The 72089-nt window shown below is 44.6% G+C and overlaps 1 protein-coding gene across 1 annotated transcript; it reads left to right on the top strand.

The window, feature by feature from the left end:
- Window positions 1–21727: 21727 nt before the first annotated feature.
- LOC137525610 (uncharacterized) lies at window positions 21728–27295 on the top strand. Its single transcript, XM_068246754.1, has 2 exons — window positions 21728–22759; window positions 27185–27295. The coding sequence occupies exons 1-2, from the start codon at window positions 22034–22036 to the stop codon at window positions 27239–27241; spliced, it is 783 nt and encodes a 260-aa protein (XP_068102855.1). The 5' UTR covers window positions 21728–22033; the 3' UTR covers window positions 27242–27295.
- The last annotated feature ends 44794 nt before the right edge of the window (window positions 27296–72089 follow it).

Here is a 72089-nt window from a genome sequence, read left to right as displayed (position 1 = left end):
CTTTAAGTCAAAATTTGCCAGGAGTATGAATAATTATGGGCAGCACTGTATGTGTTTGGAGGATTCCAGAAATAGAGATGGCAATACTTAGGAGAACTCATGGAGAGGCATGTGATCAGTTTGTTCAGCTGATAGATTTGTAAGATTCTGGTTTGCTGTGATGCCTTCCTGGTTTAACACATGATTAAGACCAGCAAATCAGAGCCTTACAAATCTCAAAGATTATCAAGCTGATCACATATATGGGGGTGGAGGGTGTTCAACGACCTGAGAAAAAAACACACAGAGACAACGGGAGCCCCAATGGTGCAGTACGTCACAATTAATGGGAGAATGATTGTGGTAAATAGGATACTCACAAAGGGAGGTTGCAGAAGGGCAACCAACCACTGTAGGCAGGTGGAGATCAACAAATCCAACTCCACGCGGGTATCCAGCAGACTGGATGAAGGTCGCACTGACTCTAGTAAATATGAACACTAGCTGGTCCACTAAGTGGCAACGCAACAGGGGGCCAACTAGAATACCCCTCCAAAGGAGTGTGGAAAATGCACAAGGGAGGGAAGAGACACTCAGAATGTAATAAAACTTCATTAAAAACAATAGAATGAGAAAAAATTGATGTGGCTTACCTCAAATGATGACAAATTCATATAATAAATAAATTTTATTAGCACTGGCTTAGCTAGCCATTGCTAATAAAATTAATTTATTATATGAATTTGTGTTTATTTTTAACAAAGTTGTATTACATTCTGGACACCTCTTCCCTGCCTTAAAGGATACCAGAGCCCAAATGAACATGAAAAACAGGGGGAGCAGGCATGTATGGTGAGCTGTCCTGATGCTCACCGCTCCTCCGTTCTCCTTTCTGCTCCCCCTGGTACCTGTAATTGCCCCCTGACCCCGTCTTCTGGTCAGCTTGGTCGGGCTGCAGTGCGCTTGCGCTTGCCGGGCTGCAAATGTACTACAGCGCGCGATAGCGGGTGGGAGCGCTCTGCGCAGGAGCATGGCATCATGATCACGTCACACACATGCGCAGAGCACTCCCAGCTGCAGTAGCGTGTGATGGTATGTGTGTAGCCTGGCCAGTGCAGGCGCACTGAAGCCCAACCAAGCCGACCCGAAGACTGGGTCGAAGGGCAATTACAGGTACCAGGGTGGGGGAGAAAGGAGAACAGGGGAGCGGTGAGTATCAAGACAGCTCACCATACATGCCTGCTCCCCCCCTTTCTCATCTTTATTTGGGCTCTGGTATTCTTTAAACTGATCACATGCTACTCCATGAGTTCTCCTAAGCATTGACATTGCTTTCTAGGAACACGGTGAGGAGGACCCTGCCTGCTTCATCCTATACATAGTACTACAGCTTGCTGCCATCTAGTGGATGCTCAGGTCTATGATTTAGATACTGTTGTATTCTGCAACCACTTTTCATTTGAGATGATTTTGACAATTGCATTATTAAATTACAGTATTGCATTTGATGGTATTTATTTATATTTTCAGGAAGTTTAGTTTGAATGTATTCTTAATCTTTTTTTTTTGCATGTTTAAATAAAATATGGCAGTGATCAGTGATCAGCATTAGTTTTGTTGCAGTCATTTTATGGAATCAGTTTTAAAGTGAAACTAAACTTTCCAGATCAGTTTGCATTGCAGATAGCCAGTTTTCTAATTCAATGTAAATTTTTTGTGCTGATTATTTATTGTTAAATCATTCCAAACAGTATACATTTTGTCATCAAAAGTGTAATCTTAGAAAAACATACTGGTAACTTTACTAGAGAACTAAGCTCTAAAATGTTGCAGCTTCTTAAACCCCTGATATACAAGTTCTGTATCAGACACCATTTGGGCATTCCACTATCCACATTAATCATAAAGATGTTTGTTCGGATGGCAGTGATCAGTGATCAGTAATAGTTTTGTTACAGTCTAGGATTCATTTTATGGAATCAGTTTTAAAGTGAAACTAAACTTTCCAGATCAGTTTGCATTGCAGATAGCCAGTTTTCTAATTCAATGTAATTTTTTTGGGCTGATTATTTACTGCTAAATCATTCCAAACAGTATAAATGTTGTCATCAAAAGTCTAATCTTAGAAAAACATGCTGGTAACTTTACTAGAGAACTAAGCTCTAAAATGTTGCAGCTCTTAAAACCCCTGATATACAAGTTCTGTATCAGACACCATTTGGGCATTCCACTATCCACATTAATCATAGGGATTTTTGTTCGAGTTTTTGCGGAATTGACATTTTCACACTTCCGATCGGAAAACAGAAATCTGAGTTCTGCAGAAATACCGCATGACCGCAACTCAGTAATTTTATCCCATCACAGAGCTTGGAAGGATTGGACCAATCAGAGGATGCAAAGTCAACTTGAAAGTATTTGGCCAATCAGAGAATGCAAACAATTACCAAAAAAAAAGACTCCTTGGAAATTGGAACTCAGAAAATCTGATTTCTGCAGAAATACCGCATTACCGCAACACGGTAATTTTTAGCCCAATTGTAGAACTCAGAAGCAATGGACCAATCAGACAATCAGTCAACTCAGAATTGGCAGAGAATGTAAAAAATACACCCCCCCCCCTCAAAAAATAAAAGAAAAGAAAAAACACTCCCCGGGAATCGTAAATCCACAGAATTGGTCATCTGTATTGGCAGAAATCGGAATTTCCGTGGAATCAGAAATCGGCATTTCCGACCATCCCTAAATAACTAATACCATTCATTTTCATATAGAATAGCAGTGTACAGGGAGTTACAGTGGGTTGCAAAAGTATTCGGCCCCCTTGAAGTTTTTCACATTTTGTCACATTACTGCCACAAACATGAATCAATTTTGTTGGAATTCCACGTGAAAGACCAATACAAAGTGGTGTACACATGAGAAGTGGAACAAAAATCATACATGATTCCAAACATTTTTTACAAATAAATCACTGCAAAGTGGGTTGTGCGTGATTATTCAGCCCCCTTTGGTCTGAGTGCAGTCAGTTGCCCATAGACATTGCCTGATGAGTGCTAATGACTAAATAGAGTGCACCTGTGTGTAATCTAATGTCAGTACAAATACAGCTGCTCTGTGACGGCCTCAGAGGTTGTCTAAGAGAATATTGGGAGCAACAACACCATGAAGTCCAAAAAACACACCAGACAGGTCAGGGATAAAGTTATTGAGAAATTTAAAGCAGACTTAGGCTACAAAAGATTTCCAAAGCCTTGAACATCCCACGGAGCACTGTTCAAGCGATCATTCAGAAATGGAAGGAGTATGGCACAACTGTAAACCTAAGTTAATTGCATATGGGCCCTAGTGTGCTGGATCACTAAATGATGTCAGGGGGACAGCTGTTGTTCACACAATAGATCTCAGCTAAGAATCAGAATCTCTTTTATTTGCCGAGTGTGACAGGTGCCACACCCGGAATTATTTGTGGTATACACGGCATGGCAAAAACAACAATTTACAAGCGGCTGTTAGGCATACAGATATACGGATACAAAGAAAGACAAAAAAATCAGGTATGCTAGCGGCTGTTTGGCATATACAGATACATGGATATGAAGAAAGACAGAAGTTAGCTATGCCACGAGGCAGGAGTGGCGAGAGCGGGAGGCTAGGGGGCACTGCATGAGAGAGTTCAGGTGCAGGACAGCTTGAGGGAAGAAGGGTGACTGGTGGTTCTAGTGGGGATGGTGCGGAATGGAAGCGATGGCCTAAGGGAAGCTGATTGAAGTGGTGCCAGCCAGGGTGTGAGGGGTCATTCACTATCTGATTTGCCCTGATTTGCCCTGGACCACAGTCTGGAGGTGTACAAGAGGTCCAGTGGTCGCAGGGGTGACCCTATGATCTTCTGCGCAGAGTTGATAACCCTCTGTAGTTTGAGTCTGTCCCTTGCTGTGGCACCAGAATACCATACGATAATCGAGGAACAGAGGATCGACTCAATGGTGGCTGTCAACAGTTCCCGCTGCATTCCAAACTTCCTAACTTGTCGCAGGAAGTACATCCTTTGTTGCGCTTTCCTTTGAGTATTTGTGGTGTTATCCACCCATTTCAAGTCCTTTGTGATGGTGGTGCCCAGAAACCGTAAGCTAGACACCCTGTTAAAGGAATACTTAAGTCAAAAAAAAAAAATGACATTTACTCACCTGGGGCATCCCTCAGCACCCCGAAGCTGGATGGTGCCCTCGCAGCCCCGCTCTGATCGTCCTGTCCCCGCCGGCGGCTACTTCCGGTTCGGCGACAGCCGCCGACAGGCTGGGAACGCGGCTGATTTTCCGCGTTCCCAGCCGCTGCTATCACTCTCTATGCTGCTATAGCGTCTATATAGACGCAATAGCAGCATAGAGAGTGATAGCAGCGGCTGGGAACGCGGAAAATCAGCCGCGTTCCCAGCCTGTCGGCGGCTGTCGCCGAACCGGAAGTAGCCGCCGGCGGGGACAGGACGATCGGAGCGGGGCTGCGAGGGCACCATCCAGCTTCGGGGTGCTGAGGGATGCCCCAGGTGAGTAAATGTCATTTTTTTTTTTGACTTAAGTATTCCTTTAACCACAGTGCCCTCAATGGAGACTGGGTTGATTGTGGGAGGACGCCTTCTAAAGTCAATGACCAATTCAACTGTTTTCCCTGCGTTCAGCACCAGATTGTGTTCCTTGCACCAATTGCAAATGCGTTCAATCTCGTTTCTGTAGTCTTGCTCCCCATCACCCCCAATGAGGCCAAGGATGGTTGTGTCGTCTGCAAATTTAACAACCTTGACAGAGTCATTCGTGTACAGTCATTCGTGTACAAGGGAAACAGCACACAACCTTGCAGGGCCCCCGTGTTGGTGGTTCTTTCATGAGAGGGGCAGTTGCCGAGTTTAACTAGTTGTGTCCTATTGGTGAGGAAGTCTTTGATCCAACCACATAGGGTGGGGTTGAGACCAAGTTGAGTGAGGTTGTCGTGTAGGATGGCCAGGCAGATGGTATTAAAGGCAGAACTGAAGTCAAGGAAGAGGATCCTTGCATAGGTGTCAGGTCAGTCCAGGTTTTCCATGATGTAAGCCAGGCTGGTATTTATGGCATCATCCGTGGACCTGTTTGCCCTGTGAGCAAATTGGAGTGAGTCCAGGCAGGCATCGTGGAGCCTTTCAGGTAGGTGAGGACCAGTCTCTCAAAGGTTTTCATAATGGTGGGAGTTAGGGCCACAGGTCTGTAGTTATTTAGATCGAACAGCCCTGGCTTTTTGGGGACAGGAATGATCATGGATTTCTTGAGACAGGCGGGGACCTTGCCTTCTGCTAGTGATCTGTTAAATATGGACGCGAGGACAGGGGCCAGCTGGCTAGCATAGCTTTTCAGGCAGGATGATGACACACCGTCCGGGCCTGATGCTTTCCTTTAATTGGTCTTCCGGAGGAGCTTCAGGATGTTAGCCTCGGAGACCCTCACTGGAGTAGAGGAGATCGGGGCTGGCTGAGTGGATGGAGGGACCCATGACATGATTGCCTGGGTGCTGGGATGGTGGCAATCAACCATCTCAGCTAAGAATGATTTTCAATGTGTATTTGGATTTAGGATTCCTGTATCTGCCCTACCGCCTGAGCCTGATCCAATAACATTCCTAACTGATGGCCATGTGTGTGTGATTTTTCCTTCCTAGGTCTGTTTTTAGTTCACCGTGTGTTTGTTTTTCTGTCCATCCATCCATCCAGTCCTGCACACCTGATGGATCTCACATAAATTAAGTAAGTTTCTCTTATATTTTGTATGTTTTCCACAAACAGGTATACATATTTTACATTAATAAACATGAATAAACATATTAATAAACTCCAGAACTCTGGGCAGCTACACAAAAAATACACACTTAGGGAGAAAATATGGCACGCAAAGGCCCATATACAATTCCCCTTTTCTCCTGAGATTTCTCATAGGAGATAATTCTTCAACTTCTATTTAAAATAACTTTCCAGAACTTCTCAACTAAAAAAGTACTATCAAAACTATTTTGAGTATTTTCTTGCTTTCTGGTGGCTTAAAAGGCATTTTATAGACAAGTTTAAAACTACCACTTAGGAGAAAATTTAGGAGAAAAGTTATTTGCATATGGGTCAATGGCACAAATGCAATTCCCTTTTTCTCCTGAATGTTTTTCCTAGGTGATATTTTTTCTTCTTCTCTTTAAAATAACTTTCCAGCATTTTGTAATTGAAAAAGTACCAAAAGTAGTAGAAAAGGTACTATCAAAATTATTGTGTGTATTTTCTTGCTTGCTGGTGGTTTAAAAGGCATTTTATTGTCAAGGTGTTCAAATATCATATCAAAAGTGAATTGCATATGGGCCCTAATCAATACAATGGCTTATATGCAGTTAGCTTTTCCTGCCTGAGATATCTCCCAGGAGATCATGTTCTTTTTTTCTTTGAAATAACTTTTCAGCATTTTACAATTGAAAAAATACCCAAAAGATGGCGAAAAGTACTATCAAAATAATTTTGAGTATTTTCTTGCTTGCTGGTGGTTTAACCAGTTATGCTGTTCACAGCAGTATATCTTTGCCCTGCAGGACTTCAGTTCCCGCACAGGGGATTAGATATTAGTTTATTGCCGCAAATGGCTGCCATGAACCTGCGCTTTCACTCCCGTGCACATTCTCACCACTGCCCATTAGCCCGGAGATCAGTGGATGGGATCACAGTTTCCATTCACCATCTAAGTTGGGGATCAAAGTTACACTTGCACACATTACTTCCCATTCGCGCACTAACAGTATGCGGCAAGAAGAAAATGTGTGAGGACATCTTGAGGCCAAAAAATAAAATTAACCCCTTACATCTCTCACTCTCCAATAGTTACCCAAATAACCCTAACCCAAATTAAAAAAAGTGTGTATATATATATATATATATATATATATATATATATATATATACACATATACACACAGTGGGTTGCAAAAGTATTCGGCCCCCTTGAAGTTATCCACATTTTGTCATATTACTGCCACAAACATGAATCAATTTTATTGGAATTTCACATGAAAGACCAACACAAAGTGGTGTACACATGAAAAGTGGAACGAAAATCATATACGATTCCAAACATTTTTTACAAATAAATAACTGCAAAGTGGTGTGTGCATAATTATTCGGCCCCCTTCGATCTGAGTGCAGTCAGTTGCCTATAGACATTGCCTGATGAGTGCTAATGACTAAATAGAGTGCACCTGTGTGTAATCTAATGTCAGTACAAATACAGTTGCTCTGTGCGGGCCTCAGAGCTGTCTAAGAGAATATTGGGAGCATCAACACCGTGAAATCCAAAGAACACACAATACAGGTCCAAGACAAGTCAGGGATCAAGTTATTGAGAAATTTAAAGCAGGCTTAGGCTGCAAAAAGATTTCCAAAGCCTTGAACATCCCAAGAAGCACTGTTGAAGCGATCATTCAGAAATAGAAGGAGTATGGCACAACTGTAAACCTATCAAGACAAGGCCGTCCACCTAAACTCACAGGCCAAACCAGGTGAGCGCTGATCAGAAATGCAGTCAAGAGGCCCATGGTGACTCTGGACGAGCTGCAGAGATCTACAGCTCAGGTGGGAGACTCTGTCCATAGGACAACTATTAGTCATGCACTGTACAAAGTTGGCCTTTATGGAAGAGTGGCAAGAAGAAAGGCATTGTTAACAGAAAGCATAAGAAGTCCCATTTGCAGTTTGCCACAAGCCATGTGGAGGACACAGCAACCATGTAGAAGAAGGTGCTCTGGTCAGATGAGACCAAAATGGAACTTTTTGGCCAAAATGCAAAACGCTATGTGTGGCAGAAAACTAACACTGCACATAACTCTGAACACACCATCCCCACTGTCAAATATGGTGGTGGCAGCATCATGCTCAGAGGGGTGCATCTCTTCAGCAGGGACAGGGAAGCTGGTCAGAGTTGATGGGAAGATGGATAGAGCCAAATACAAGCAAACGTGGAAGAAAACCTCTTGGAGACTGCAAAAGACTTGAGACTGGCGCGGAGGTTCACCTTCCAGCAGGACAACGACCCTAAACATAAAGCCAGGGCAACAATGGAATGGTTTAAAACAAAACATATCCATGTGTTAGAATGGCCCAGTCAAAGTCCAGATCTAAATCCAATCGAGAATCTGTGGCAAGATCTGAAAACTGCTGTTCACAAACGCTGTCCATCTAATCTGACTGAGCTGGAGCTATTTTGCAAAGAAGAATGGGCAAGGATTTTAGTCTCTAGATGTGCAAAGCTGGTAGAGACATACCCTAAAAGACTGGCCGCTGTAATTGCAGCAAAAGGTGGTTCTACAAAGTATTGACTCAGGGGGCCGAATAATTACGCACACCCCACTTTGCAGTTATTTATTTGTAAAAAATGTTTGGAATGATGTATGATTTTCGTTCCACTTCTCATGTGTACACCACTTTGTATTGGTCTTTCACATGGAATTCCAATAAAATTGATGCATGTTTGTGGCAGTAATGTGACAAAATGTGGAAACCTTCAAGGGGGCTGAATACTTTTGCAACCCACTGTATATATATATATATATATATATATATATATATATATATATATATATATATATATATATATACTATTTTTTTTAAAAATACATTAATTAACCTTAGGAAATAATCTTTTTTAATGTGTACGCTAAACAGAAAAAATGTTCCAATAACCATGGCAAATGGGCAAATAAAATCTGTGTATTTTATGCACAGTAGAACGTTTTCTTTTAAAACTATAATGGCTAAAAATTAACAAATAATGCATTTTTTCATTTTTTTTCATCTTATTCTAGATAAAATGTATTTAGAATAAAATAATTCTTAGCAAAATGTACCACCCAAACAAAGCCTAATTGGTGCAAGATATAGATAAAGATAATTTTGTTGTGATAAGTAGCTATAAAGTTATTAGCAAATGAATGAGCGCTCTGCTGACAGGAAAACTTTTCTATTAGAAAACAGGAGAAAAAGGCCCATATGCAATTCACTTTTTCACCTGAGTTTTCTCCTAGGAGATAATTTTAAACTTGTCAATAAAATGCCGTTTACACCACCAGAAAGCAAGAACATACTCAAAATAAGTTTGATAGTACTTTTTTACCTACTTTTTGGTACTTTTTCAGTTGAGAAGTGCTGAAAAGTTATTTTAAATCGAAGATGAAAAATTATCTCCTAGGAGAAAACTCCTAGGAGAAAAAGGTGAAAAAGTGAATTGCATATGGGCCAAAGTGAATTGAATAAGGGCTGCCTCCCTGGAAGATTTGAACTTGAGGTGGTTGTTCAAAATGTATTATTTACAATTTTTGGGTATTTGATGGATCATTGCAGTGCATGGAAAATGGAAACAAGATAAGAAACATAAAGCTTTTTTTATTATACCATCAAGTTTAAGTCCAAGACCAAGCTGCATAAAAGTAACATAAACTTTGTATCAGCTCAAAACTATTAATATGTTCTTAAAGAGGATCTGTAACATGAAAAGATCCCCTGGGGGGTATTCACCTCGGGTGGGGGAAGCCTCCGGATCCTAATGAGGCTTCCCACGCCGTCCTCCATCCTTCAGGGGTCTCGCTGCAGCCCTCCGTGGAGTCCGTGCAGCGGTGACGTCAATATTTACCTTCCTGGCTCCTGCGCAGGCGCTCTGACGGCTGTCGGCTCCGAAGTAGGCGGAAATACCCGATCGCCGTCGGATCTGCTCTACTGCGCAGGCGCAAGTTTCCTGCGCCTGCGCAGTAGAGCGGACCCGAATGAGATCGGGTATTTTCGTGTAGTTCGGAACGGAAAGCCGCCACAGCGCCCCCGCTGGAGCCAGCAAAGGTAAATATTGAACTGACAGTCGGCACAGTCGCCGGCTGTTCGGAGGGCTGTGGCGAGACCCCCGTGGGACAGAGGACGGCGTGGGAAGCCTCATTAGGATCCGGAGGCTTCCCCCACCCGAGGTGAGTACCCCCCAGGGGATCTTTTTAATGTTACAGAGTCTCTTTAAACATTTTTAGTTACTGCATTGTAATATTGTGAAAATAGGAAAATTTGTTTTTATTATTAACTTTCTTATTTTCCTGAATAGTTTAATTTGTTTTCACCCTTTTCTCTGCTCTGTTTCCTCCCTTCTTGTAACCTTACCAGAATGGCTGTTTGTTAGTCACCGACAGCTCCAGGCTGGAGGTAAAATATTGTACTTGTTTTACCACATGCACTATTCTTTGTGAATTGACATTAAAGTGGTATGAAACTCAGCATTTTTATCTTTGTTTTAACCACTTGCTGACCGCGCACTCATAACTCGCGTCGGCAAAGTGGTAGCTGCAGGACCAGCGACGCAGATCTGCGTCGCCGGCTGCAGGCTAATTAATCAGGAAACAGCCGAGTGGCTGCTTCCTGTCAATTCACGGCGGGGGGCTCCGTGAATAGCCTGCGGGCCGCTGATCGCGGCTCGCAGGCTAAATGTAAACACAAGCGGAAATAATCCGATTTGTTTACATTTGTACAACGCTGCTAACAGTAGCAGCGTTGTACCAGATCAGCGATCCCCGGCCAATCAACGGTCGGGGATCGCTGTCACATGACAGGCAGGTGCCTGTTGGAGGCTGTACAGGACAGATCCGTTCCTGTGCAGCCTCCGATCTCCGGGGAAGGGAGGGAGGAGAGGGAGAGGGGGAATCCTGCGGTGGAGGGGGCTTTGAGGTGCCCCCCCCCGCCAGCCACATGCAGGCAGGAGCGATCAGACCCCCCCAGCACATCATCCCCCTAGTGGGGAAAAAAGGGGGGCGATCTGGTCGCTCTGCCTAATGTTTGATCTGTGCTGGGGGCTGTAGAGCCCACCCAGCACAGATCTCTGTAATCAGCGCTGGTCCTTAAGGGGGGGGTAAAGGCTGGGTCCTCAAGTGGTTGAAAGATTATTTACAGCATAAAATCTACTGCCACAAAAAAGTCAAATTTGTAGCAGAACAGCATTAAAATAGTTAAACACAACACTTCGTTCATTAGTGAAAAGCTTCTTGCTTCAGTGGGCAGCTTCTGGCTGTGTCCGAAGAGGTGATAACATTATCTTTTGTTTACATTTCTTTGTCAGATACATTTAGCAAACATTAGCAAACTGCTGAAACTGAGCTGTACTGAACTGGAAAGCAAAAATAGCTGAGAAGAGATACAGTTGAATATATAAATAGAGCAGCTATGCAATAAAATGCAATGGCAGCTTTCAGAGCAGATAAACTGTACTTTGGAAACTTGTAATTTGTAAACAGACAATATTACTTGTGCACAAAAGCAAATATAATAACTGTATCGGTAATAAAAAGTAGAAACACACATTTTTATTGAATGTTTTGTCAGAATTTTATCCCACTTTAACAATGTAGTTACGTAACTCACAGTTGGTAATTTAACGCCCTAGTTGGTAATTTCAGTTTTCCATGTGGTACCAACCTCAGTGAGTTGACATTTCACAAAATGTTAGTTAAAATCAGTTGTTTTCTGCTCTTCCGAATGCGGTAATGCTTAGGGCCTGTTTCCACTACATGCAGATTGGATGCAGATTGGAAGCAGAAAAACTGACTCCAATGAATGCCTATGGGAAAATCTGCATCAGAAACATCGCGTTTCGTGGTAACAGGCCCATAGGCATTCATTGGAGTCAGTTTTTCTGCATCCATTCTGCATCCAATCTGCGTGTAGTGGAAACAGAGTGAAGTGAAGCCTGATTGATTGCAATGATACAGTCCATGTACTGTTTGAATGGAGACATGATCGAGTCTATCTCTGTTCTTTCCAAATTCTTTTATTATCAAGGGCTCATTTCGCACAATGCTGCGGCTAATGAAAGCGTAATGCCGTATCATAGAACCCATCACTGTCTATTAATAGTGATGGTTCTCCTAATCGCCTTGCGCAGTGCCCAACAAGGAATAATCATATTTATTTCAAGTGCCGGGATTTGGAGGAATCCACTTGCATGCGTTATCGGGAAGTCAGCATTTTAATCAGCGGCGGTAAATAGCCAGTCACCCTGTGAAAGGTGAATGTCATTGTTCGTGAACGCTAAACATTCCATCATGCCTTTGAATTCTTTGGAGTGAAGAAACAAAGAGAATTCAATTTATTTGCTAAGCTGTTTACCGCTGTCTAGTCTATTCTGATTTGCTGGCATTGCGGACGCTTGTTTACCCCCATTGCTTTTTACCTTTCTTTTTTTTCATTTTTGTTATGTTTATTTCAGGTTCTGCATCATTAGCTCTGGAGACCTGAAAGCGTATGGGAGCATAATAACAAAAGTCATTATTGTGTTGTGAACCGGAACATATAAGTGTTAAGATGGGACACCGTAAGCAAGGGCAAAGCTATCTCTACAGTGCAGGGAGTCTGCTTGAAGGGCACAGGAGCAGCACCAAATCCAGCAGCTGGAAAAACAAAACAATCAAGCTTTATTGATCTTGATTAACATTTATTGAAACATATTGGTAGGGAGCATACTGCAGCAAATCACATCTAATACAGTACTGCAGGTTGGTTAGAGGGGAAGAGCCACTGATGCAGGTCCCGAATGAGATAAATAAACTCCCATATCTGCGCAAGAATGGCGATATTTGGCATTTTGCGTTGAGCTCGAATTTTGCACAATAGTCATTTTGCATCAAAATTCGCAAACACGATGCAAAATCGTAATGCAATATTTCTGGGAAATTCGTAATTAACTTTGCGCGTTACGGTAATTGTGTTCCATAAATTCATGATTATGAGTAATTATGAGAAAAGTCTCAATATTTTTTCAAAAAGACTTTGGCCTCAATTCACGGAGCATTATCAAACGTTTATCAAACACTTTATCAAATGTTTGATAATTTACCTCATGGGTAAAATCTCATTTTAAATTCACTAAGGTGTTATATATTTATCGAATGTTTTACCGATAAAACATTCAACAAATATATAACACCTTAGTGAATTTAAAATGAGATTTTACCCATGAGGTAAATTATCAAACGTTTGATAAAGTGTTTGATAAACGTTTGATAATGCTCCGTGAATTGAGGTCTTTGTATCAATTTTAAAGAATGCAATGAAAAAATGATTTTAAAACTTGGGTTTAAATTTAGATTTTTAAACAAAATTACACTTTGTGGCGGTAAACTTTAACTCATTGCACACGGCACAGCTCTGGCTGCGCACGGTAGGGAGGGTGTTTTTTGCAATTTTTTTTAGCATGTAGCTAGCCTAGCACTAGCTACATGCTTCCCCCCTCCCTGCGGCGTCCCCCTGTATGCGCCGATCGCCGCCGGAACATATGCCCATCCGGAAATCCCGTTCTGAACGGGATTTCCATGAGGGCTTCCCCCGTCGCCATGGCGACGGGCGCAATGACGTCATCGACGTCGTGGCGTCAGAGGGAGTCCCGAACCACCCCTCGACGCTGCCTGGCACTGATTGGCCAGGCAGCGCACGGGTCTCGGGGGGGGGCCCTCTGATGCGGCGGGTTGCGGCGAATCGGCGCGGAGCGGCGGTGATCATAAGTTACACGCAGCTAGCAAAGTGCTAGCTGCGTGTAACAAAAAAAAAATTATGCAAATCGGCCCAGCAGGGCCTGAGGAATTCTCCGCGGCAGGTTACCCTGAGCTGAGCTCGGGATAACCGGCAAGGAGGTTAAAGAGAACCCGAGGTGGGTTTGAAGAATGTTATCTGCATACTGAGGCTGGATCTGCCTATACAGCCCAGCCTCTGTTGGTCTCCCAAACCCCCCTAAGGTGTCTGATTGCACTCTGCAATCAGACATAAATCACAGCCCTGCTGTGCTGGCTGTGTTTACATCTGTAGTGTCAGTCTCGGCTGCTCCCCCGCCTCCTGCAGAGCTCCGGTCCCTGCCCCCCACCCTTCCCTCTAATCAAACTATAGAGAAAAACACAGCCTGCTGCGACACGCTGTGTGTCGACAGCGAGGCTGTGATTTATGAGGGATTGCAGAGTGCAGGGGGACCTTAGGGGGGTTTGGGAGACCAACAGAGGCTGGGCTGTATAGGCAGATCCAGCCTCTGTATGCAGATCACATTCTTCAAACAGACCTCGGGTTCTCTTTAAGGACCTGAACCTATTTTTTATTCTGCTGTTCGTACAGCTAGAATTCAGAGCCAGGACAACGTAGGGCTCTGCTACTAGAGCTATACCAGTCCCCATGGTCCATGATGTGGGTGGCCTCTTGAAGATAGAGGTGGTAATGCCTTCTCATCTCTCCCAAGGCTCTTGTCCATACTATGGACAAGGGTCTCTTTCACACCTTTGGTGCCCAGGAGTACCAGGGGGATTTATGGTGTAATCTGGTGGCTTCCTTTTACTAGGAAACCCCCAGATGCCCACCTCCCCAAGTTTCCACAAAGAAAGTTCAAGGACAACTGCAGTGAGAGGAATATGGAGGCTGCCATATTTATTTCCTTTTAAACAATACCAGTTGCCTGGCAGCCCTGCTGATCTGTTTGGCTGCAGTGGTGGCTGAATAACACCAGAAACAAGCATGCAGCTAATCTTGTCAGATCTGACAATAATGTCAGAAACACTTGATCTGCCGCATGCTTGTTCAGGGTCTGTGGCTAAAAGTATTAGAGGCAGAAGATCAGCAGGGTAGCCAGGCAACCTGTATTGCTTATAAGGAAATAAATATGGACACCTCCATATTATTCTCACTTTAGATGTCTTTTAAATAAAAACAAACCAATGAAAAAATCCTGTATTGTTCTTAATTAACCATAAATACTTACCTGATAATGATCCTAGGCAGATATCCACTGAAATGATCTCACACCAATATCCTCTGATGTTGATTAAAGATCCCTGCCAACACACTGGCACTTTCTATATTAAAGAGACTCTGTAACAAAATTTTGAGCCTTATTTCTTATATCCTATAAGTTCCTATACCTGTTCTAATGTGCTCTGGCATACTGCAGCCTTTTCTAGTTGCACTGTCTCTGTAATAAATCTTATCTTCTTTCCTCTGTCGGCTCTGTCGGGCTCAGTTTGGAATGTGTGGAATGTGCAGCACTGCTTGTGATAGGCAGAAGCTTTACACACCCCAGGAGAACATAATGAATAGAATGGTATGCTTTTTATTGTAAGAATTTTAGAGTACAGATTCTCTTGAATGCATAGCAAGTGTGCCACTGGAGCAGCCCATTGGCCCTTTAACAGACCAATGCAAATACTCCCTGAAAAGGATTCCCATTGGTCTGTTAAGGGACCAATGGGGCGTCCCCGTGGCACATTGTGGGAAAACAAGGTTGCTGGCAGATGTAGGCCCACGGGCTGAAAATTCTCTATGGTTTTTATAAAGCTATTTAGTGTCACTGCTTTTTTACTGCTTCTTAATGCCAAGCCGCTGCAGGTAAAGCAAATACAATTTTGTGATGCATTAAAAGAGAAATAAAAACTTGGGATGCTAGCATAATATTGCCCCTGCTTAACTCTCTACTAAGGCTGCATCTAGAATATGGAATTCAGTTCTGGGTATAGCATTACAGGAAAGATTTTGCAGTTTTAGTACAGGTGCAGAGACGAGCAACAAAACTGAATAGAGGGTGGAAGGTCTCATTTACCAGGAAAGATTAGATAAACTGTGTTTATTAACCTCTCTGGCGTTCTATTAAGATCGCCAGGGCGGCTGCGGGAGGTTTTTTTTTTTAATAAAAAAAAAATCTATTACATGCAGCCAACTGCATGAAAGCCCACTAGAGGGCGCTCCTGACGCGTACTTCTGATCGCCTCCGGCGATCAGAAGTAACAAGAAAGGCCTCGATGAGCCTTCCTTGTTTCGCTTTCCTTGTCGCCATGGCGACGAGCCGAGTGACGTCATGGACGTCAGCCGACGTTTTGACGTCAGCCGCCTCCGATCCAGCCCTTAGCGCTGGCCGGAACTGATTGGTCCGGCTGTGCAGGGCTCAGGCGGCTGGGGGGACCCTCTTTCGCCGCGGCAATCAGGTAGCACACATGGCTGGCAAAGTGTCGGCTTTGTGTGCATCTTTTTTATTTGGAGCAAATTGGCCCAGCAGGGCCTGAGTGGCACCCTCCGGCGGTAATGGACGAGCTGAGCTCGTCCATACCGCTAAGGAGGTTAAGTCTGGAGAAAATATTCCTTAGTGGAGATCGAATTAACATGTATAAATACATCAGAGGGCAACATAAAAGCTTGGCAGATTAGCTTTTTGTCCCTAGGCTTTTACAAAGGACTAAGGGAATTGATCTGTGCATGGAGGAAAAACGTTTTAATCATTTATTTAGGAAAGGGTTCTTTACAGCAAGAGTGATTAAAATGTGGAATGCACTGCCACAGGAAGTAGTTATGGCAAATTCTATATCTGTGTTTAACCACCCTGGCGTTCTATTAGGATCGCCAGGGCAGCTGCGGGAGGGTTTTTTTTAAATAAAAAAAAAACTATTTCATGCAGCCAACTGAAAGTTGGCTGCATGAAAGCCCACTAGAGGGCGCTCCGGAGGCGTTCTTCCGATCGCCTCCGGCGCCCAGAATAAACAAGGAAGGCCGCAATGAGCGGCCTTCCTTGTTTTGCTTAGATCGTCGCCATAGCGACGAGCGGAGTGACGTCATGGACGTCAGCCGACGTCCTGACGTCAGCCGCCTACGATCCAGCCCTTAGCGCTGGCCGGAACTTTTTGTTCCGGCTACGCTGGGCTCAGGCGGCTGGGGGGACCCTCTTTCGCCGCTGCTCGCGGCGGATCGCCGCAGAGCGGCGTCGATCAGGCAGCACACGCGGCTGGCAAAGTGCCGGCTGCGTGTGCTGCACTTTATTTGATGAAAATCGGCCCAGCAGGGCCTGAGCGGCAGCCTCCGGCGGTGATGGACGAGCTGAGCTCGTCCATACCGCCAGGCTGGTTAAGGGGGGCTTAAATGCTTTCCTTGCATTGAAAGACATCCGTGGCTATAATTACTAGGTAATGCCCGGTGCTGTTGATCTAGGGATTTTATCTGATTGCCATCTGGAGTTGAGAAGGAATTTGTTTCCCTTTTGAGGCTAATTGGACCATGCCTTGTAAGGGTTTTTTTTCCCTTCCTCTGGATCAACTAAGATATGTGAGGGAGCAGGCTGGTGTTGTACTTTGTGTTCTGGTTGAACTCAATGGACGTATGTCTTTTTTCAACGCAAATAATTACACTACAGTATATACTTTAAATAATTGGCCATATTACAGTTTGGTTAGTGTGCTAGTAAGTGCCACTTACCTTTGAGCTTCATCTGCCTGCTGATGTCCCCATTGCAGAATGTTCTCCTTTTTGAGCCTGTAAAAATACTGCGTTGCTACATGCTTGCTGTGTTTTATTTTACTTTCTTATACGTTGATAGATCAAGCGACTCACTGTGCAGTATTATAATTCCATCTGTAACCTGCAATCACCTCATTTCTTGTCAGTCTCGCTGACACTACAACCCAGCCTAATCCTCAACTGCTGCTCAAGCCCAGTTTGTCATTATAGGTTAGAAAGTAGATCAAGCAGGAAAGAACAACGCACTGGGGAAAATGATTGGAAATCTGTCAAAAAAAAAAAAAAAATCACTTTGCTTCTTGTTTTTACTGGTTTCCCAGAATTTTCAAAGACAGAAAATACAGAATACCCATCAGTGCATACAAACCCTATGGAAAAGGAATACTAAAAATTGTAGATAGATACAGATGATTAAAAGAGTCTAACAGAATCGTATGTGAGTTATTACTACTAGTATCCACAATGATGTCGCAGAGAATATGTGTTAAGAAAATATTTTTTTTCCTCCTTGAGCTCAGCGACTAAATGCCATTAATGATGTGCTTCAGTGTGAAATGTGATGTTGGTGATGCTGCCTTAGATAAACCGTGAGCAAAGAGAATGTTATTACGCTGTACACAATTAACCTTGCAGTCTCATTAACTGATGGGAGTTCATTCAGCACAATTATCCTGTCGTTTGAGAGCTGGCTTCTATTTTTACAGGTTACTTTTGATAATTTGATGATATGTTGAGATAGACCGATACTATTTCTCTTCTGACACCAATAGCATCACTCCTGTATTCGTTGCCTGTGATAATTAAATGCCAAACTCAAAAGTTTATTTCTTAGAAGATAGACCTAGACAAGACACAGAATTTGATACTTAGATTAGCAAAGGGAAGCCTTCTTGTTTCTCTGTCCAGACCGTAATTTCAACCCTGTCCCGGGGTATAGCTATTCGGCTGAATAGCTCTTTGGAACCAATCACATTCCCGAGTAGTTGTAAGGATGAGTACATCCCTACTGCTTATGCACAGACTGGAGTTGCTCATTAGGGATGCTCATTCGGATTCCGCGGAAATGCAATTTCCAAAATTTAGATCGGAAATTACATTTCCGCATCGGAATGCGGAAATCGGTAAAGCAAGTGCCGTAGGCGGATTTCCGCCGGAAATCGCGGAAATTTCCACCGGAAATCGCGGAAATTTCCGCCGGATATTGCGGAAATTCCACCCGACTTTAACATTGATTTTCTCAAAAACTATAAGCTCTTTTTGAAAACTTTTTTTGCATCACGTTCACAAGATGCAGGTTAATAAACCCTGAAAATGTGGTGTTTCTAGGACTAAGGCCCGGTTCACATTAGCGGTGGCCGTCCGGAATCGCCGTGCCGGAGCCGCACCGCTTGCAGAACGGACGGAACGGACGCACGGCATAGCAATGAAAGCCTATGCGTCCGTTCACATGCGTCCGTTCTGCCGGACCGGAGCCGGACCGGATCCGGGCCGGATCCGGACTCCGGCCTCCGTTCCAACATGCGCTATTTTTTGATCCGGCTCCTCCGGCAGCCGTATCCGGGGCGGAGCCGGACTGCACCATCCGGCCAATACAAACCAATGGGAACCGGAGAGCGCACAACACACTGGCTGAGAAATCCGGATGTTCTACCCCACTTCCTATGCGGATTGTTGCGGCGATATTGGATGGGGACACATGGGCAAGCATTTTGGAGTGGAGCAGCACAGCTGGATCCGGATCCGGAGATGTTGGCAGCATGTCGCAGGTGGAGGTGAGTGCTAAACAGCAGAGGGCCTGATTCCACAGGTCCCCCTTCTGCTGACCTCCCAGACCCCAACATTTTTTTTGTTTTTTACGTTATTTTGCCAAACGGATCCGGATCGCATCCTGATGAACACCTGATGCAACCTGACCGGATCCGGATCGGATCCGGATCAGAACCGTACGGTTCTGATCCGGATCCGGTCCGGATCCGGTCAGATCATCCGGTCCGTTTGGCAAACAACCGCAAGTGTGAACGGGGCCTTAAGGGGGCTTTGCTATTAACCTCTAAAGTCGGCAGATTTTTACTGTAATGAAAAATGCAGAAAGCCTGCATCTGCCTATTTTCTGCATTTTACATTACAGTAAAAATCCGCCGACTTTAGCGGTTAATAGCAAAGCCCCCGTAAGGCCTAGTAACACCATTAGTAATTTTCAGGGTTTATTAAACAGAATCTTCTGAACAAGATGCAAAAATACGTTTTCAAAAAGACCTTATAGTTTTTGAGAAAATCGATGTTAAAGTCGGCGGAATTTCCACGATTTCCGGCGGAAATTCCGCATTGGAATGCGGAAATTGGTAGCGGAAAGCGGAATCTGTAATTGGTACATGACGGAATGCGGATTTACCGCAGACTCGGAAATTGGCATTCTGACCATCCCTATTGCTCATGGGTGCTAGGGATGCTTTAATCTTCAGAACTACTTGGGGACACAAATAAGATATGGATAAGTAGGAGGCGCCCTTGTAGTAGGTTATATCTTTGAATTGCATACATTTGTATCAAAAGAATCTAGCCTACCTTATGTAAGGAGACTTCCACTTTGTAACCAAGAAAAATATTTTATTGTCAGTAAGCACTTCAGACAATGCGTTTCGCGGCTCAAACCGCTTCCTCAGGTCAATTAGGGTGCTTAAAAGTAAACAAATGGGGACACAAATAGTTTGGGAGAGCTCTTCAACCACAGTGCTGGAACAACGGGTCAGATGGAGGAGCAGGAAGGCACTGTACTCAGGGCCGGCCCGCTCATGAGGCGGGGTGAAACGTTTGCCTCAGGCGGCAAACTTCTAGGGGCGGCACCCGCCCATCCATGGGTGTGGGGGGGCCGTCCACCGAGCCGGAGGGGTAGCGGGCAGGACAGGGGTATTGGGCCTAGCGGTGGGGAGGGGGGTCGGACCCCTCCCTCGTCTGGGTCCCCCGATCTGCGCTCCCCTCCAGCTGTAATAGGAAGCAGCTGATGCCCAATCGTAAGAGTCACGGGCGGGGAGGACTCACCTTATCCGCGTTCCAGCGTGCGCTCCACTGACATCACTTCCTGCATCGCCGTCCACTTACAATACAGTGGGCGGCGATGCAGGAAGTGACGTCAGTGGAGCGCACGCTGGAACGCGGATAAGATGAGTCCTCCCTGCCCGTGCCTCTTACGATTGGGCATCGGCAGCTTCCTATTATAGCTGGAGGGGAGAGCAGATCGGGGGACCCAGGCGAGGGAAGGGGGCCCAATACCCCCGTCCTGCCCGCTACCCCCACGGCTCGGCGGCCCCCCATGGGGGTGTGGGGGGGGGGAATGGGCTGCGGCGGCGGCAATTTTTTTTATACATTTGCCTCAGGTGGCAAAAAGTCTAGGGCCGGCCCTGACTGTACTATATAGTTTTCTTGCATTTTTTATGCAAAATAAACACACACATACACACACAAAATACTGTATATGGTGGGTGGGTCCACATGTGACACTGGCAGTAGGAGTGCTCTTATTGGATTTCTCCACATGCCATACTAATGTATTAACTGGACTATGGAGATTGTAGCTATTGCATGTGGCTATGTACAGGCTGCATGGTAACAATTTTTGCTGAACTCATATTGTGACTGAGGTGGTGAGAATACACCTGGAACCTTATCTTCATTTTAAAAGGCATGGTTTAGTCCATCAACTATTCAACTTAAATCCCTTCCCCAATTGACATGTTTTTAAATTGTTTGTTGCCAATAAAGCTAAGCTATATTTTCAAGTCAGAAACATCATTAATTCAAATAGAATAGAGGTTTATATTTATTAATTAATTGCAGACATATTGCAGACATTGTGCTGTCTGTCCACAGCCAGATTCTATTAATCAGTATAATTGAACTCTACTCCCTCTAGTGGACACTTTCAAAATAGCATTTGTTCCTTGCTGTATTATCCAGAAGTCATGTGACAGGGAGGAAGTAGATGCTCTGTGAAAAGGAAGCAGTTTGTTGTAAGGCCCAGCCAGATTCCCACTGTGCTGTTGCAATCCACATCCATCTATCCTTCATCCACGCCAATCCAAGCATCGTTGGTATGTCAAACCTCATCTTTTAGCTATATCTGCAATGTAGAATGCATATTTGTTGTATACATGCATTTTTTAGAGCTTTATATCTAGGCCATAGCTCATGTATGTTGGGAGATGCCTGTCACATGCTCTGAGATCTGTGTAGTTCTTCTGCACTCAGATTCGTTCTTCATGCTGTTATACATGTTCTGATCCATAGTTCATGATGTGATAGTTTCCTCATCTGCAGCAGCATTCTATGTTGTACAGTGTATTCTCATGCATATGATGTTTGATAGATGCTGTAATGTATGAATCCACACCTTTGCATTGCATGCATGGTCTGATACTATGCTTTTGTTTGCATTTACAGTTTTACCTTCTTTTGATCATTTACATTAAACAAGTTACCGGAACTTACACAGTGTGATGATTGAAGGGCGAGTAAACTACCTGTCGAATTATTCTTCACAATAAGGGGAACAGGACAGTAAAACAACGGCTTCCACGGAGAAGGCCCTTGAATGCGATAGAGCACGTCAAGCAGAATAAGCGCTTCATCCGGGTGCAGCAACACTGCGCAGCAACACTGCGCAGCAACACCGTGCAGCCACAGCTTCTACTTCAGAGTGACTGAAGGTACTCTCATAGACCCACCTCTAGAAATACAAAGATGTCTGAAGTTTCACACAAGACTAGATCCAGAGTGTCACTCTCATCCAGACTCTCACATCGATCCCGTGCTTCTGAAGCTGCAGCACTAGCCAGAGCCGAAGCAGAGGCCATGAAAGCACAGATAGCATTTGCAGAACAAGAAGCAAAGATAAAGCAAGAAAAGGCATGTCTAGAAGCTTCACTAGAAGTACTCAGCTTGAAAAAGTCAGCAGCTGCAGCAACTGCAAAAGCACAAGTATTAGAGGCTGCATTAGAAACTGACAACCACTTTAACGACAAACAAGACATCCAGTCTGACTTACAGCAAGAAGCTGCAATACGGCGTACTGAGGAATACGTGAGAGAACATTCACAGATACTCCATCAATCTGATCCAATCGCAGAAGATGGAAACGAGTACCCACACAGCAATGCAAGCTTTCCACTTCAGCAAAGTTTCCATCAGCAGAATGCTTCTTGCCAAGACCCTCCCTTTACTGCAGACGCATCATGTTATGCCCCTCCAATGAGAAACTCCAGAGGTCAGATCTTCCAGGAAGATCCTGCGATGGACAGCAAGCGATGTGACACTCCACGCTACTGCTCAGATCCACCTGACGGCTACAGTTATCCTAGACCTGCAGTGGAAAAAGGGACTTATACTCATTCATCTGATGCAAGAATGATACCACCAGCTAATCACTATACAGACTCACTAGCTCATAACCAAGTCACATCAGATCTGGTGAGATATATGGCAAGACGAGAAATCCTTTCTAAGGGACTTGTGCAGTTTGACGATTTGCCAGAGAACTTTAGAGCTTGGCGGGCTTCATTCAGAAATGCTATAGCAGATCTTAATCTCTCTTACAAAGAAGAAATAGATCTTTTGGTGAGATGGTTAGGCACTGACTCACGCAAGCAGGTAAAACGCATACAAGCTGTACATGTGAATGACTCCAGAAAGGGTTTGCGGATGGCATGGCAGAGACTTGATGAGTGCTATGGGGCTCCTGAGATTATAGAGGACTCTCTGTGGAATAGAGTAGACAGCTTTGGGAAAATCTCCAGTAAAGACCACATCAGGCTCAGAGAGTTAGGAGACCTGCTAATGGAGATGCAAGCTGCAAAGGAAGAAGGTGACTTTCCAGGTTTAGCCATTCTTGATACAGCTAGAGGTATAAGTAACATTGTTCAAAAATTGCCAATTTCCCTACAAGAGAGGTGGATGACTCAGGGTTCCAGATACAAAGAACTGCACCGAGTGCTTTTTCCACCATTCTCTTTCTTTGTGAGTTTTATTACACAACAAGCAAAGATGCGCAATGACCCAGGGTTCATCCTGTCCCCTCAAAGCTCTGAGGGTCAGAGACTAGAGAAACACTATCACAAGAATGCTACTCACAGAACTTCCGTCTCAGTGCACAAGACTGAGACTTCTCCAAATATACAATCACAGAAAGAGCCTGCCCATGCCAAGTCAGTGGACCTTGCCCAAGGTTACCCCATTCATCGCAAGCCCCATCCTTTGCATGAATGTCGTGGTTTCAGGGTAAAGCCTTTAGTCCAAAGAAAGGCCTTCCTGAAACAAAATAACATTTGTTACCATTGTTGTGCATCTACTTCACATTTTTCAAAAGACTGTGATAAGACTATTTGTTGTACAGAATGTGATAGCAGTAAGCATGTGTCTGCTATTCATCCCGGTCCCGCTCCATGGACTGTGAAGGCTGAAACAGAGGGAGAGCATGGCGGGGAGGGACAGGAAAGTAGCTCACCACTAGATGTGTCAGCCATGTGTACTGAAGTTTGTAGAGAGAATCCACAAGGCAGGTCATGTTCAAAAATTTGTTTGGTCAATGTGTATCCTACAGGGCATAGGGAAAGAGCTATCAAAGTTTATGCAATCTTAGATGACCAGAGCAATAGATCTTTGGCAAGACCAGAGTTATTTGAGCTTTTTGGGTCAAAAGGTCACCAATTTTCCTATTCCCTCAGAACATGTGCAGGAGTGATTAACACTACTGGGAGAATGGTACATGGCTTTCAGTTGGAATCCCTTGACAGAAAGGTGTCCATTCCACTACCCACGCTCATAGAATGTGATGAAATCCCAGATGTTCGATCAGAGATCCCAACTCCAGAGGTTGCACTTCATCATACACATCTGAGACAGTTAGCCACTCAGATACCTGAGCTCGATCCTAATGCCTCCATTCTCCTGTTGCTAGGCAGAGATATTATTAGCATCCACAAGGTCAGGGACCACATTAACGGGCCACACGACTCTCCTTACGCCCAAAGATTAGACCTGGGGTGGGTTATTGTGGGCAATGTATGTCTAGGTGGGGTCCACAGACGAGAGACGGTGCATAGCCTCTATACCAACACCTTAGACAATGGCAGGAGATCGCTGTTCACACCTTGTCCAAACTACTTTGCTGTGAAGGAAAGCTTCAATACAAGCACACCCCTGACCCTGCAGGCCTCATCTGTCTGGAATTCCTCTTGTATGGAAGACTGTCTTGAACACAAAGCCCTTGAAATTACCAAAGAAGATGACAGAATGGCTCCTTCCCACAGTGAGCTTGCTTTCATGGAGATTATGAAGAGAGGTTTCTACAGGGATGAAGACAACAGTTGGGTTGCTCCACTACCTTTTAAAGCACAGAGACAACGGTTGCCAAATAACAAGACACAGGTTTTGCACCGATTCAGGTCTCTTCAAAAATCCTTCAAGCAGAAGCCTGACATGAAACATTTCTTTGCCTTCATGGAGAAAACGATACAGAATGGCCATTGTGAAGTAGCGCCACCACTTGATACAGAAGAGGAATGCTGGTATCTGCCTCTGTTTGGGGTATACCACCCGAAGAAACCCTTGCAAATCAGGGTGGTCTTTGATTCAAGTGCCCAGTGTGGTGGGATATCTTTGAACGACATCCTTTTGAAAGGTCCAGACCTCAACAACAATCTTTTAGGAGTATTACTTCGCTTTCGAAAGGACGCCATTGCCTTTGTGGCTGACATTGGTCAAATGTTCCATTGTTTCCTGGTTAGACCCGAAGATAGGAACTTTTTAAGATTCTTCTGGCATAAGGATAATAACCCAGCAGAAGACATCATCGAATGGCGGATGAAAGTGCATATTTTTGGCAACAGCCCCTCACCAGCAGTAGCCATTTTTGGCCTCAAACTCGCAGCACGCGAAGCAGAAAGACAGTTTGGTGCAGATGCAAGAGAATTCGTGGAAAGAGACTTTTGCGTTGATGATGGGCTAAAATCTCTTCCGACTGCAACACAAGCCATCAACCTTTTGAAGAGAACTAGAGAGATGCTGGCATGTTCCAACCTACACCTACATAAGCTAGCATCAAACAGCAGAGAAGTCATGATGGCCTTCCCTTCAGAAGATCGGGCAAGTGACCTAAGGGATCTTGATTTCAGTGCTGATGCATTACCCATTCAGAGAAGCCTTGGCAATAGCTGGGACCTCAAAAAAGATGTTTTGACATTCCAAGTATCACAAGAAAAAAGACTTTTCACTCGTCGAGGAGTCCTCTCTACTGTGAACAGTGTATATGATCCTCTAGGTATAGCCGCACCAGTCACCATAAGAGGAAAACTTCTTCTTCGTAATCTCACTGCAGATACTCAAGATTGGGATGCACCCCTACCTGAAGAGAAGAAACAGCAGTGGGAAGATTGGAGAGAATCCCTACAGCAGTTGAGACACGTTGAGGTATCCAGACCTTATGGATCGGTTTCCTGCTCTAATGCTCAGTATAAGGAACTTTGTGTATTCTCAGATGCCTCTGTCCAGGCAATAGCAGCAGTAGCCTACTTGAAGGTTGTCGATGCTCAAGGAGAAGCTCACATTGGGTTCGTCTTAGGAAAGGCAAAGCTAACCCCACATCCAGAACTCACCATCCCACGGCTGGAGCTTAGTGCAGCTGTCCTTGCTGTGGACATTGCTGAATTCATCACCGCAGAAATCGACTTGAACATAGACACCGTTAGGTACTTCACTGAAAGTAAATTCGTTCTGGGCAACATTTACGATGAGGAAAACCCAGTCATTATCCCAGGTCGACACCCCATTTCTCAACTACACAAGGTAGAAGCACAAGATTGTCCTGAACACTACAAAGCTTGGCACCTCTGCAGAGGACTGCACCTTATTGAGTTCCTCAAGGCCAGAGCAGTCATCATCAAAAGTGTACAAGAGGAAACCATTACTAAGGACATCCTTCATACCCAGGCACGGCACCAAGTATGGCATGTTACGGAGAGAGCGATTGCTAGAGTAGAGGTGCCAAAGAAGCGGCCACCAGACAGGCCTAAAGTTCAGCCAGGTGACGCCCTTTTCAAAAGCCAGCAAACTAAGAAGACTCAGTGGCCAATGGGACGGGTTATAAAACTTCCCCTCATAAAGATTGCAGCTAGGGGTAGAACTCACTAGCTAGAGAAGTTCAGGTTTGTTCACTAGTCCAGTAACAGAACTTGCCTTGGTCCTATCTTCTGAAGAGTAACTTTCAGTGGTTTGTTAAAGTGTGGTATCTTATAGATACCAGGCGGGGAGTGTGCTGTCTGTCCACAGCCAGATTCTATTAATCAGTATAATTGAACTCTACTCCCTCTAGTGGACACTTTCAAAATAGCATTTGTTCCTTTCTGTATTATCCAGAAGTCATGTGACAGGGAGGAAGTAGATGCTCTGTAAAAAGGAAGCAGTTTGTTGTAAGACCCAGCCAGATTCCCACTGTGCTGTTGCAATCCACATCCATCTATCCTTCATCCACGCCAATCCAAGCATCGTTGGTATGTCAAACCTCATCTTTTAGCTATATCTGCAATGTAGAATGCATATTTGTTGTATACATGCATTTTTTAGAGCTTTATATCTAGGACATAGCTCATGTATGTTGGGAGATGCCTGTCACATGCTCTGAGATCTGTGTAGTTCTTCTGCACTCAGATTCGTTCTTCATGCTGTTATACATGTTCTGATCCATAGTTCATGATGTGATAGTTTCCTCATCTGCAGCAGCATTCTATGTTGTACAGTGTATTCTCATGCATATGATGTTTGATAGATGTTGTAAAGTATGAATCCACACCTTTGCATTGCATGCATGGTCTGATACTATGCTTTTGTTTGCATTTACAGTTTTACCTTCTTTTGATCATTTACATTAAACAAGTTACCGGAACTTACACAGTGTGATGATTGAAGGGCGAGTAAACTACCTGTCGAATTATTCTTCACAATAAGGGGAACAGGACAGACATATTGGCTTCGATTCACAAAAACAATTTGGTAAAAAATAAATGATTCATAAAATCCTGCATTCTGTGGTTTAGACTTTTTTTTCTTCTGAATTCACTTAGATTTTCACATATGTGGTAAAAGTTCGGTAATTTACCGAAAAACTGCATGACAATTCAAAAGATTTTTACCACATGTGATATTTAATTCAGTATTTTAAGGAATCATATGGTATATAATTCGGGATTTGATGGATTATTTCAGTGCATGGAAAATGGATTAAAGAGGTGATACAGGTAACATAACACTTGTATGAGCTCAAAACCATAAGAATTGTAATAACCAATTTTGGTTACTACATAATAATATTGTGAATTTAGAGAAATATGTTTTTATTATTAACTTTCTTATTTTACTGAATAGTTTTATTCGTTTTTATCTTTTCTCTGCTCTGTTTCCTCCCTTCTATAACTTTATGAACAACTTTATATCAGCTCCAGGCTGGAGAGATAAATACCAAACCTCTTGCTTGTTTCTCTATTCTTTGTGAATTGGAATTTATGAGCGTTTTACTTCAGTCAGCAATTTAAATCACTAGTCGGTAATTTTAGTTTTCCATACGTTAACAGCCTTTCGGCTGGTAAACACATCCAATCACATTGTAAAATCAGATTTTTTTTAGCTTGAGGCCAGTTTTACATCTATTTTTTAAGTTGCGGCAGAGTCTGCCAATAAGGTCATATGCATGCATAGCACCGCCCCTCGCTCAGTGACATACTCCTGGCTGGGAAGTAAGTACATCACTGGGATTCCCGTTGGTTTGTGCAAACCACGCTCCGTTGTTTACACTACACGCGTCGCCCATAGACCTGTGGTAATGCTCTGTTGCCCTTTGGTCACCTGAGCAGCTTCCGGTACTCTGCATCATACCGCATTAAGTGCGGAAGACTTCATTGCTTTAGCGCCACCATGCAGCAGATTAGGGCAATGCAACATAGGTTTACCCTGCAAGTGTGAAAGGGCCCTGAAGCAAATGCATTCATAAAAGTCAAATCTGTGCTTCCAGTTATTTGGAATTATGTAAAAGTGAAGTGTCACCAGTACTTTTTCTCAGCTCTTTTCAGTGTTTCCTTTAACCCTTATTAGTGTTCTTATAGAGCAGCATTAACAGCATCATCAAGAGCGCTTTCGCCAGCAACTTTTGGCAACAAGTAATTGACCTGTCAGCTCTCACTGCGACTCAATTGATTGTAAACAAGCCACTGAGACTGCAGGGCTGTTGCCCAGAACAATGTCACCACAGTGCTTCTGAGGGAGGAGACGTGAGATAAATCTGAAAGATGACTTCTAGCAGTTTTGTGATTATATTTATTCTTCACCGAGAGGCCCTGAAGGGCACATCAGAGCTGCTAGAGATCTGTTTTTTATTCCCACACCCGGTGTATAATGGAGGCTTATTTGTATATGAAAGAGAGAATATGGCAGGAAAGTGAAACTTTAGTTTTGTCTGTAAAAATATAAGAAACCCCTCCAGGTCAAATATGCACATAGCAAAGAATGCAGCAAGCTTTCATGCAAATTCTTGTAGAAATCCTGAAGTTGGAGGAAGACAGAAGGTGCCATTTATAACCTCTTTTTAAAGGACAAGTTAAGGCACAATTTTTTATATGCATTCAACAAGAATTATTCTTTAACATTTTTTTTAAAATGTAGTTTTTGTTAGAACTAAAAAAAAGTAAAATGCTTGTTGCATAAGATTCCTCTTCTTCAGAAACCTCCTTGTAATGAATATCGGAGATGCTGGTGCATGGGCAAGCGGCAGGAGGGCCAGCTCCGCGTTCCAGCCGGCGGCTTCTGCCGCACGGCTACATGCTGCTGGTTCGCCTGGTCCTTCTAGTGCACACAGGGTGAGAGCTACGCGCGCGCGCCAGGCGACAGGACCTTTATGCCAGCAGAAGGGGAGTCAGCTGATCATGCCGATCAGCTGACTCCAGCTATGCTCCGGATTGGCTGAGTGACTGGGGCGGCGCTGTGGAGCGCTTTTGGTATATATAGAACTTGCCTGTCAGTTGCTAGTTGTCTGCTGTTGCGAACATTTACGTGTAAGCGCTCAGACCTGAGTCAGATCCCACAGTGTGTTAGAACCAGCCGGAGCTGGGAATTCACACTGAGTCAGATTCCGTTGATAGCTTTAAAGTTCTATTGCTTGCTACTGTTTATGTGTTAGACTAGTTCCCAGGTGTTGAGATCAAGGACCTCACACCTAAGATTAGGAGATTGCTGCATTGCTACTGTTTATGCATTAGACTAGTTCCCAGGTGTTGAGACCAAGGACCTCACACCTAAGACTAGGAGATTGCTACATCGCTACTGTTTATCTGTTAGACTAGATCCCAGGTGTTGAGACCAAGGACCTCACACCTAAGACTAGGACTGAGATACGTTACTGTTACCTGTTATGACCTTTGGCTTTCCTGACTACTCTCCTGTTCTGTGATTCGGTACTTCGGCCCATCTGATTATCTGTTGCCAACGTTGCCTGTACCTGGATACTGAATCAGTCTTCCGCCTCTGTACTTTATCTGTCCGTGTGTTGCCGACCTGGCTTGTCTGACCTTTCTGGCTGTCACCTAGCCTTGGGTGATCAGCCTTACTGTACATCTGTGACACTTGCTCTTCAGGTGTTTACTAGCTGCAAGATCAGGCCTATGGTCACCAGCTCCTCTGGAGACCATCTTGCAGCACAGTCAGTGGGTCTCTACCTCTCTAAGGTCCACTAGCTGCAGTACAGTCTGATTCGCTGCTCCTCAGGGAATCCCTAGCTGCAGACCAATCCTCATCATATTACTCCTGTCAGTGATCCCTGCTCCTCAGGTATTCACTGGCTGCAGTACAGTCTGATTTCCTGCTCCTCAGGAAATCTTCGGCTGCAGGTCTATCTGAATCACTCATTCCATTACACATCGTTACCTGGCAGCACAGTCAGTGGGACTCTGCCCCTCAGAGGTCCACTGGCTGCAGTGCAGTCTGATTCCCTGCTCCTCAGGGAATCCTGGGCTGCAGTGGTGTCTGTATCTTCCACTTCTCGGGAGATAACCTCTCTGATTACTGTTGCACCAAACACTATACCACATTGGGTATCCTGTGTCTAGCTATACTAGTATTATTGGTGATTCTGCAGATCACCACATAATCAAGTATAGCATCTGTATTATTGGTGATACTGCAGATCACCAATAATCAGAAAAATCTGTGTTGCTGACCTATCGTTACACTCCTATTGCCTGCTCACTCCCTTCCTTAAATCAGGCTGAAAGTCACTCTTCCCCTTTAGAGACCGACAGATGTTATAGGCTGTCAATCAGCAAGGAGGCATTTCTGCAGCTGAAAAAGCAATCACTAGCCCCCCCCCCCCCCCCCCCCTTTGCATGCAACTACACAAAAAAGTTGAAATGAAACCTCTCCTCAAAGGACTCACATTCTGTATGGAAAAGGCTCAAGATCTCCACCAACTACATCATGCAACACCAAGCACTGAGCTAGCTGAGAAACTTAGTAATTTCTACTGCAGGTTCGAGAACCAGGAGGCACCTGCAGGGCATCCAATGCCATCCACCCCATCAGCCTCCAACGGTATTGTCTTAAGTCCCAGCTCACACCCTCCAATTATGTGTGAGGCCGATGTTCTGTGCCACGTGTCAACACTGAATACTAGGAAAGCTTCAGGTCCTGATGGAGTGTCACCGGCCTAAAAACTTGTTTATGGCAACTCGCTGCAATTCTCACCTCCATCTACACCAAATCATATCAAAAAGGCAAAGTCCCTCCATGCTTCAAGAGGTCCACTGGAGCTCTGCGTTCTACTGGTCTGGTCTTCTCAGTTGTCCAATGCCGCTCTCACTGTACTTTCTGATTAGCTGTAGTACAGTGAGAGTGGCATTGGACAACTGAGAAGACCAGACCAGATCAATGGCACACAGAGCTCTGGTGCCTTGCTAGAACCAGGAAGAAATAAGTTGTGCCCTGCTTACTGCTGCTGTGCTAAATTCTGGAGGGGGGAGCATGAAAGGGGGGCCCCAGGTGAGGGTGGGTGCACCCCCCACTCCTCTGTGCCCACTGCTCCCCCTTCCAGGCTACCTACATATACTGGGGACACCAATAGACCTGGCTATCTATACTGGGGACACCTATAGTCCTGGCTACCTATACTGAAGGCACCTATAGACCTGGCTACCTATACTGGGGGCACCTATAAATTGCTACCTATACTGGGGCATTTATACTTTGCTATACTGCGGGCATCTATAGCTGGAAGCAGGAAATTTTTGCGCATGAGGCAAATGGACAAAAAGGGTGCCGCCATTCACTCCCATAATAAATATCGTTTGACGGGCGCAAACAGGAAAAAAGGGCACCTGGAGATTATTAACGTTTTCAAACAGCGCCCGGTGATTATTAATGTTTTCAAACTGCGCTTCTGATGATTTAAGTTTACAAAATGCGCCCGTGACGAATCAGGTTTACAAATATACTAAACATATCTATCGTATTTTACTAAAATGTTATTGTAACAACAAACTTATCTGGTGTTGTCTCTGGAGGCTGCTCTGACAGTGTTGAGCAGCTGGAGAAAGCTTCCTCTTCCTCTTTGTTCAGACGCATCCCCAGCTCCCCTGTAGATGTGAGTCATCGTGTTGTTTCTGACAGTCTCCCTAGGAGGGCTTGCGTAGCTCAGAGCTGCCTTTATAGGTTAGGGGACGTGTCTGAGGTGTGTCAGCTGATTCCTGCGGTCAGCTGCCACTTGCTGCAGGGATGTTGCTGATTGGTCTGATTTTCCTGGGGGCTTGGTCTGTGATCTATTCCTGCTATATAAGCTCTGGGCATTTAGTTGCTCACTGTCCGTTATAGCTATCATGTAAAAAGAGAGAACCGAGAGCCCAAAATAGTGTAATATGTTCAGGCAAATGATAAGATAGAAATGAGTAAAGTAATACTCACAAACCCGGGTTACCTCCAGGTAACCACTGTATAGGCAGGTGAGGAGATTGTCCTGTCCTCACTCAGGAATAAGAAGTCGCTCTCTGTAGGCTTAGAAAAAAAGGGGTATCCCCCTCCACCAAGGGTGGATATTAGACGTGTAGTAAGAAGTAACAGAGGCGCCAACAGGATAAAAACAATAATTAAAATATTTAAAAATTGCTTGGGAGGCAGTGGTGGGCTTACCTCCTATAAGCAGACACCACAGCTGTGTATTTATAGACAGATAATATTTATTGGTACAATATTTATTGGAGTGTACCAATAAATATTATCTGTCTATAAATACACAGCTGTGGTGTCTGCTTATAGGAGGTAAGCCCACCACTGCCTCCAAAGCAATTTTTAAATATTTTAATTATTGTTTTTATCCTGTTGGCGCCTCTGTTCCTTCTTACTACACGTTATAGCTATCAGTTCGCTGAGCGATGGACCTTGTCTTACTGCTGAGCCTAGTGTAGCTAGTCTTCAGAGCTATATATATATATATATATATATATATATATATATATATATATATATATATATATATATATATATATATATATGCAGGCACTGCCGATATATATGTACTCTAGTTAGATCAGTCTTGTATATCATATATTGTATTTACTCCTGATTGTTTTTCTGTGTATGACCCGGCTAGCCCCTCACTCTGACTCTGTCTCCTACTTGTCTGTACCTCAGCCATCTGATCTTATGTGTATGACTTCAGCCTGTTAAATGACTTAGTCCTTGTCTCAGCCTTCTGTACTCCAGTCATCTGACCACCAGTGTATGAACTCAGCCTGTTATTAACCAAGCCTTGCCTCAGTCCTTTTGTACCGCATACTTCTGATTTCACTTGTATGACCATAGGTGACGATCTGACCACGATTTATCGTATACTCGGTGAACATATAAATACCCAGCATTACAGTAATTTAAAATTGATCACTTACTGTTTGTAAAACATTATTATCCACATAATAAAGCGATCAGTAAGTAAATTGTAATTTATTTTTTACAGTCACTATTTGTAAAACATTATTATCTACACAATAAAGCAATCACTAAGGGGGGTCTTAGGGTTAGGCACCACCAGGGGTGATTTAGGGTTAGGCACCACCAGGGGGGTTTTAGGATTAGGCACCATCAGGAGGGTCTAAGGGTTAGGGATAGGTAGAGGGAGGGTTCTGTGTGAGAGTAGGGTTAGGTTTAGTTGTAGTAAAATGTCAGTAATATTTGCTAATGTTTTACTACAGTTATTACGAACGTACTTATATTTTTTTCATTGTTATAATAAACAATATTTTCAGATTTTATTACATGAAGATAAGATAAATGAAGGTTATACACAATATTATACAATTATAACGATTATACATATATTATCTTTTTTAACAAACGTAATGATAAGTCTCACTATCAAAACAGGGAAGATTATCGTATACACAATTTGCGATTTCATAGACATTATTAAAGATTTTCAATTTGTAAAACATTATTGTACGAAATACAACACAATATTTTTAAATACGCTATTACCGCTTATCATTTACACCACCTACCCTTTTTCCCTACACCCTTTTTGCATGGATTCTCTATAGCTGGCTACCTATACTGGGGGCACCTATATCTGGTTACCTATACTGGGGGCACTCATAGCTTGCTACCTATGCTTGGGGTAACTATAGCTGGCTACCTACTGGGGGCACCAATAGCTGGCTACCTATAATGGGGGCACCTATAACTGGCTACCTGTACTGGGGGCAATTATACTTGGCTGCTTTGCTTAGGACCCGATTTGGCCTTAATCCAGCTCTGGTCCTATCCCTCCTCAAGCTCTCCACAGTGGCACAAATGTACACATTTGAGTTTGCGTACAGAGCAAATAGGTCCACCGATGATGCCATCAACATCTGCCTGGAGCTCATTAGCAACCACCTGGACAGAGTGGACTTCTATGCCAGGATCTTTCTTCTCAACTTCAGCTTGGCTTTTAATACCATCACACTAGATGAAAATCTAGCAGCATCCTACACTTCCCCTGTGGATCACGGACTTCCTCACTAACAGGTCCCAAGTCGTCAAGCTGGGTGCTATCTCCTCACAGTCGAGGGTCACCAACACTGGTGACCCACAAGGCTGCGTCCTGTCACTGATCCTGTTCTCTCTATATATGAATAACTGCAGATTCACGGCAAACTCTGTCAAGATCATCACATTTGCTGATGACACCACCATCATTGGCCTTGTCACCAAAAATGACGAGCAGGCCTTTCATCAGCAGGTGGATAGAATATGCCACTGGTGTAAAGAGTACAGGCTGGTCCTCAACACAGCCAAAACTGTTCAGATGATCATCGACTTCAGGAAGCCTACGCCACCTCCAATCATCATTGATTACACGGAAATTGGAAAAGTATCCTACGTCTGCCTCCCAGACACAAACATCTTTAACGACCTGAGCTAGAAGGCCAACACCACCTCCACACAGTAGAAAGTCAACTACAGATGTTTGGTATAGCCCATGAGCTTCTGTTCTACTCCACCACTATTGAATCTGTCCTCTGTTCTTCCATTATGGTTTGGTATGCTGGCTGCTCCACTAGTGATAGACACAACCCTACAGAGGGTCATCAGATCAGCAGAAAAGATCAATGGGAAACCCCTCCCTTTTCTCTGGAACCAATATATGGAGCTTGGCTAATAATAGCCAAACTCTGGAACAGATATACAGAGCTTATAGTAGCCAATATCTGGAACCGATACACTAAAACTGCAGTCAACTAAAGCATTCGGCAAACCACAGCTGCAAATTTGCTGGGTGTAAATGATGGGCTGTGCTCCCAAATCATTCCTTGGGCTAGGAGACAAATTGTTGCACTCAGGGCCGGGCCGAGGCATAGGCTGGAGAGGCTCCAGCCTCAGGGCGCAGTGTAGGAGGGGGCGCACAATTCATTCAGCTGCCATTCCTAATTGTGTTTGAAGCAGAAAGAAATAAGAAAAGGGGATACATAGCCATCTGCAAGCCAGATAACTAGATACTAAGGTGTTGGGGAGGTTGTGGGCCCTGTGGCACCTCTTAGTCTAATAGCAATCAGTGTGTGACGGCTGGGGTGGCAGGGATGGAGGGGCGCACTTTGGTGTCTCAGCCTTGGGTGCTGGAGGACCTTGTCCCGCCTCTGGTTGCACTTGTTCAGTGGTGGGGACATTGTGATTGGTAACATCTGCAGGTTGCTGGTATTAATTATATCCTATTGTATCTGTCAGTAGGAATTGAAAAAATTATGCCATGCCTTCAATTTTACTGGACAGACCAACTGCAGCTTGTCCTTGGCCCATGACAATTTGTCCACACCTTCAAATTTAAAAATGATGCAAGTCCCACTCTATCTGGTCTCTCCCATTTTCCAAAAGGGAGAGCTACAACACATGTTATTATCCTGAAGAAACTAGAGAAACACATTGTTTGTTTTTTATGTCCAATAAATTACTCTTTAATCTTCATTTCAAGCTAAGACTTTTCCTTATTAACTCCCAAACTGGTAGTTTACACTCACACTGGGGCGCCTCCTACCACCTTGTATAGTGTAGTCCCCCTCTTAGGGGTTATTCCTATAACTGACATCCAGTGGCTCCAGTGGATCTTTTTGATTGGAGTGCGACCCAAGTCTGGGAGAGGACTTTTTCCACATGCTCTAAACAGTGGTTGCGTAAAAAGCAACCCGTGTTTGTAAGTAGTATTAATGTGGATTTATTTTCCCTTTTGTGAAAATACTACACTTTCAGTGCTCCTGGTCTGTTTCTCTGTCCTCTTTTCTTTCCGTTCCTGGAGTTCCACGTTGACCTCCTCATATCCGATACACCCTTTCCACCTTTTTAAGATTGTCTGCCCTGCTGACTAAGGTTAGTCATTTGACACAGGTCCTTATCTGCACTCTTTGTTGGAGGGGTGCTCTGTGAGTTTCAGGAACTCTAACTGTGGCTAAATTAACAAGAAAAAAGCAAGAAAAGCAGAAGTTAAAGTGTTGTAGTGGCCCAGAACAGCCAATTACAGTGGAAACTTGTTTAGTTGCTCTAGTCAAGTGTTCCACTTTTGCACCAGTTTTCTTTGCATCTGTCATGCTAAAAGACGACGGGTCTAGAGATGTTTAAATCCAGACTCGGATGAAATCCGGATAGTTGTTATGAAATCACCTGTGCGGGGTGTGTGTGTGTGTGTGTGTGGGGGGGGGGGGGTGTTAATCTTACCTATCTGACGTCTTCTTAGGTCCGTCCCTCGGCACCTCCCACGATGCGGTCCACGTGGCGGTCACGTGATTACAAACACTTCCTCCTTCCGGGTTGAAGGAGGAAGTGTTTGTGCTCACGTGACGCGTGTGGACCACATCGTGGGAGGCGCCGAGGGACAGACCTAAGAAGACGCCAGATAGGTAAGATTAAAGAGGAACTTCAGCCTAAGCAAACATACTGTCATTAAGTTACATTAGTTATGTTAATTAAAATAGATAGGTAATATAATATCTTACCCATTTTGTTTTAAAAGAACAGGCAAAGGTTTGCGATTTCATAAGGGCAGCCATCTTTTTGGTTGAAAGGAGGTGACAGGGAGCACGAGACACAGTTCCAACTGTCCTGTGTCCAGATCACCCCTCCCAGTTGCTGGCAACATGAATAACAACATAGGAAATACCATCATGCTTTGCACAGCATCAGGGGAAAAAAGCCCGGGCAGTTTTCTTTGATGGGGCGGAGCTTAGCTAAAAATGCAGCCAAAAATGAGACTTCTATACGAAAAACAAAGTTCTGATGCTGTGAAACTGTTAAAGAAACACCAAGCCTTTTCAGTTCTGCTGAGTAGATTTTTAGTCTGGAGGTTCACTTTAACACTTTAACCCCCCCCCCCCCCGCACAGGTGATTTCATTTAACTGGTTGAAATCCGGATAACAACTATCCGGCTTTCATCCAAGTCCGGATTTGAGCATCTCCAGATGCGTCTCTTTTGTTTGAGCATTTTCTGCAGTAGTTTAATAACAAATGACACGCAGGTGTGTGGCCCCAGCCGATACTGTATATTACTTGTACTCCTCTCTTAACCTACAGAAATGACTTTGCCATGCCAGTTTCCAGTGATTGACACAATACAAAGGGAATAGGCTGAAGGGTTAGCATGCCAGCCAGATAAGCCCTCAGTACTGAGGAGTATTGGCCGCATTATATCTTATCTTTGGCCGCGGCCGTGAAACAACTATGCCTCAGAGTTTACAAGTTTCCTGCAGCAAAGAACATTCTGTAACACTTTAGATGATTGAATACAAGAGGAAATTGGAACACACGGCTGGGTAAATAAAGAATGCGAGGTATGCTCATACCACAATACCAAAAGCTTTATTCAAAAGGGATTGTTTATGACAGGGTGAAGGGCCTGCGCATTAACCCTCCCCAGCTCTATATTCCCTGTTGAAAACTTCTCTAAGTTGGTACTTATAAATGTTAAATTTGTGTCTTTGAGTATTTGTAAGGTTTAGTAGTGTAGTGCATATCCCAATCGCCAATCACCACTAAATAGAATAGAAAAATAATAGAGAGCAGCCCACAGCTAGTTTTTGAATATCAAAAAGAAAATAAGAGCTTTATTCAACTGTGGAATGGCTGCTGATAAGGTTTTCATGCTAAAAGTTCTAAGGGTCATTACTTCTGTTTGTAATGCAGCTCAACAGGCTGTCACAGTTGCTGTTAAAAATACAGTAATAAACACTTCTCCACCACAGGTTATTTTCCTTTAAAAAACCAGGGCAATTTTTACATGTCATGCTTCTCCCATTCACCTATCATTGCTCTACTGGGCAGTGTCGGGGGCACACTGGTGCGCTTGTCAGGTAGTAGTTAAAAATTAAGCTCTTAAACTGAAAATACAAATACAAGACTCAGTTTTTTGTTACGAATGTTGGATTTACCAATAGTAAAACCAGGGCTGTAGTCATCATATATAGTCATCAGTTATGATAGTCATAAATAATTTATACGTACAGTAATAGCTGTGCTTAGTCCACAAAAATTAAGTAAACCAATCTTCATCTCCATAAAGCTTTTCAGCAGATGGAAGCATGAACCCACTTTTGAACCAGAAACAGCGGCAAAAGCGCCTGACCTGGGCTACAGAGAAGCAGCACTGGACTGTTGCTCAGTGGTCCAAAGTACTTTTTCGGATTAAAGGAACTTTTACATGTCATTCGGAAATCAAGGTGCCAGAGTCTGGAGGAAGACTGGGGAGAGGGAAATGCCAAAATGCCTGAAGTCCAGTGTCAAGTAGCCACAGTCAGTGATGGTCTGGGGTGCCATGTCAGCTGCTGGTGTTGGTCCACTGTGTTTTATCAAGGGCAGGGTCAATGCAGCTAGCTATCAGGAGATTTTGGAGCACTTCATGCTTCCATCTGCTGAAAAGCTTTATGGAGATGAAGATTTCATTTTTCAGCACGACCTGGCACCTGCTCACAGTGCCAAAACCACTGGTAAATGGTTTACTGAGCATGGTATTACTGTGCTCAATTGGCCTGCCAACTCTCCTGACCTGAACCCCATAGAAAATATGTGGGATATTGTGAAGAGAAAGTTGAGAGACGCAAGACCCAACACTCTGGATGAGCTTAAGGCCGCTATCGAAGCATCCTGGGCCTCCATAACACCTGAGCAGTGCCACAGGCTGATTGCCTCCATGCCACGCCGCATTGAAGCAGTCATTTCTGCAAAAGGTTTCCCGACCAAGTGTTGAGTGCATAACTGAACATAATTATTTGAAGGTTGACATTTTTTGTTTTAAAAACACTTTTCTTTTATTGGTCGGATGAAATATGCTAATTTTTTGAGATAGGAAATTTGGGTTTTCATGAGCTGTATGCCAAAATCATCAATATTAAAACAATAAAAGGCTTGAACTACTTCAGTTGTGTGTAATGAATCTAAAATATATGAAAGTCTAATGTTTATCAGTACATTACAGAAAATAATGAACTTTATCACAATATGCTAATTTTTTGAGAAGATCCTGTATACTGTACAGTCACATTCAGATATGTATATGACTTTAAAAATACGGGAACTGCTTTATTAAAGCAGCACAAGTAACTATTTTTTGAACCTCTTTGCTCATGAAATCAAATAATTTCATATGTTGTTAAAATTTGGTTTGGTGACTACTAATTAAATGGTAAATTGCGCAATTTTCAATTTTCGATTTTATTTGATTAGCCGCACCCAGGCTATGCATATACATAGGTTAGGATTTAGTTAGTGTTAGGCCCCTCCCATGGAGGATTGACTTCTTCGCAGTGGGAGGGACGAGTACTTAATAGGTTGCATGCAAGCTGTTAATGGAAACCAACATCCTCCTCTAGGGGTAGACAGGTCATATGTATGCTCGGTGTGTATTCGACCCCACAAGTGGGGCTTGCACTGTTTTGCAGGTAGGCACTAGTGTTTTTAAGTAGCGCTGCTCATTTCCTTGCTATGTACGAATTAAATGGTACCCGAGACGGATGAAAAGAAATGTTATACATACCTGGGGCTTCCTCCAGCCCCCTTCAGGCCAATCAGTCCCTCGCTGTCCTCCTCCACCACCTGGATCTTCTGCTATGACTCCCGGTAATTCAGCAAGTCAGAGCAGTCCAGCCACGTGCCGCTCCTACAGCCAGGAGCATTCTGCACCTGCGCAATAGGCGCACTACGCCAGACTGGCTCAAGTACCTGGACTCATAGCAGAAGATCCAGGTGACGGAGGAGGACAGCGAGGGATTGATTAGCCTGAGGGGACTGGAGGAAGCCCCAGGTATGTATGAAACTTTAATTTCATCTGTCTCAGGTTTACTTTGTTACACAGCAGTACTATACTCTACATATGCACTCCCCACAGAGCTGCAGGGACTCCACTGAGAATGTTGTGCACATTGAACACAGAGGTGTTGTCTATCACCCATAATCCTGGTTCAGATTGTGCATGAAGAATGTGTAATAGAGGAAGAATCGCCTCATTCCCCTGCAGAGTACCTGTACATCATTCTTACATGTACCCACAGTTACATTTAGAGTTGTCCCGAACGGTTCGGCCATAAACTTATTTGCACGAACATCGCTGGTTCGCGTTCGCATCGAAACGCGAACTTTATGGTGAGTTCGACCCGCCCCTATACTACATCATTGGGGTAAACTTTGACCCTCTACATCACAGTCAGCAGACACATGGCAGCCAATCAGGCTGCACTCCCTCCTGGAGCCCAACCCCCACCCTCCTTATATAAGGCAGCAGCGTCGGCCAGGATCTCTGTCTGCTGCTGTAGTAGTGAGAGAAGGGAGAGGTTGTCTGCTGCTGTAGTAGTGAGAGAAGGGAGAGGTTGCTGCAGAGACATAGGGAAAGCTTAGTTAGGCTCTTGTTAGGCTTGTTAGCTTGCTCGTTGCTGATACTTATTGCTAAAAAGCACCAACAAAACAGCTCTTTTGAAAGCTAATGTTCTTGTGATGTGTTTTTTTTTTTTTTGTGTGGCCCACTAACACTACATATACAGCCCTGTCTGTCGCAGCTGGCCCTTGCTAATTGCTATACTGTGCCAGGCCCAGCACATTCAGTGTATACCTTTTCACTGCACCTGTGTGTGTGACTGCACATATTATACAAGCTGTCAGTACCTTTCACTGCATCTGTGTGTGATTGCACATTTGTGCCATTGACACTGCATATTACAGCCCTGTGTGTTGCAGCTGGCCCTTGCTAATTGCTATACGGTGCCAGGCCCAGCACATTCAGTATATACCTTTCACTGCACCTGTGTATGTGACTGCACATATTATACAAGCAGTCAGTGCCTTTCACTGCATCTGTGTGTGACTGCACATTTGTGCCATTGAGACTGCGTATTACAGCCCTGTGTGTCGCAGCGGGCCGCTGCTTATTGCTATACTGTGGCAGGCCCAGCACAGTCCGTGCATACCTTTCACTGCACCTGTGTGACAGCACGCAGTTTTATATACAGGTCACTGCATACCTGTTCACTGTACATGTGTGTGTGATAGCTGCACATTTTAATACCAGTCTGCGCATACCTTTCACTGCACCTGTGTAACCGCACATTGTTGTACCAGCAGTCACCATTTCACTGCACCTGTGTGACCGCACATTGTTGTACCAGCAGTCAACTTTCACTGCACCTGTGTAACTGCACATTGTTGTACCAGCAGTCACTGCAACCTTTTCACTGCACCTGTGTAACCACATATTGTTGTACCAGCAGTCACTGCAACCTTTTCACTGCGCCTGTGTAACCACACATTGTTGTACCAGCAATCACCTTTTCACTGCACCTGTGTAACTGCACATTGTTGTACCAGCAGTCACTGTAATCTGTTCACTGCACCTGTGTAACTGCACATTGTTGTACCAGCAGTCACTGCAACCTTTTCACTGCACCTGTGTAACCGCACATTGTTGTACCAGCAGTCACTGCAACCTTTTCACTGCACCTGTGTAACCGCACATTGTTGTACCAGCGGTCACCATTTAACTGCACCTGTGTGGCCGCACATTGTTGTACCAGCAGTCAACTTTTCACTGCACCTGTACCTTTTATAAGTACTCTTATCAAGGACTAGTTTTAGTCTATGACTAAAGGGAATACATATGGCAGTCTACATATCCTTCTCACTTCAGTTGTCTTTTAAAATTCCGAATCCTAAGTGTTGGCAGTTAAGAGAAGAATTTCATGTTACATACTTTCAATCAACAAGATTGTAATATGGAAATTAGAGGAGTCGGAGTCCAGGAGTTGGAGTCAGTGGAATCCTAAACTGAGGAGTTGGAGTCGGAGGATTTTTGTACCAACTCCACAGCCCTGAGTAACACACATGCAAGGAATTATCTCACACAAGCATATTTTAACTTCAGGTTTGAGTACATGAAAAAAGGGCGCCGTGAAAAAGGGCCTGGGTTATTAATGAATTTGGCGCCAGGTATTAACGAAATTTCCTAACGAGAATCATTGTTGTCAAGCTTTATTAACGATTATTACTGTTGCAAAAATAAACGAGAAATAATAACAAATAAATATTAACATTAAATGTCGTAACGTTTTTCCTCAAAACTGCTTAACCTAACCCTACCCTCACACAGAACCCTCCCCTGGTGGTGCCTAAAACTAACCACTAGAGTTGGGCCGAACCTCCGATTTTAGGTTCGCGAACCGCAATAGACTTCAATGGGGATGCGAACTTTGAAAAAAAAAAAATGTATGCTGGCCACAAAAGTGATGGAAAAGATGTTTCAAGGGGTCTAAAACCTGGAGGGGGGCATGGCGGAGTGGGATACATGCCAAAAGTCCCCGGGAAAAATCTGGATTTGACGCAAAGCAGCGTTTTAAGGGCAGAAATCATATTGAATGCTAAATGACAGGCCTAAAGTGCTTTAAAACATCTTGCATGTGTATACATCAATCAGGTAGTGTAATTAAGGTACTGCTTCACACTGACACACCAAACTGTTCACTGAACAGAACAGGTATGCAGTGGCGGGTTCACTGAACAGAACAGGTATACAGTGGCGGGTTCACTGAACAGAACAGGTATGCAGTGGTGGGTTCACTGAACAGAACAGGTATGCAATGGCGGGTTCACTGAACAGAACAGGTATGCAGTGGCGGGTTCACTGAACAGAACAGGTATGCAGTGGCGGGTTCACTGAACAGAACAGGTATACAGTGGCGGGTTCACTGAACAGTACAGGTATGCAGTGGCAGGTTCACTGAACAGGTATGCAGTGGTGGGTTCACAGAACAGGTATGCAGTGGTGGGTTCACAGTACAGGTATGCAGTGGTGGGTTCACAGAACAGGTATGCAGTGGTGGGTTCACAGAACAGGTATGCAGTGGTGGGTTCACAGAACAGGTATGCAGTGGCGGGTTCACAGAACAGGTATGCAGTGGTGGGTTCACAGAACAGGTATGCAGTGGCGGGTTCACTGAACAGGTATGCAGTGGTGGGTTCACAGAACAGGTATGCAGTGGTGGGTTTACAGAACAGGTATGCAGTGGTGGGTTCACAGAACAGGTATGCAGTGGTGGGTTCACTGAACAGGTATGCAGTGGTGGGTTCACAGAACAGGTATGCAGTGGTGGGTTCACAGAACAGGTATGCAGTGGTGGGTTCACAGAACAGGTATGCAGTGGTGGGTTCACAGAACAGGTATGCAGCCAGGGACAAGCTAAGCCTAACTAATCTTTCCCTATGAGAGAGAGTGTGCAGCAGCTTGCCCTACTCTCACTAATGCAGGCACACGAGTGACCGTAATGGTCGCCGCTGCCTGCCTTTTAGTAGGGGGGAGTGGCTCCAGGGGCTAGTGTAGCCTAATTGGCTACACTGGGCCTGCTGACTGTGATGTAGAGAGTCAAAGTTGACCCTCTATGGTGCATTATGGGGCGAACCGAACTTCCGCAAAGGTTCGCCTGCGGGACGCAAACGTGAACCATGGAAGTTCGCATGGAACCGTTCGCAGGCGAACCGTTCGGCCCAACTCTATTAACCACCCCCTTGGTGCCTAACCCTAACCACCCCCTCGGTGGTGCCTAACCCTAACCACCCCCCTGGTGGTGCCTTACCCTAACCACCCCCCTCAGTGGTGCCTAACCCTAACCACCCCCCTGGTGGTGCCTTACCCTAACCACCCCACATGGTGTTGCCTAAAACTAACCGCCACCTAGGTGGTGCCTAACCCTAACCACTCCCCTTGGTGTTGCCTAAAACTAACCACTTCCTCTGCAGAAACACCCTTTTAGATATATTAATGATAATATAACCTTTGAAAACGAAAAATCTTTACTTATTAACAAAATAATATGACAAAAACTATACTGTTATAAACTTCTAAAACGATAACTACCTCAAAAACTATAATCTTATAATATTATTAACGAAATTTCTCACGGCGCCCTTCTTTCATGCTTTTTTTCCGGTGTATTAACGATAATTGCATTAAAGTCCATGGTGGAGCCCTTTTTGTCCCCTCAGCCGGCGCCCTTTTTTCCTGCTCCCTCAGGTTTGCTTTAAGGTGCTGATAGGTTACAACCACCAGATTGATCAGTAGTTCGATCCTCCTGATAAAATTATTACATTTAAAAAAAAAATGTAGTTTTATATGAGCAATCTTAATTGCTGTTGATCGTTTTTTATTTCAGATTCAGTCTAACATGTCAATGTTTTAAAATATGAGTAGAAATAAAAGAAGTAATTTACTATTATCATTTTGATTAGACTTGACTAAATTGACCTTAATTACAACATCAAACTTCTGTGAATTATGCAAAGCAGGGACGTTTCTTGGGCAGAGTGGGCAGGGTGACCGCCCTGGGCGTGGACTGGCAAGTAGAAGAAGGGGGGTGCAGGCAGAAGGACATAACCACTAGGGAGCTGGTGACGCATGGTGCAGCCAAATGGAAGAAGAAAGAAGATTACCAGCGCAATCACCTTCCTTGACTCCTCCTGGGCTGCCTGTGTCAGACGTCAGGTCATCATCACGTCACCACCACGTAACGACACCTGATGTCCTGTAGCGGTACTGCAGAATGTCAGTGTGCGGCACCCATGGAGAAGTCAGCTTTCCTGGCCCTTTTCGCCTCTGTGTTTTCCTGGTCCGAGCTTCCTCCTGGGTGAGCGGCTGGTCACTAGTAAACAGTAGTGTTGGGCGAACACCAAGATGTTCGGGTTCGCGAACGTTCGCCGAACATCGCCGCGATGTTCGGGTGTTCGCGCCGAACTCCGAACATAATGGAAGTCAATGGGGACCCGAACTTTCGTGCTTTGTAAAGCTTCCTTACATGCTAAATACCCCAAATTTGCAGGGTATGTGCACCTTGGGAGTGGGTACAAGAGGAAAAAAAATATTTGAAAAAGAGCTTATAGTTTTTGAGAAAATTGATTGTAAAGTTTCAAAGGAAAAACTGTCTTTTAAATGTGGAAAATGTCATGTTTCTTTGCACAGGTAACATGCTTTTTGTCGCCATGCAGTCATAAATGTAATACAGAGAAGAGGTTCCAGGAAAAGGGACCGGTAACGCTAACCCAGCACAAGCAGCAGAACACGTGATGGAACAGGAGGAGGCGCAGGAGGAGAAGGCCACGCTTTTTGAGACACAACATCCCAGGCCTTGCATGAGGACAAATAGCGTGCGGATATAGCAATGCTTTTTGCCGCCATACAGTCATAAATGTAATAAAGATGAGAGGTTCAATAAACAGGGACCGGCAACGCTAACCCAGCAGCAGCAGCAGCAGCAGCACACGTGATGGAACAGGAGGAGGCGCAGGAGGAGAAGGCCACGCTTTTTGAGACGCAACCCAGGCCCTGCATGAGGACAAAAAGCGTGCAGATATAGCAATGCTTTTTGCCGCCATGCAGTCATAAATGTAATAAAGATGAGAGGTTCAATAAACAGGGACCGGAAACGCTAACCCAGGCCAGCAGCAGCAGCAGCACACGTGATGGAACAGGAGGAGGCGCAGGAGGAGAAGGCCACGCTTTTTGAGACACAACATCCCAGGCCTTGCATGAGGACAAATGGCGTGCGGATATAGCAATGCTTTTTGCCGCCATGCAGTCATAAATGTAATAAAGATGAGAGGTTCAATAAACAGGGACCGGAAACGCTAACCCAGCAGCAGCACACGTGATGGAACAGGAGGAGGTGCAGGAGGAGAAGGCCACGCTTTTTGAGACACAACATCCCAGGCCTTGCATGAGGACAAATAGCGTGCGGATATAGCAATGCTTTTTGCCGCCATGCAGTCATAAATGTAATAAAGATGAGAGGTTCAATAAACAGGGACCGGCAACGCTAACCCAGCAGCAGCACACGTGATGGAACAGGAGGAGGCGCAGGAGGAGAAGGCCACGCTTTTTGAGACACAACATCCCAGGCCTTGCATGAGGACAAAAAGCGTGCGGATATAGCAATGCGTTTTGCCGCCATGCAGTCATAAATGTAATAAAGATAAGAGGTTCCATAAACAGGGACCGGCAACGCTAACCCATCACAGATGGTCATTGTTCATGTTACTTGGTTGGGGTCCAGGAGTGTTGCATAGTCGTTTCCAATCCAGGATTGATTCATTTTAATTTGAGTCAGACGGTCTGCATTTTCTGTGGAGAGGCGGATACGCCGATCTGTGACGATGCCTCCGGCAGCACTGAAACAGCGTTCCGACATAACGCTGGCTGCCGGGCAAGCCAGCACCTCTATTGCGTACATTGCCAGTTCGTGCCAGGTGTCTAGCTTCGATACCCAATAGTTGAAGGGTGCAGATGGATTGTTCAACACAGCTACGCCATCTGACATGTAGTCCTTGACCATCTTCTCCAGGCAATCGGTGTTGGAGGTGGATCTGCACGCTTGCTGTTCTGTGGGCTGCTGCTGCATGGGTGTCAGAAAATGTTCCCACTCCAAGGACACTGCCGATACCATTCCCTTTTGGGCACTAGCTGCGGCTTGTGTTGTTTGCTGCCCTCCTGGTCGTCCTGGGATTGCGGAAGTCAGTCTGTCGGCGTACAACTGGCTAGAGGAGGGGGAGGATGTCAATCTCCTCTCTAAAGTCTCCACAAGGGCCTGCTGGTATTCTTCCATTTTGACCTGTCTGACTCTTTCTTCAAGCAGTTTTGGAACATTGTGTTTGTACCGTGGATCCAGAAGGGTATAAACCCAGTAATTGGTGTTGTCCAGAATGCGCACAATGCGTGGGTCACGTTCAATGCAGTCTAGCATGAATTGAGCCATGTGTGCCAGAGTCCTGCCAGAATCCTCATCATCCTCTTGTGAGCGTTGTGATAGTTGTTGTGATGCATCATAGTCGTCACCTTCTTCCTGGTCTGCTTCTGCTGACCATTCGCGCTGAATTGTGGAAGTCCAACGTGCACCGCTCTGGCCCTCGTCAATGGTGGCAGGAAATTCCTGCTCCAACTCCAGCTGTTCCTCCTCCTGTTCTTCGTCATAGCTGCTGGGGCCAGCGTTTCCTGAGGCGGATGGCCTGATGTTGGTACCATCACGCTGATCGTTTTCTCCTTCAGATTCCCTGAGTTGCATCATGACAGCTGTTTCCTTGATTTTCAACATTGACCTCTTCAGTAAACACAGCAGTGGTATGGTAATGCTGACTGAAGAGTTGTCACTGCTCACAAGCAACGTGGATTGCTCAAAATTTTGGAGGACTTGGCAGAGGTCCAACATGTTGGCCCAATCGGATCCACAGAAGCTTGGCAGCTGTCCGGATGCGCCTCGGTACTGCGCCGTCATGTACTGGACCACTGCACTCTTCTGCTCGCAAAAGCGGGCTAGCATGTGCAGCGTAGAATTCCAGCGCGTAGGGACATCACACAGCAAGCGATGGTGGGGGAGATTGAAGCGCTCCTGCATCTTGGCGAGTGCCCCCGAAGCAGTACTGGAATTTCTACAATGTTTGGCCACTCGTCGCACCTTCAACAGAAGATCGGCCACGCCTGGGTATGTCCTCAGGAACCGCTGAACTACTAGGTTCATCACGTGCGCCAGGCAGGGGATGTGTGTCAGCTTAGCAAACCTTAAAGCGCGAATGAGATTACTCCCATTATCACACACAACCATGCCCGGTTTCAGGTCCAGCGGTGCCAGCCACAAATTCGTCTGTTCCTTTATTCCCCTCCAAATTTCCTCCCCTGTGTGTTGCTTATCCCCAAGGCAGATCAGCTTCAGCAACGCTTGCTGACGCATGCCAAAAGCTGTGCTGCACTGCTTCCATGATCCTACTGCTGCTGGGTTAGCGTTTCCGGATGAGGTACAGCTTTGAGATGCGTTGGAGGAGAAGGAGTCAGAGAGGTAGGTGCTGCTGTTGTTATCCAGTGGGAGGGACGGCGGTGCAGCCGTTTGCGGCGTGGGCAACACCCGCGCCGTAGCAGGTGAGGAATCGCTGCCAGGCTCCACAAGGTTCACCCAGTGCGCGGTAAGGGAGATGTATTGACCCTGGCCGAACGCACTCGTCCAGGTGTCAGTGGTGAGGTGAACCTTGCAGGCAACTGCATTCTTCAAGCTTTGGGTTATTTTGCTGACCACGTGCTCATGCAACTCAGGCACTGCAGAGCGCACAAAGTGGTAGCGGCTGGGAACCACGTAACGTGGGATGGCCACTGACATCATGCCCTTGAAGCTGTTTGTCTCCACCACTCGATATGGCAGCATTTCGCAGGCCAGAAGCTTGGCTATGCTGGCTGTTACTGCCACGGCCCGGGGGTCATTTGCTGGCAATCTCCTCTTGCGCTCAAACATCTCCGAGGCAGACAACTGAACCGTAGGGCTGCACACTGAAGGGCTGTTGGTTGTTGTGTTTGATGAACACTGGGAGACCTCAAGAGCACTACTCCGTAAAGTGACAGTGTCAGCGTCGTCTGATGTTTGTGAATGTTGTGAACCACGCAATGGCTGGGCTACTGCTGCTGCTGAGGCGGGTCTGGTGGTGAGTCTGGTTGTCCCCAAGGGAGGGAGTGTTGCTGGTACCCTGTCCTGCCGCGTTTCCCCACAGAGTGGGATGTTTGGATAGCATGTGGCGGCTCATGCTGGTGGTGGAGAGGTACTTTTCCCCCTGCTCAGGCGGGTCTTGCACACCTTGCAAATCGCCATAGTACCATCCTCAGTGCAGTCTTCAAAGAAAGCCCAGACTTTGGAGCACCTGCCTTGCTGGCGATTTCTGTTTGCGCCTCTTTTGCCTCTCACTTGAACTTCCACGCTTGTGGTGCCTGAAATTGCGCGCCGCCTACCTTGTGGCACAAGGCGAACTCGTGCAGCAGTGGGTTCTTCAACAGACTCATCTGTGCTGCTGCTACGATGGCGATGTTCTCGTTCACAAACAAAATCTGGGTCTATGTCCACATTGTCCATACCCTCCTCTTCCATCTCCTCAAACTCGTCATATGACATTGTGGGGGGCCGCCGCCGTGGAGTAGAGCTCCCCAGAACAACCTCTGCGCAGCTCACTCCAACGTCGTCTTCCAGATCTTGTCGGCCGACCTCCTGCAATTGCAACCCCTCCTGCCCAACTTGCTCTGGGATTCGGGTTTCTAAGTCCTCGGACTCGCCTTGTATTTCAGTGCGCGGTGCATTTCCCACAGTTAATGGTTGTGAATCCGGGCACAACATTTCTGGCTGTTCCTCCATTGACCTTTCAAAGGTGGAAGTTTGTTGGGCTGGGAATAGCTCCTGCGAATACCCCATTGTGTCCTGAGGTAATTCATCGGACTGGTTATCTGGCAGTTGTGTGCGTGGTGTCGCTGCCGGTTGTGTCAGCTTTGTGCCCACTGGCTCCTTGTAACTGGCTGAGGACTCGGACCTCGTGCGTGATGTGCTGGTGCTGCTTAACCCACTGCTGGACGCTTGAGAGGTCATCCAAGTAATTATCTGGTCCTGTTCTTTTGGATTTGTGAGGGTTGTTGTCCTGGACAACATGGGCGGTATTGAGTGGGTTTTCTTGGGTGCTCCCCTATGGCCTGTACGTGAACCGTCAGGGGAAACACCTCTTCCCTTGCCCCTCCCTCTTTCAACGGATTTCTTCCTCATTTCACTTATCCTTAAAGTACACGCTGACTGGCAGCAGTACAGTGGCAGTACAGAAATGCTATACAGTGGTGGGTGAGCGATGTACCACTATTCCCAGCAGCGACACAGAGCACAATGCTATACAGTGGTGGGTGAGCGGTGTACCACTATTCCCAGCAGCGACACAGAGCACAATGCTATACAGTGGCGGGTGAGCGGTGTACTACTGTTCCCAGCAGACACAGAGTGGCAGTAAACACAATAATGCTATATAGTGCTGGGTGAGCGGTGTACACAGAGTGGCAGTAAACACAATGCTATATAGTGTGGCTGAGCGAGCGGTGTAGTACTGTTCCCAGCAGACACAGAGTGGCAGTACACACAATGCTATATAGTGTGCTGGGTGAGCGGTGTACAGAGTGGCAGTAAACACAATGCTATATAGTGTGGCTGAGCTAGCGGTGTACTACTGTTCCCAGCAGACACAGAGTGGCAGTAAACACAATGCTATATAGTGTGGCTGAGCGAGGTACACAGAGTGGCAGTAAACACAATGCTATATAGTGTGGCTGAGCGAGCGGTGTACTACTGTTCCCAGCAGACACAAAGTGGCAGTAAACACAATACTATATAGTGTGGCTGAGCGAGGTACACATAGTGGCAGTAAACACAATGCTATATAGTGTGGCTGAGCGAGCGGTGTACTACTGTTCCCAGCAGACACAGAGTGGCAGTAAACACAATGCTATATAGTGTGGCTGAGCGAGGTACACAGAGTGGCAGTAAACACAATGCTATATAGTGTGGCTGAGCGAGCAGTGTACTACTGTTCCCAGCAGACACAGAGTGGCAGTAAACACTATGCTATATAGTGTGGCTGAGCGAGGTACACAGAGTGACAGTAAACATAATGCTTTATAGTGTGGCTGAGCGAGCGGTGTACTACTGTTCCCAGCAGACACAGAGTGGCAGTAAACACAATGTTATATTGTGTGGCTGAGCGAGGTACACAGAGTGGCAGTAAACACAATGCTATATAGTGTGGCTGAGCGAGCAGTGTACTACTGTTCCCAGCAGACACAGAGTGGCAGTAAACACAATGCTATATAGTGTGGCTGAGCGAGGTACACAGAGTGGCAGTAAACACAATGCTATATAGTGTGGCTGAGCGAGCGGTGTACTACTGTTCCCAGCAGACACAGAGTGGCAGTAAACACAATGTTATTTAGTGTGGCTGAGCGAGGTACACAGAGTGGCAGTAAACACAATGCTATATAGTGTGGCTGAGCGAGCAGTGTACTACTGTTCCCAGCAGACACAGAGTGGCAGTAAACACAATGCTATATAGTGTGGCTGAGCGAGGTACACAGAGTGGCAGTAAACACAATGCTATATAGTGTGGCTGAGCGAGCGGTGTACTACTGTTCCCAGCAGCGACACACAATGACTGGGGGGACCCTGGCTAGCGTGGCTGGAGCGCGAACTACCCTGCCTGCCTACCCAAAGCTAAACCCACAGACAAATGGCGGAGATATGACGTGGTTCGGGTATTTATTTACCCGAACCACGTGACAGTTCAGCCAATCAGAGCGCGTTCGGGTCCGAACCACGTGACCCGTTCGGCCAATCACAGCGCTAGCCGAACGTTCGGGGAACGTTCGGCCATGCGCTCTTAGTTCGGCCATGTGGCCGAACAGTTTGGCCGAACACCATCAGGTGTTCGGCCGAACTCGAACATCACCCGAACAGGGTGATGTTCTGCAGAACCCGAACAGTGGCGAACACTGTTCGCCCAACACTAGTAAACAGGCAGATCTACTTGTGACCTGTGGGTGTGTGACTGTCCCTAAAGAGTAAAGGTAGCCACTAACGGTCCAATTTCTAGCGAAAAATTGTTTGAGCGATCAGAAATTCTGAGCGGAAGTGAAATATTGTAATAAATTGTTCACTACACCATCAACGAACCAATCTTTACTTCTTATCTATCACAAACAACAAGAAAATCCAAATTTTGGTTCGCCGATAATTCATTCGGGTGACATTTTTTTTCACTCATTCATAATCGATTGTGTCCACCAATGGAGATTATTTACAACCAATCCGATCAGAATTTCTGATCGCTCGAACAATTTCTCGCTAAAAATTGGACCGTTAGTGGCCACCTTAAGGGGGGTGGAGGGTGAAGGGGGCGCAATTTTTATACACACGCCCTGGGTGCAAATTAGCCTAGAAACTGCCCTGATGCAAAGATACTACAGATCTAAAAGATAATTTATGGAACCTTGGTGTGTGTGTGTGTATGCGCACATGTGCATATGTGTGTGTGTGTGCACGCATGAGTGTGTATGCGCACATGTGCGTGAGTGTGTGTGTGTGTGTGTGTGTTGTATGTTACCTCTTTTCAGTCAATCTTTACAGAGCTTTTTCAGAAAATATTCTAAGCCCACTGCAGTCTGACTGCTAATTGGTACCATAATTATCCAGCTACTTTCATTTACATAAGTCAATGAGCAGCATTATATATGCTGCTAAGTGTGGTAGAGGCCAGGGGACCACTATACCTTGGCTTGCCTGACCTTTACATACAGACCTAGTCAATGCTTCAATCACTCTGTGAAGCAACACACAGCAGAATGATGATGTGCAGAATGCAGCCATCCATAGCAATCAGGCTCCACTTTACTGGAGTCAGTGAACAGGTGATTTATGGCTGATTGCTGTACCTTATTGCACCTGCCACATTATCATTACTCTCTGCAGCCCCTCAGCAAATAAATCGGATTCAGGTCCATTTATCATGGTTACGTAATGTGCACTGTCTATGTGTGAAGTACAGCAACCAAAGTAAACATTTTTTTTATTGTCTGACTACAGGGGCCCAATATAGAATTCATTTAGTCTTTACAATGACTTTACATATACAGTAATCATAGATATGTATAAACTCATCACGCATTTTATGTGCCTATTATAATCAGTTAATTTTGTGGTAGCAGTGTAATGCATGGAATGATGCAGATACAGGTTAGAAGCTTCAGTTACAGTTACCCTGAAGGAAAAAATTACCCCAAGTCCAAATTGCTACTCACCTCGGAAAAGGGAAGCCTTTGAGTTTTCTAGAGGCTTTCCCTTTTCTCTTGTACCTAGTTGTTCCAGTGCAGCATCCCCCGAAAGACGGTTGAGTTCATGCTACTGCACATGCATGAGCCATCTGCACCTGTGCAGTAGGAAGAAACCCGATTGGGCTTTGCTTTTTCAGCCAAAGCCTGAGTGGGTCCATGCTATTACTCAGGCGCATGATCTTCCAAGGTCTCATTGCTGGAATGGCCTGGTGGAGGAGGATGGGGAAGCCTTGGAAGGACTCTTCCAAGGTAAGTATCCAAATTTGTGGATTGCAAATCTCCCCAGAATGGGAAAGGTGGGTGGGTGGGTTGGGGTCGTACTAGGGATTTTAGTCATTGTGATGACAGAAAGATTGTTGGTGCCATGTAGACTGCAGTGAGCACAGGAACACAAAAACTGGACGGGTGGAGAAACACATAGGCAATGCTGGGGGAAGATGGGGAAACTGGGTCTTCCAGGCACAAAAAAAAAGACAAAAAGAGCCTGGGAGCCCCTGATGGTGTAGTAAGTGTGGAATATGAGTAAATGAAATTAATAAGAATGTGCACTCATCATAAACCCTGGTTTCAGACAACAACCAAGGTGAAGTGTTTTAGTTGTTAGTGAGCCTCTACACTGGAATGTGACAATCCTGATCAAATATTAGGTCACACTCCAATAGAAAAAAATCTTGTGGCTTTAGCTGCTCCTAGCCATTTTCTATTTACCACGGTGACATTTTTATTGACCTGAAGAAACATGGTGACAACCAGGAAATGTGTTGTCAAGTGGTTGTTTAACATTTGTAGTATTTTTGCAACTGTTGCCTTTCGTCCATCATTGAGGTAAGTTATGCTTACTTTTTAAACAGTTTTTAAGGATTTTTATCTCCATTGGGGTGCCTCCTTCAAGTATGTTAATAATTAAGGTAGGTCTGATGAATCCTACATACTGCTGTGCCACACAGATGCCTGGTAAGGTTTAGAATTTGGCATCAACAGCGTGACTGTGATGCCAACAGCATGAGTTAACACTCTAGACTGATATAGTTGATTTGGGGTTAGGAAGATTCATTGCATAAATATACAACTGACAAATCTGCAGAAATTGTGTGATCTAATCATGTCAACTACGTACACAAGGCAGTTTCTAGGCTATGTAGCTCCCAGGGCGAGAATGTAAAAACTGCCCCCCCCCCCCCATAGACTCATGTACAGTGTTGAGATGCGGTAGCCAGAGGAGCCCCCAGTATTAAGTGAGGTGAGACCATAATTCCAGGTACACTTTAACCTCTTCCAGGTACACTTTAACCTTTTCCTCTTCTCTTGATGATTGAAATCTATGCCCTGTTTACATCCAGTTATTCCTGCCAGGGCGTAGATTTCAGTCATCCCCGCCATGCCATCTTCACCCTCTCGCTGTTCCTGCCACTGTTCGCGTTGCTGCACCTGCTTGCTCTGCTTTTATGCTGACAGCAGAGATACCACATATTGGTCAGGAGACGATTTCATTTGCTTTTGACCTCGTAATTGCTGATTGACTGTGAGCCCATCACAGCAATCATAGTACTAAAAGGGGCACTAATGGCTCTGGTCTTAAAGCGACTGAAGCCATCCGATCTGGAAATGTTTAAACTTTGGTACTTAGTTTTGAACAGCTAAAATTGAAAGAAAAAATAGATAGCAGCTGCATTTTTATTATACTTAATTACACCAGCTTTGCTCAGTCTTGCTATCTCTTTTAATTGCTGTTGTGTATATTTGACCTAAACGCTAGTGCATTGATTGTGTTTTCTTCTGTTCTTCAAATTTAGTTTTATTGGTCTTTTTGTATTCAAACCACTTAAAAAAATCTGATCATGTCACACTGACTGGCATTTAGGTTTTATTATGTACTGAGTACCATGACACAGCTGCAATACAATATAATTCAGATTAGAGGAGAGTGCTCAACAATTTACAAGATGCAGGGAAATCACAGAGGCCATTCACTAATGCTGAACGATATATTAGCAGTTTCGAGGAATGTATAAAGCACTATATCTATTGCTGTCAGTCTGAAGACTTTTCTGTCTTTAAAGTGGATCTTAAAATAAAAGAAACAGATACTTAGCTCAGGAGAGGGAAGGCTCTGGGTCCTAATAAGCCTCCCTGTTCTCCTCCCGGTGTCCTTGGTCTCCAGCAGGCTCCTCTGTTTGTATCTCCCGCTGGGGGGAGACTTCTGCAATCTTCCAAAGCACTCAGGCTTCTGCAAACCTTGGTACTGCACACAAGAGAGGGCGATCATGAGTGCGCAGTACAGAGCGGTCTGTCTTCACAAGCCCGAGAGCTTCCGAAGGCTACCGAAGTCTCTCCAAACGGGAAGATAGCAGCCACGACCAAATTTGCCGAGCAAAATGGGGGATCCTGCGGGGGAAAGTGAAGACCGGCAGGAGAACGGGAAGGCTCTACAGGACCCAAAGCCTTCCCTCTCCTTAAGTAAGTATCCATTTTTTTATTTTATTTTAGGCTTCAGACTCTCTTTAACTCACAGATCCACAGCAGATGGAGGAGGTTCAAAAGCTCCTCTTCCCTCCCACAGTATAGGGGAACAGAGAGGTTCCCCCTTCTCTGCAGAACTAACATCCTCAACGATCCACACACTGCATATTTTCTTTCTGTTCCATTGCTTTGGTAACAGTGCCAACCTGTGGTGACATAAGAGCATGTCATCACAGGGGGCGCTGTTACCAATGCATTGGAATGGAGAGGAAGAAGCTATGCAGCGTGTGGATTCCGGAGAGGTGAGTTACCTCCCTGCACACTGCATCTGTCCGTGCTCCCCCATTGCTGTGACCCCCTGCTGCTGGACGCTGGGTGGGGATCTGACCGCCCCTGTAAACGGGGCTGAGCCTACATATAATAGGGCGCGAGTATTAGAGTACCAGTAGTGTTACTAACATTCTAATGTCACCTATTCCCAAAATATCTGTAATTTTACTGATACATGTTATCTTATCCTATCCTCACTAGGGATGGTTGGAAATGCCCATTTCCGATTCCGCCGAAAATCAGATTTCCCATTTTTACGATTTTGATTTTCTGTTTTTCTGATTTTCGATTATCAGGAGTATTTTATTAGTAATTTTTTGCATCGGAGAATGCAAAAATTAAGAAAAAAATAAATTTAAAAAAAACAGAAATCGGAAAAAATTGGATCAGATTGGTTCAATGCTTCCAAGTTCTGTGATTGGGCTAAAATTAATGAGTTGCGCTAAATCTGGTTTCTGCAGAATTCCGATTTCCGAATTCAAGTCAAAATAAACGTACACACTTATCTCCAACGTAGTCTTCTATCAGTCGAGCTCATCAATCTCTTTCTCCTCTCCCGCGTCCTGTTTGTCCACTGTGATCAATGGAATTCTCCGTCCTCCATTTTAAAAATGTGATGACTCCATAACAGCTTCCAGGTCAGTAGTCCATTAACCAGTAATATCTCTTGAGCCATAGGAAACATTAGTCTTAAGGTGCCCACACACCATACCATTTTTTAAATTTCTTTACAGTTTAAGAATTGCAGTCAATTTTTATGACTGATTGTAACATTTTAAAAATCTTACCAATGTACTACACACATATATGTAGAATGTTTCCTCAATTCTGAAAAAAATGCTTGAAAATTCTGAAAAAAAAAATGCTTGGGTCTGTACATCAAGAAACTGACAATCTACCCTACACCATTCAATTTTCATAAAACTTGATCAGAAAAACCCAACACTCCCATTGTTCTATAATCAAAGAGAAACAAGAAATTCAATCAAGTTGCTCAAACGAATGAAAAAAAAAAAAAGCTTTCAATTTCTCTGTAAAATGTGATCATTTTATTGTACCGTGTGTCGCTTACAGCTTCCTGAGAGACAAATCTGACAAGATCTAATCAGAACTGGAAGGGATTGTTCCAAAAGTATTCAGCAGCGCTATATGTTCCTCAGCCACTTGTCACCATAAAACTCTTCCACCTCCAGAGATCCCACCAGAACATGCAATGCTCCTATATGCAACTCCGTGCAAGGGAAAAAAATCAGAGAGGGGGTCTCTCAGTGGAATGTTCAAAAGGTGCTTTTTATTCAAAATAAGATAAGGTATCCCCTGATGACGGCGTGAGGCCGAAACAAGTCAAAAAGGGACGAGAGCGGGCACTGCTGCAATATTGATCGCAAGTAACTATTGCCTAGTACCACACTGAGTGGGATGTGTTTTAAGCTGAAAGAGGGTCCCTACTGGAGTAGGACCCTCCTAATGTGAGTGTCCATTACGTTTTATGTACATCTTATTTTGAATAAAAAGCACCTTTTGAATATTCCACTGAGAGACCCCCTCTCTGATTTTTTTCCCTTGCACGGAGTTGCATTTAGGAGCATTGCATGTTCTGGTAGGATCTCTGGAGGTGGAAGAGTTTTATGGTGACAAGTGGCTGAGGAACATATAGCGCTGCTGAATACTTTTGAGATATTGCCTGTGGTGGCTTGGATACACCCTACAGTGGCTGCTGTATGACCGGCGGATATTTGACAGAGCTGACAACTTGGGGCGCCTCTCATATATACATTCTTCTGGAAGGGATTGTTGTTAGAAGAAAATAGTGAGCTTCTGACAGGAACTGACAGCGAGGTAGGTTTGTAATATTCATTTGTAGGTCCATCGTATGGTGATTTTCAATAATTTTTCTTGGTTCAGGTTCACTTTAAAGAAAACCTGTAATGGAAAAAACACCTCTGGGGGATACTTACCTCAGGAGGGGGAAGCCCCTGGATCCTAACGAGGCTTCCCCCGTCCTCCGGTGTCCCTCCGTTCAAGTGCCAGGGTCCCCCAAAGTGCGGCGAGATAAATATTTACCTACCGCAATCCTGCGCAGACGCATTAGCCACTCTTCATTCTAGTTAAGGCGGAAATAGCCAAACCCGATTGATCTGCTCTACTGCGCAGACGCGAGTCCTTTTGTGCCTGCGCAGTAGAGCAGATACCATCGGGTTCGGCTATTTCCGCCTAGCCCGAACGAAGAGCCACTGCGGCACCTGCGCTGCATCCCAGAGAGGTAAATATATCATCCCTTGTCAGGCTTGTCGGGGGAGGATTGGGGGAGCCAGGGCTGGATACCTCCAGGCTATAGAGGTTGGGGAAGCCTCATTGGGACCCTGAGGCTTCCCCCTCCCAAGGTAAGTATCCCCCAGAGGTTTTTTTTTTAATTACCGAGGAACTGTAGTGAACAAAACATAATGAATAAAATTGCTTATTTCATACAATAAAAATGTAAATATTAGTTAGTCAGTGTTTGTCTGGTGTAAAATCTTTCCTCTCTCTGATTTACATTCTGAGATTTTATGGGTAGTGACATCTTTAGTTCTGCCAGGTGATCCGTATGGAATGTTCATTACTGAGAATTCTACGCGCAGAGGGAGGTATTGCTTGCTTGACAGTTGGAAAAAGCTGTTATTTCCCACAATGCAATGAAGTTCACAGACAGCATACTGTCAGGACAATGGTCATGACATCACACTGTGGGAGGGGTTTCACCACAATATCAGCCATACAGATGGCCCTGATGAGCTATGCAAGAAAAGGTAAAGATTTCTCATGGGAAAGGGGGTATCAGCTACTGAGTGGGATGAAGTTCGAGCCTGGGTTAAAGGTTCTCTTTAAGTAGGATGCAGGAAGCTTGCTCATGCCATACAGAGTGAATCACATATGTATAGCTAATAGGAAAAGGGAGGCAGGCACTGCTTGGCACTGATGTTTATTAAGATGCACTTACAGTTTATGCTGGGTTGAGTGGCAGTCCTACAACAGGTGGGCCTGGGAATTGGCTGACTGGCTAGATGGCCATTTCGCACTCCTGTGTCCTGGCGCTTTTTCACAGCAGTGTTAAACATGGAAAATAAAGCCTCAACCAAATTTACTGGGGTTACTATTGTGTGCTTCCAAAGGAGGCTGTTCCCAGTATTTGTATACTGTTCATAATTGAATGAGCAGAGTGGTTTTTACATGCAAATAGGCAACCAGTATAACAAGTTAGAACGCTTTACTGAAGAAAAAAATGCAGAGATAAATCATACACCACCATCAGGAAATGCAGCTTACTTCGAATAGAGAGAACACAGAGTGAATACAGGAAATCACAATACCATAGAGATCATTGCAGCACTTTACATTTTACCGTGACATCTTGTGGTTGCTATTCTAGTCTGCAGTTTCGGTAATTCTGTTAATACTGCCAACACTAATAAGGGTACGATGATTACAGAGGCGCCAGCAGAATAAAATGTGACCAATATAAAAACAATAAAAAGCCTGGGGGTAAGGGTGGACTTACCTCCCTAGAAGCCAAAAAACACAACCACTGTAGAAAGTGTAGACAAAATTTAATCTGTACTCTAGAATAACAATTGCAACGCGTTTCGCGGGTCTCAAGCCCGCTTCCTCAGGCAAAACACAAGAATGGAGCAGCTCAGAAGTTGTGCATGTACAGCGCAGCACCTTGACAGAGGCGCTGCGCTGTACATGCACAACTTCTGAGCTGCTCCATTCTTGTGTTTTGCCTGAGGAAGCGGGCTTGAGACCCGCGAAACGCGTTGCAATTGTTATTCTAGAGTACAGATTAAATTTTGTCTACACTTTCTACAGTGGTTGTGTTTTTTGGCTTCTAGGGAGGTAAGTCCACCCTTACCCCCAGGCTTTTTATTGTTTTTATATTGGTCACATTTTATTCTGCTGGCGCCTCTGTAATCATCGTACATTGTTATCTACCTGGTGGATGGGTGCGAGCACCCCTTCTTTTTTCCTACTACAGAGAGCGACTTCTTATCCTGAGTGGGGACAGGCCTAATATCCCCATAAGCGCTGAAAGTGGTTGCCTGAGATTTGGCAACCCATGTTTGTGAGTATATCTCTGATTGTCTATCACAAATTTTCCAAATAATCTCAGTAATACACTATTGGGGGCTACCGTTTTTTTTTTCCCCTGTGTTTTGTCTAACACTAATAAGGGGCTCATTTGGTATATATGTTATATACAGTATAGTATAACAAGAAGCATTTTTTTCCATCAGTGCGATCATTTTTCGTATCTGTGTTATAAGTACATCATTTCTTTTTCCTATAAGGCAGTCCAGTCATGTCATTTTTATTTCTCAATGAACAGTGTCATGTAGCCAAATGTAATTGTAGGGACATCCATAAAATGTAATACTGTAGACCTATGTAATCTTATAGACATATAAAGACATGATGTCAGGACGACAGAGAAAGCATACCATTTATAAGTGACCATTTATGTTGCATTTGCCTTTCTTGCAGCAATTAGAATAGTTCCGCTCCAGTTACAGGTCATTACCAGAGTAACAAAACCTAAAAGCAGAGCGGCGGGTCAAAGTGATGCGAATGTCTCCAAGAACTGAACATTCTACCTTCTTAGCAAATTAATTGCCTGTCTTACTTGAATGATAAAAATAACAAGCAGGTCTAATAGAAAGGCAGCATGTAACTGCAAAGCAAACAAGCAATTTTATCATGTAAAATTGTCCTCAGTGTTATGGCAATGGAATAAAAGAGAGGAATTTTAATGCATCTGCTTTCATAATTGTTAAACAGAAATAATATATGTGAGATATGAAATTACTCTGTTCTAAAGCTATGTGCCCACTTTCAGTCACAGAACCGCATGACTCTCCCTCCATTCTCTCCAAAGCTGACCCAAGTTTTTGAGGTTTCAGAGGGCTTAAGGCCTTAAAGGACCACTATCATGAAAAATTGGAAAATGTAAAATACCGTACGTGTAAACATATACAAAGAAGAAGTATTTTCTTCCAGGGTAAAATGAGCCATAAATTACTTTTTTTTCCTATATTGCTGTTACTTACAGTAGGTAGTAGAAATCTGGCAGAACCGACAGGCTTTGGGCTAGTCCATCTCTTCATGGGGGATTCTCAGCAAGGCTTGTATTCTTTATAAAGACACTGCCTGAAAAGGATTTATACGAAGATGCTGCTTGCTCCACACTTTTTTGGGCAGTTAGACAGAGCAACTGCCATTCACTAAGTGCTTTTGAAAATAAATAAAACTGTAACGGTAGGGTGTCGTAGCTCAGAAGTCTGATTATATGGTGATCTGCAGAATCACCAATAATACAGACGCTATACCTGATTATAGGTGATCTGCAGAATCACCAATAATACTAGTATAGCAGACAAGGAGCAGAGAGTGTAGTGATTTGGTGCAACCGTAACTTTAATGTTCAATGAGACCTCACCAGAGGGGCTGGTGAGGTATAAACAGTACACTGACCGTGCACTAAAAGTAACGTACAACCTCCAGCAAGCTGGAGGAACAATACTGAAGAGGCTGAATCTCCCGAGGAGCGGGTGTTTCAGAATATACTGCAGGCAAATGAACACCCGAGGGGCGGGTGAGTCAGACTGTACTGCAGCCTGCGAGACACAGTAATACTACAATGACAGGTTACCTAACGAGCAGGTAATTAAGGCTGAACTATAGCCTAGCAGAACTGCTTCACCAGCAGAGCTGGCGTAGTTAACACCTCACCAGTGGTGAGGGCCCACTGGTGAGTAGAATGGTCAGGCAGGCAAGGTTCGGCAACAGAGAGGTAAGTATCAGTACAGGATTGTGAGACAAGAGAGTAATCGGTAATCAGACAGAGGTTCAGCAACAGGAAGGTACGTATCGGTACAGAATCGTGAGACAAGAGAGTAATCGGTAATCAGGCAGAGGTTCAGCAACAGGTAGGCAGATAAGCGAAAGTACAGGATCGGAAAGCAGGATCAGAGTCAGGGTCATTGCAAAGAGTCATACACAGGAGATCAAACAGTAAGTAATATCCTAGTCTGGGTGTGAAGTCCTTGGCATCAACACCCCGGAACTAGTCTAAACAAATAACAATAACAAGGTAGCAATGTCCTAGTCTAGGTGTGAAATCCTTAGCATCAACACCAGGGAACTAGCCTGAGGTCTGAGCGCTAACACGCAAGTATTCACGACAACAGACAAAGAACAACTGGCAGCGGGGCTCTATATATGCTGAGGATAACTCAGCAGAGCCACCCATTAGCTCAGCCTATCGGAAGGGCTGCCAGAGTCAGCTGACCGGAGGATCAGCTGACTCCCCTTCTAGAAGCATAAAGGTTCTGCCGCTGGGCGCGCGTGCGCGCAGCCCGTATTCTATGCGCGGCTGAAGGACCTGTAGGAGGCACACTGTCACTAAGAGCAGCGGGGACCACCGCCACCTGGGATGTGGAAGCGGCGGATCTGCCGCTCTCTGCTGCGGCGGTGTCCCCGCTGTTCATTACAAAAACCCTGAGAATCACCTATGAGGAGATGGGCTAGTCAAAAAACCTGTTGGTTCTGTCAGATTTCTACTACCTACTGTAGGTGACATCAACATAGGAGAAAGGTGATTTTATGGCTCATTTTACTCTGGAAGAAATGTACTTCTTATTTGTATATGTTTGCATGTATTTAAAATTTTTGGATTTTCGCGATAGTGGTCCTGTAATATAAAGATGGGGACTTGGGGAGGAGGGGTTTGTGGGAGAATGTTGAATACCTGATTAAGTATGGTTGTAATGCTCTATTCATCCCCAGGGATCAAAGGGGGGCGTACTGAGGACCTCCATAGCAGCCACTACAGGGCTGGGCCATGGAAAGCCCAGTTTTCAGTGGTCTTATCAGGACCGGATTTACCATAACGCACTGTAGGCATATGCCTAAAGGCGCCTGATGATGGAAAGGCAACTCAGTCCCTTCCCCAAGTGTCTTCCTCCTTGCCTAATCAGAGTGGAGTGTAAATGAACGGTTGAAAGGAAGTCTGTGCAGACGCTCAACATATATAGTGAATCGTCCACAGTCTCATAAAGTCTATGTTCACAGGGACAGAAATGGCATCAAAAAGTTCATGAAATACAATTCCACCAGGTACTCTCACCAGATCAGGTGGCTGACTGAATCACAGATCAGCTAAAACAGCATATACATAACATCCAACGATTCTCCACAGCTCATGGCATTTGAAATTTAAACATAGTGTGCGGACATAGCATAATACTGCTGGATCAAAGAATCGTGGCAACACTGCAATTCAAACCCGTGTCAGGTGACCAACTGTGTGTTCCCACCACCAGCAATGCAATGGTTAACTGCTCACCAGATGACAATGCTGATTTTTCTGAACCGATCAGCAACATGCGCTTTTGTTTTAACTTCTTTGTCCAAATGGGATGCAACTTCCTTAAAAAACTAAAACAAATGCTACTATAGCGTGATACTGCATTTAATGAAAGATTAAAAACATACTGATGCACTTACAAACGTAGACATCAAACAGCGCATATGATACAATCCTCGGCAATCTGCAACAAGTTCCTCCGTGTGCTGAATCACGTCTCCCAGTGCGACTTCCGCCAGAGGCCACGCCTTACTAGTTTCGTCAGTATGACTCATCAGAGGCTCTGATGTTTTAGCTGATCTGTGATTCAGTCAACCACCTGATCTGGTGAGAGTACCTGGTGGAATTGCATTTCATGAACTTTTTGATGCCATTTCTGTCCCTGTGAACATAGACTTTATGAGACTGTGGACGATTCACTATATATGTTGAGCGCCTGCACAGACTTCCTTTCATATATTTAGGTAAGCATATCCCATCCCACTGTGTGGCGACCCATTTGGACTTGTTTCATTGTTACTACCTACTTGTGAATTCTTTGCCTAGGGGGAGGAGCACCTATAACCACATTAGATATTTACATTTGTAAATGAAAGGTTGCTCACCTGGGTTTTGGCATTCCACTGACCAGATCTCTCTTTAGTCAGGGGCACTTCTGGCTACATAGTACTTGGGGGCCACCTCTTGCTACTTAATACTGAGGGTACCTCTGCCTACCTAATGCTAAGGGGAGCCTGTGGCTACCTATGCCGGGCAAGGGAAGTAGGGGAGAGGTGACAGCTGGGACTGCCAGCACACTTGCGGTGCAGTTTGGCGGGTGTTTGTAGGTTCATGAAGGGCGGAGTCTAGGGTGCCAAGACATCTGTGCCTATAGACTGCTGTGATGTAAACAGGGCCTGGTTCTTATGCAGTTACGTAACTACAATTCATGGTAGTGATGGTCGGAAATGTTGATTTCTGATTCCACAGAAATTCCAATTTCCACCAATGCCGATGACCGATTTCACGGATTTCCGAACGGTTTCCGATTTCCGAGATCAGATTTCCGAGTAGTGTGTTTTTTTGTCTTTTTATTTTTTGCATTCTCCGTTGGCCAAATACTTCCGAGTTGTTTCTGCAGTCTCTGATTGGTCCATTGATTTCGAGTTCTGTGATTGGGCTAAAATTACCCAATGGCAGTATTGCAGTATTTCCGCAGAAATCCAATTTCCGTATTCTGTTTTCTGATCGGAAATCCGGATTTCCGATCGGAAATTCGAAAATTTCAACCCCGCAAAATTCGAATGAGCAATAGGGTCCCCAAGGGAAACTTTGATGGGGCCCCCCAATGTTCATACACCGTCCCTTGCCCCCCTTGGTGCCCTTCACAGCTTGGGGGCCCATCTCCCAAGGGTCATAAAACAAGAGTGGCCATCATGATCTTCACACCCATAACAAGTGTAGCCACAAAAACACCTGATCTGTAGTAAAGTCCCCTGTATTGGAGGAAGGGAAGGTTAGTAGTCGGGTGCTCCGGACAGCTCTGGGTCCTCACAGCCATGCCCCCTGTGGGCACACAGGCTAATCGTGGCTCATTCAGGCACAGCTCAGTGCACGCCGTGAAATGCAGCATCTGACCTGCAAGTACTTCCAGGGTCAAGGCCATTTTGATCCATTGATGCGAGAGGCGGGGAGCGACTACATGGGCACTCGTGATTGGAATATATGGACAAAATCAAAATGCAAATTTTTGCATAAAAAGAACCTTGCATGGGGAAAATCGCATGCAAGAAATGCAAGGACAAGTATGAATGGCTGAACCTTCTGAAGGCTAGAAGAGAAAAAACACAAATAATAAATAGTGTAAGCCTGTCGTTCAGCCAACAGCTATACATATTTTAAACACTGTGTTGCTCCCTCACTGCAGGGCTGGCCTTACATTGTACAGATAAAGATTTTATTGATATTGCTGCTCTATGGTGACCTTTCCACATACAACGTGTCAGTCTAATTATGTTGTTGCCTGAAGCTATTGACTTCAATCATTTCCTATCAACGGTTCTGTAATTTAGCAACTGTTTCATCCTGAACTGTAATTCAAGGGTCAGTACTAGGTCCAACCCTTTTCAATTTATTTATTAATCATCTAGTAGATTTAATACAGAGTGATGTAGCCACCTTTGCAGATGATAAAAAATTATGCAGAATTATACACACTAAGTTGGATAGAGACAGCAGATAAATTTAAGGTCATGCACCTTGGATGTGCCAATGGTAGAGCACTACACAAGATAAAAGGCATAGAGCTGGGCACATCAGACTTGGAGAAGAACTTGGGAATACTGATTGATAATAAAGTTAAGTAACTGTATTCAATGCCAAGCAGCAGCAGCTAAAGAAAATAAAATTCTGGGATGCATAAAACGGGAATGCTAGTATACTACTCCCTCTTTATAAATTACTTGTGAGGCCACATCTGGAGTATGGAATACGGTTTTGGGCACCACACTATAGAAAGGATATTGACATATTACAACAGGTGCAAAGATGGGCAACTAAATGGGCTGAACTGCCTCACTTACCAAGAAAGCAAGAAGTTTTGAATCAGGATGATAAATAAATACTCTACTGTTACCAAGAAAGGTTGAACAAACTGGCTTTATTTAGCTGGGTACACACCATACTTTTTTTTGGCAAATAGATGGTTCGATAAATACATTCTGTCAAGTCCGATATTCTTAACAATCGTTTTTCTGGTTGATTTCTCATAGAAGTGAATGGAAATTGATAAGGAAAGATAAGAGAATTGAGTGGAAAATCGAGTGGAGAATCGATCGGACGGAAAATTGAAAAAATGCATCATGTGTACCTAGCATAAGAGGTGACTTAATGAACATGTATAAATACATCAGAGGGAAATAGAAAAGCTTGGCAGATAAGCTTTTTGTCCTTGGGCTTGTACCAAGAACAAGGGGGCATGTTCTGCCTATGGAGGAAAAAAAGTTTTGCCATCTATTTAGGAAGAGGTTCTTTACAGAAAGAGTTGTTATATTGTAAAATATTTTACCACAGGAAGTAGTTATGGCAAATTCTACTCCTGCATTTAAAGGAGGCTTGGATGATTTCCTTGCAGGGACATCTACAGCTATAATTACTAGCAGTGTTAATTTAGGGATTTTCTGTGACTGCCACCTGGAGATGCATATTAAATGTTCCCTTTAAAGGGAACCTAAACTGAGAAGGAAACATATTTTTCCTTTTAAAATAATACCAGTTGCCTGACTCTCCTGCTGATCCTGTGTTTCTAATACTTTTAGCCACAGCCTCTCAACAAGCATGTAGATCAGGTGCTCTGACTGAAGTCAGACTGGATTAGCTGCATACTTGTTTCTGGTGTGGGATTCAGCCACTACTGCAGCCAAAGAGATCAGCAGGACTGCCAGGCAACTGGTATTGTTTAAAAGGAAACATCCATATCCCTCTCAGTTAAGGTTCCCTTTAAAGGTTAATTGCAAGAGATTTTTTTGCCTTACCCTGGATTAACTGGTGTAGGATAGGAAATGCACCTAATTTATTTATTTTTTTTCTCCTGGTTGCACTTGATAGATAGATGTCCCTTTTCAACTGCACTAATTATAAAACTATATGTAACATTCCATTTCGATTACCAGCAAATTCAATAATTCTAGTCAAATTTGTTTCTACTGTATTCATTTTCCCCCAAAATAATTGACTGGCGTTTGATCAATATTGGGGGTAGACAGGGGTGCTCGGATATCCCTTTTTAAAATCCGAATTGATTCAGATCCGGATACCCAGATATCCGGATCGGATATCCGAATCTGAACTTCAGATATCCGAATAGCATCGGATATCCGAACCCAATATCCAAGATATCTGCCCGGATTCGGATATCCGAATAGAAAACCGGACGTGGCCTTTAAATTGCTTGTAAAACGTTGTTTTGTCACGTTGTTTTGTTTTGTCCCCCAAAAGGCTGTAAATTAACATCAGGACTAGGTTCCAGACAGCGGTCGTGCAGCCCACATTGTGTCCAAAGTCCAGCCGCACAACTGGGACCTGAACGTTTTCAGGCCAGACACCTTCCAAAAATTACGCAGCAATTGTGTTTTGGGTTAAATATAGGTGGTATCAGTGGCCTGTGGCACCCTGGCGGTGGGAGCAGCACAGGCAGCAGGAGCAGGGCAATGCAGCAGCAGCAGGTGTGACGTGTGCCAGGAGCATGCCGCACATGTAAATTGGCACGTGCCATGTGCCACGTGTACGTGGCACGTAGCGTTGCTGATACCACGGCTGTAAAAATTGTGAACCAGGCAGCTTAGTTAGTAATAGTTAATCAGGAGGAGCCAGGAGGTTGTGGTAGTGGTGGTAAAAGGGGGTAAGGCAGGCATAGTGATTCCCAGCCACTTCATGTCCACATCTTGCCAACAACAGGGAAAGACTCGCCCAACAAGGTCTGGCGGTGGTTTTTCCTTGCACGGCAAGCAATGGAGGGAGCAGAGCAGGCCACTGAGAACTGGCTGCCTGAACAGGCCTCAGTGTCGGCAGGAGTGGCAGAGGGGGTTCTAGTGCTCTGAGTCTGACCACTGCCAGCGCAGGCTTTCTTCAGCCACATGATGCCCACTTGTACTTTATTAAAATTGGGGTTGGCCTTTAAAGCAAATCAGCACGGAGTGACAGACAGCAGAGGAGAAGACACTAGTGCACAATAACTGTCACACTGGCACTGCTCAGCAGCACAGCAGTTCTGTAGTAAGCTAACACAGTAGTACTACTCTAACAACTAACTAGTACTGACTGCAGTACTAACTACACAATAAAACAGTAATCCTATTCCCTAACCTATACTGTAGCTAAGGCTAATAGCAGGCCAGCAGCTGGTCTGGTCTGTGCATAACACACACACAGACACAGGAGAGGACCTATAGCAGCTGCTGCAGGCCTGCAGCACACACTCTGACTGTCACTGAATGAAATCAAGCTAGCTACCTAATAAACAATAGAACAATAGTGTAGTGATAGTGAAGGTGTTAATCACTGATAAGCTTTAGGTTTATCACTATATACAGCACTTGCTAGGCCAGCAGCACTGGAGCATGTCTCTCAGTGAGCAGTCACAAGCAAGGACGAGATTTCTCATCATGGCACCCCTCCTTAATATACAGGGGGGGGGGGGCTGGCCAGGTTTCCCTTCTGTGATTGGGTGCTATGGCTTAGGCTGGGAGCCCTCTGATTGGCTCAATGAGGTCAGGAGGGGCTGGCCAGGGTTCCCTTCTGTGATTGGTTGCTAGGGCTTCTGCTGGGAGCCCTCTGATTGGCTCAGACGTCATGGACGTCATCTCCATAGTTAAAGTACCCAGGTCCGGATATCCGACCGGATATCTGAATTCCTATCCGGATACTGCTGCGAATCCGGATACCGCATTCCGGATTTGGACAACTATTCGGAATCCGAATCCGAGGTCGGATAGTGGAAAAAGTTCGGATTATCCGGGTAGTTCAGATATCCGGAATCCGGATGAGCACCACTCGGGGGTAGACTTGTACACAAGCAAGAATGTCCATACACAAACAATCAAATCCAGATTCAACCCTTAAAGAAGTCGTCTTCTAAATTTATTTTCATATCTATGCGGTTGTACAGCAAACAGAAAGCACAATGTTTCAGGCTACCTGCCCTTTCTCAAGTGCTTAACCATCTGAACAAACTGAAACTCTCATCTAGACAGACAACCAGAGACACACCCCAGAAATTAGGATGAAAGACGACGGTTTCGAGATGGATCTGTATTGCAAAAATATGGATAAGAATGGTTTCCTACTGGCCACCAGTTGCCATCCAAAACCATTGATTAATGGACTCCCTAAGAGTCAATATATTTGATTAAAACGTATCACATCTAATGATACCTTATATTGGAAGCAGGCTAGGCTCCTCACTCAAGATTTTGTGAAAAGAGGGTATAATCAGAGAAGATGTGAGGAGCTAGCTGTGGAGGTGGGAGCAATGGATAGAGAAGCACTGAGAACCTATAGTGTACATGCTGATGATGATGGTGACACTGATGTTAATTTTATTGCTACGTTTTGCAGGGAGTCCTCGATTCTGCGGGACATTGTCCTGCAGTTTTGGCCGTTGGTGGAGGCGGATCCCCAGCTTGCCCAGATCTGCCGAGTACCACCTAGATTTGTTTATCGCAAGGGTAAGTCCATCAAAGACCAATTTGTAAGGGCTGATATTGGGAGGTCGAAATTATCCCGCCAACTGTTTTTGGGTACCCCCAGGAAAGGTACTTTTCCATGTCTGAATTGTCAGCACTGTAATGGTATTATAAGAGAACTTAATGTTCAGAGTATTAGATCGGTTAAGCCCATTCCCATCAGAGATTTTGCCACATACGATTCAAGGGGTGTTGTGTATCTCATTAAATGTCCTTGTGGTCTGTCCTATGTGGGCCAGACCTCAGACCTCAAGGAACATTAAAACCAGGCTCAATGAGCATAAGAGCAGGTACTCGAGGTGGTTCAACACCATGAGGCCAGAGAATTCAGAAAGGCGTTACTTCGGCGTGAGGCTTGGTGGATGGACCAGCTGGGGATGCAGTCCCCCGGCGGCCTTAATGAGAACTTAAGTTTAAAGTGCTTCTTATAATCGGTGTTTGTCCTTTCAACATTAAGGGTTAATATATTGGAAAAGTTTTGTGCCCGACCCCCAATTCTTTGGAGGGGTGTGTCTATGTTTGTCTGTCTAGATGAGAGTTTCAGTTTGTTCAGGTGGTTAAGCACTTTGTGCTTTCTGTTTGCTGTACAACTGCATAAATATGAAAATAAATTCAGATGTCGACTTCTTTAAGGGTTGAGTCCGGATTTGATTGTTTGTGTATGGACATGATTTGCATTGGAGGCTTGATGATCCTCCTACTGTGATCTGTAACGCCCCATGATACATGAGGCCTGTGGACATTCTATTGTGTTTTGGTGCACAAGCAAGAATGGACATGGTCCAGAGAAAAGCATATAGAATGGCGATTGTGATTGAATTATTGCCATCATTCAGTCAGTAAGGGTGTATTCTGTGCAGCGATTAATATTCCCCAATCAGCATTTTGATAAGGTCCTGTCTATTGCTAGAGGTGTTATATTTGGCCTGCATGGCCATCTTAAAGTGAACTTAAAAATTCCTAAGCTGAACATAGAAAGATAATATGAAAACTGAAACTGTATGATTGAAGCATTGATTTACCCAGGTGAAGTACTACTGTTGCTAAAAGTATCAGAAGGAAGTTTCCCTGTTGTCATGAGGAAGCCCTTTGACATTTTCATACTTTCGGTTGACTTTACAGACAGCTTTGATGACCAGTAGGAAAGCTTAGCTTGATCTCAGTTCCACCTTTATCTTCTCTAATCTCCGGAAAGAAGCTTTTGAGTGAGAGAGATTTGGAGCCTGCCATAGATTTCTAATACGATTAGTGTGGCCACTCTAGTTAGAGTAAAATGCCTGATATGCATACTAGTTCTTGGTCTGTGGTTTAAAGTACACCTGAAGTGAGTAAAAAAAAAAAGTTAGATACTTTCCTCAGTAGCTTGAAGCTGAATGGGCCAGAGGCCTCCTGGATTCTCATAGAGCCCACGGTTCCAGTGCAGGGTCCCTCTTCATCTCCTTGCTTGATCCCAGCTGGGAAAGAGCACATCTGTACTGGGCATGTGATAGTGAGGTTTGCACATGCCCATTATAAAGAAGCCGCTCGTGGATGGTGTTTTTCCTCTGAAATGTATTCAGGTATAGATGGAGGGTGGGCAGAGCCTTGTTTGGCTGATAGAGTCTCTTCAAATATACCTCCCACAACAGACCTGTGAGTGTCCAACGTGCAGATTGGTGAAACTTGGTCAGTTTATCAGTTTGTTTGGTTCCAATATCACCTATATATGGACAACACTGAAATCACATTTTTCTGTTCCTGATCTGGCTACTCTAAGGAACATTACAACTTTTTGAAGGCACAAAAATAAAATAAAAGGTATAATGTACAAATGTATTTCCAGTTTAAAATGTTTTACCCAGTGAAATGTCATGGAGCCCTCCTGTAAGATTTGCTTCCCCGCTCCAGTGAATTGTTCTGTTCAGCGTGTTCTGCTCCTGTATTCAGCCTGTTCCCTATGTGGGCGGTTCATGTACAAGTGATCTGGTATCCTCAGCCAGATGCTGATAGCTATGATTCCGGATGTCAGTCGCTCAGCTGGTGTCTGGGCATCCAGTGTTTCCCTCTATACATTCTTCTGACATTGTTACTCTTAGGAGGAGATAATAACAGACTTCAGACTTGAATAGTAAATGGGAATCAGTCTACAAAAACAGGCAATTTCAAGGAACCCATAATAGTTTTCAAGCTAGATAATTTTACCGAAACAAGACAAATACAGCTGAGAGTTTAGAGGACAATGAGATAAATGGGAGCTTTTTTTCAAATACTTTACCGTTTCATATTATTTGTTATTATTATCATTTTTTATTATTTGTTTGCCCTACAGACTTTCTGTTTTAAGAGCGAGCAATGATTCTAAAGAGATGACAGACAATGCAGCTTACAGGATTAGTACATGGAAAACTGAGATCTTTGCTTTCAGCAGATACAGTATAGACAGGTCAATAGCTGGTTCGCAGTGTATATGGCTTTTTTCTAATGCGTGTGTTTAGCGCAAAGCTGCAGGGTTTGTTGCAATCCATTTACAGTCCATGTCAATCATTCAATGAATGGCAAGACATTCGCCATGTGGAGAATGTGTGTTGCCCCTGGCGTCAGCCTCCGTTTAGCTATAAAGTTGCCCGTTCCTAAGTCCTGGTCGGCGAGGTCAACGCATGTGCAGTATGTCTGCAAGAATA

This window comes from Hyperolius riggenbachi, chromosome 7, assembly GCF_040937935.1.
Source record: "Hyperolius riggenbachi isolate aHypRig1 chromosome 7, aHypRig1.pri, whole genome shotgun sequence".
NCBI classification, from domain to species: Eukaryota; Metazoa; Chordata; class Amphibia; order Anura; family Hyperoliidae; genus Hyperolius; species Hyperolius riggenbachi.
This window is presented reverse-complemented; position numbering and strand designations above follow the sequence as displayed.

Excerpts from the sequence above, each read along its gene's own strand:
- LOC137525610 (XM_068246754.1), top strand. The coding sequence starts at position 22,034 with ATGTCTGAAGTTTCACACAAGACTAGATCCAGAGTGTCACTCTCATCC. Across the intron at positions 22,760-27,184 it reads ACCAAGTCACATCAGATCTG|TTTTACCTTCTTTTGATCAT; the intron begins GTGAGATATATG and ends TTGCATTTACAG.